Source organism: Rana temporaria, chromosome 2, assembly GCF_905171775.1.
Source record: "Rana temporaria chromosome 2, aRanTem1.1, whole genome shotgun sequence".
Lineage (NCBI taxonomy): Eukaryota > Metazoa > Chordata > Amphibia > Anura > Ranidae > Rana > Rana temporaria.
In genome coordinates, this window is record NC_053490.1 from 11,677,306 (window position 1) to 11,749,394 (window position 72,089).

A 72,089-nucleotide genomic window follows, 5' to 3' on the forward strand; every position below is an offset into this window, starting at 1 on the left:
CAATGGTGAACCACTAATATGTGTAAAATAATAATAATAATGATCAAGAGAGCAAAGCTCAAAGCATATATAATAATAATAATATAAACTGTGCAAACGATAGTGATCAGGAGAGCAGGGCTCAAATCATGTGAGATCAATAATGTGGAAAACATAAAGTGCAAAAATGTCCCAATAATAGTGTGCCAAGCTGCCAGATGAGAATAATGGTGTAGCTGAACTTCCACTAGGCGGATGATTGACAGATGTAAGATCAAATCCCTCACCAGGCTCCCAGAACTCTTACCTCAAAACTAGAGATATAGGGCATCAAAGAGATCCTGAGGCCCCGTACACACGATAGAATCTATCCGCAGATAAATCCCATCGAATGGGTTTCTGCGGATAGATTCTATGGTGTGTACACTCCGGCGGATATTTATCCGCGGATATTTCCGAATTCCAGCAGATAAATATTTGTCGACATGCACAGAATATCTATCTGCTGGAATCGGATCCCACGGATGGATCCGCTCGTCTGTACAGACTCACCGGATCCATCCGTCCAAAGGGATTCCCCGCACGCGTCGTAATGATTTGACGCATGCGTGGAATTCCTTATATGACAGCGTCGCGGCCGTCGCCGCGTCATAATCGCGGCGACGGCGCGACACGTCATCGCCAGAGGATTTCGGCGCGGATTTCAATGCGATGGTGTGTACACGCCATCGCATAGAAATCTGCTGAAATCCTCGAGAGGATTTATCCGCGGATACGGTCCGCTGGACCGTATGCGCGGATAAATCCTCTCGTGTGTATGGGGCCTTAGTGTCAGTCATCTGTTAGGAACCACAAGAGTCTTCCCTCTTGTCAATAACTACTGGAGCGTCTCCTCGGCCAATCCCTAATAATACTCAGAGCGGGGGGGAGAGAAAGAGAACAAAAAAGGCTCCAATGGTGTAGTATAGTAAGACTCAGGGGGAAGTTTAATAGAATAACCTGTGCTTACATAGAAAAGATAAAACCGTGCAATAGTACAAATACACGAGCGGCGTCCTCAGCGCCTGCTTACGTCACTCCAGGTGCACGTCCGTCCAATCCCTACGCGTTACGACACGGGGTCACGTGTCTTCATCTGGGGCACATGGGGGCACATGGTGGGGCACAGCATAATGTTGGGGGGGTCAGGGCCCCCTCTGGCCCCCCTAGAGTTGCCATTGCCAACGTGGTGAGGTAAAACACAACGACGTGCAGAGAAAAATGAAGTTCAATGCTTCCAAGCATGCGTCGACTTGATTCTGAGCATGCGCGGGTTTTAACCAATGCTTTTGCGTACTAACCATCGTTTTGACCTATCGGTTAGGCGTCCATCGGTTGAATTTTAAAGCAAGTTCTAAATTTTTGGACCGAAGGATAACTGACCGATGGGGCCCACACACGGTCGGTTTGGACCGATGAAACGGACCTTCAGTCCGTTTTCATCGGTTTTGACCGACCGTGTGTACACACATGTTGTTTAATCTACAACATGTTAATACTAGGTGCACAATGCAGAGTTGCGTGTGTTGCCTATTTGTTATTGAAGGGTAAGATGGGAGCAAACAATATACTGTATTGTTAAGCCTTTGTGAATGGAACGTCAGTCCAGCTGTATACTTCTGGGGTTATTGACCCATGAGTTCCAATTTATGTAGATTTTTTCAGTAGTAAGTTGGGCTTTGGAGAAGCTGTGTTCCAATTTAAAATTGCTGTTTAAGATTGTAATTACTTCCTGGATGGTAGGAGGATGGGTAATTTTCCATTTTCTTGCTAACGTCAGCCTTGCGGCAATAAGGCTGTGGGTGGCCACGATTTGAGATTTTCTAGGCCATGTGGGAATCATTAAGCCCAAGAGTAGGTCAACAGAGGATAGATTATTTACTGTAGGGACAGTTGACTGGAGCAATTTTAGTACCAATTTTAGTTCCAAAATTGAGGGTTGGGCATTCCCAACAGATATGGAGAAGAGTTCCTGGGAGGCCACAGTTTCTCCAGTACAGGTGTGACGTACTGAGGTAAATTTTGTCAATTCTGCTGGTGGAAGAGCTTCTGTAGGGATTCCCAGTGCGTGGGAAGAGTTTTGAGGGTAATGATAGAGCATTGTACCATTGAGTAGGTGGAGGGGCTGAGGGGATATATTTGGACCACTGCGATATTTGGATCAGAGTGGATTCTTCTGCTGATTGAGAGAGTAGACCATAGATGTATGAGATACCCTTATGTGGAGGGGCGGACTGACCATTTGGCCACTCGGGCACTGCCCCGAGGGCCCCATTCCACTAGGGGGCCCCATTAGGGTTGCCAGCCTCAGTAAAACCAGGGACAGTATGTAAAAATCTGTGTTTTTTTTAAATCCCAAAATTCTAGCTGCCCCAGTACTTTCTTCAGTACCTTTTCAGAGTGTGTATTCTGTGTGTATGTATACTGTTTGTGTATATTGTGTGTCTGTGTGTGTATACTGTGTATGTAAACTGTATGTGTGTGTATACTATGTGGCCCCATAATCTCCTATTGCCTGGGGGCCCCATAATCGCCTATTGCCTGGGGGCCCCATAATGTCCTATTGCCCCGAGGGCCCCATAATCTCCCATTGCCGGGGGGCCCCCATAATCTCCTATTGTCCTGGGGCCCCATGAGTTGTCAGTCCGCCCCTGCTTATGTGTATCCTTGTTTGAGTCAAGATATTTTATCGTGGAAGATAGAATCTTGTCCTGCTTGATCCAATGTGATTTGTTGAGTAGTGATCTGATCCTGAGGTATATTTACAAAGTTCTTGGCGAAAGACCAAATTTAGATTGAAGTTGTTCAAATGACATTAAACAGGATGCAGTGAAGAGGTTTCCAACGGTGGGTATACCTGCATCAATCCATGATCTTAGTTGGAGGTCTGGGAGTATAAGTAGAGTTGCTTGGATTGGTAAATTCTCCTGACGAAGCAACTATCGTTGCAAAACTAGTAGAGATTTGACTTGTGTGACCCCCTTCATTTCACCGCCACCCTTCGTCTAGGGTCCATTCCATCTCGGTGACTGGGACAGTTGGTCGCACAATTTGTCCACCATTTTATACTGCTGTTTTAGATGTATTTTATAATTATGCGTGTCTCCTGTTTTTTGCTAATATGTTAAAAATAAATTGATTTATATATTTTACCCCTATTACAACTTCTCCCTTATTTCTCCTACCTAGTACCGATATAGTCCCTCTGCCCCTACTTGTTTTTGGTATCTTGGGCCTTTGGGGTCCCATTAACCTCCGTTCGATTCAAAATTGGATTGGTACGTGTTATAATACGCTGTGAGGTACACCCTTCAACATTTGAGGGGTAGACTTCAAAAACCCTTAGGGATACCGTTATTGAGTCCATCAGGAAGTGATTGGGGGTGGGGGCAAGAAGCGGGGCACAAAGGTACATTTTCGGATCATTAGCCAGCACTACTGACTCTATTTGCGTCCAATTGGAGGGGGTAGATTTGGTCCACCAGTGTTTGAGTTGATCCAATATGACTGCTTTGTATTTTTTATGTGTACAGGATGGTGGTTTGGTACTTGAAAAGTGCGTCTCCTGAACACATAGTATGCCCGCATGTTGGGAACATGCTTCTTTCCATAGAAGATTTCTCTTAAAAAGGGAGTTAAGCCCTTTGGCGTTAATAGATGTGATATTGAATGGCAAAATTACAGGAAGGTGAGGTTGGTTTGCAGGAGTTGCGGACACCTAGGCCCCGTACACACGTCCGAGAAACTCGACGGGCAAAACACATAGTTTTGCTCGTCGAGTTCCTTGTGAAGCCGCCAAGGATCTTGCTGAGCCAACTTTTCCCATTGACTAACGAGGAAATAGAGAACATGTTCTCTTTTTGGCCCGACGAGATCCTTGTCGGTTTCCTCGGCGAAAAGTGTACACACGACCGGTTTTCTCGGCAGAATACGTCTCCCATCGAGTTTCTGGCTCAATTCTGCAGAGAAAACCGGTCGTGTGTACGGGGCCTTATAGTATTCTATACAGCCATCTGTTAAAGAGATTGGTTATTGGGCAGAAGTTTGCTTTAGAGGATTGTAACAAATGAACAGCTCTTGCAGAAGTAATACAGAATTATGAACGTTCGGTACAAACACTTCACACTATCAGAGATAAAGGATAAAAGTACGTAAAACAGTAAAGAAAATTCACAGAGTATGTTTCACGTGAGGTATTATAAGGGAACGTTTAACTGAGTGTGCTTGGCACACTGTAAATTGGTGGGAAAGTGGAATTCAAATAGTTCGCCCTAGCACACTGTAAATTGGTGGGAAAGTGGAATTCAAATAGTTCGCCCTAGCAGGATATTTTTTTTTTTTTTTTTGTATTTTGTGCGTGTACTCGAGAGAGGAGCCGGACTGCAGGAGTTGGGAGTAGGCAGGCCTCCCCCAGAGGCAATCTGCCACCTTTCTCCATGCCCCGGGTGGCAATGGCGGGTGTGTGAGGGGGTCCTCCCACACAGCACGCCCTACCTGCTCCGCTTTGAAGCCCAACGGGGCAGAGGGACTCCCTATAAGGGAGTGAGAGGATCTAGCCCGCTCAACCAGCCACGTTAGTCCTTCGCCTCTCTTTTTTAGAGACCGCGTGGTCAAAGTGCGTGCATGTTAACCCAATTTAGATTGCGTGTAAGGCCTCGTACACACGACAGAGTTTCTCGGCAGAATTCACCGAGAAACTCGGTCAAAACCCGGATTCTGCCGAGAAACTCTGTCGTCTGTACAGTTTTGGCTCGATGGAGCCGCCGAGGAGCTCGACGAGAAAATAGAGAACATGTTCTCTATTTTCTCGTTGTTCAATGGGAGAAGGCGGCCCGCCGAGCTCCTCGGCGGCTTCATCCCAAAACTCGACGAGGAACTCGACGTGCCAAGCACGTCGAGTTCCTCTGTCGTGTGTACGGGGCCTCAGTGTGGTGTTTTTTTTGTGGGAGGGGGGTGGGCGTACTAAACGCAGGCTTACCTCGCATAGCACACCCACCGGGAGCCGGGCTGAGACCACCAAACTCAATTCACATGTAGCAGAGACCGGGATCCGAACCCCTAGCTGCAGAGGTGAATGGCTTATCAGCGCAGTGCCAATCGTGTTGAGCCACCGCAGCTCCCTCAGCAGGATATTTCTAAGCTGGGGACAAGAAACCTTTGGGTATCTGTTTTTTTCAGTTGACGTTGTGGAGGAGGAGATGAATAGGTGTAGCAGCACTGGTGAACGGAGTGAACCACAACTGCGGTTAGCAAGGAATTCAATGCGATTCTCTATGCGACAACTCATTATTGGGCCCCAGGCATCACTCCTCGTAACAGGAGTTAGGGGGATCTATACATCATCTCTGTGTCACATAAAGAAAGGCGTTGAGCTACTAAGCATGGACGCATTACAACATGCGACCAAGGCTTAGCGATTAAAATTATAGGGCCAAATCCTCAAAAGAGATACTCCGGCGTAAGCCGTCGTATCTCTGGTTCTAACTTTGGAACTGATCCTCAGAAGCAGTTTTCCAAAGTTAGGCAGAAGATCCGACATCTGTAAGGGACTTACACTGCCGGATCTTAGGATGCAGTACCGCATCCGCCACTGGGGGCATTTCGAGTCGAAATGCCTCTTCTGGTATGCAAATTAGCACTTAGGGCGATCCTCAAAGCTTTTGTGCCTAGTTTTTTCGCCGTAAGTGTTAGTTTGCCTGGTGTAAAACTAGGGCTGCTTTTACAAAGTGTAAAGTTAGTCACACCTTGTAAAGGCCCATTCAAGCGACGGCATTTGGTATGCATTCCCGAGGGAGAACTCCACGGCAATTTGTAAATTCCAAACCGGCATGGGTTCCCCCCCAGGAGCATACCAGGCCCTTAGGTCTGTTATGGGTTGTAAGGAGACCCCCCCTCCGCCGAAAAATCGACGTAGGGGGTCCCCCTACAATCCATACCAGACCCGTATCCAAAGCACGCTACCCGGCCAGTCAGGAATGGGAGTGGGGACGAGCGAGCGCCCCCCCCCCTCCTGAGCCGTGCCAGGCCGCATGCCCTCAACATGGGGGGGTTGGGTGCTCTGGGGCAGGGGGGCGCACTGCGGGCCCCCCCACCCCAGAGCACCCTGTCCCCATGTTAATGAGGACAGGACCTCTTCCCGACAACCCTTGCCGTTGGTTGTCGGGGTCTGCGGGAGGGGGCTTATCGGAATCTGGGAGTCCCCTTTAATAAGGGGGCCCCCAGATACCGGCCCCCCACCCTAAGTGAATGGATATGGGGTACATCGTACCCCTATCCATTCACCTGGAGGCAAAAAGTAAAAGGTAGTAAACACACAACACAAGGCTTTTTAAAATAATTTATTATTCTGCTCCGGATGCCCCCCCTGTCTTCGTTATTAGCTCAATTACCAGGGGGGGCTTCTTCTTCCACTCTCCGGGGGTCTTCTCCGCTCTCCGGGGGGGGGGTTTCTTCTTCCGCTCTCCGAGGGGGGCTTCTCCGGACTCCGGGGGGCTTCTTCCATCTTCTCCCCTCTTCCGCTGTTGACTCGGCGAACCCCGGTTCTTCTGGAGATGTCCGGTGCCTTCTTCTTCAGCGCTGGCTGCCTGCTATCTGTGTGTGTTAGCTCAATTTCTAACAGGCAGCCAGCGCGGTCTTCTGTGACGTCATCTTCTTCTCTTCTGTTCTTCCGATCTTGCCTCGTCGCCTCTTGTCACTGTAATGATGGAAGCGCGCCTTGCATCCCATTTATATAGGCATCACCGTCCCATCATGCTCCGGCAGGTACCGACGTGGTGGGTGCCTACCCACGTGCACCCACCACGTGGGTACCTACCGGAGCATGATGGGACGGTGATGCCTATATAAATGGGATGCACGGCGCGCTTCCATCATTACAGCGACAAGAGGCGACGAGGCAAGATCGGAAGAACAGAAGAGAAGAAGATGACGTCACAGAAGACCGCGCTGGCTGCCTGTTACTAATTGAGCTAACACACACAGATAGCAGGCAGCCAGCGCTGAAGAAGAAGGCACCGGACATCTCCAGAAGAACCGGGGTTCGCCGAGTCAACAGCGGAAGAGGGGAGAAGATGGAAGAAGCCCCCTCGGAGAGCGGAAGAAGAAACCCCCCCCCCGGAGAGCGGAGAAGACCCCCGGAGAGTGGAAGAAGAAGCCCCCCCTGGTAATTGAGCTAATAACGAAGACAGGGGGGGCATCCGGAGCAGAATAATAAATTATTTTAAAAAGCCTTGTGTTGTGTGTTTACTACCTTTTACTTTTTGCCTCCAGGTGAATGGATAGGGGTACGATGTACCCCATATCCATTCACTTAGGGTGGGGGGCCGGTATCTGGGGGCCCCCTTATTAAAGGGGACTCCCAGATTCCGATAAGCCCCCTCCCGCAGACCCCGACAACCAACGGCAAGGGTTGTCGGGAAGAGGTCCTGTCCTCATCAACATGGGGACAGGGTGCTCTGGGGTGGGCTGGGGCCCGCAGTGCGCCCCCCTGCCCCAGAGCACACAACCCCCCCATGTTGAGGGCACGCGGCCTGGCACGGCTCAGGAGGGGGGGGGGCGCTCGCTCGTCCCCACTCCCTTCCTGGCCGGCCGGGTAGCGTGCTTTGGATACGGGTCTGGTATGGATTGTAGGGGGACCCCCTACGTCAATTTTTCGGCGTGGGGGGGTCTCCTTACAACCCATAACAGACCTAAGGGCCTGGTATGCTCCTGGGGGGGGGAACCCATGCCGTTTTTTTCTTTGAAAATTGGCATGGAGTTCTCCCTCTCAGGAATGCATGCTGAGCGACGCTGTCATTTTTTAAAATAATTATTTGTTTTCCCGGCGCGTCTTTTTTTTTTCTCCCGTCGCAACTTTAGTGTCCCGTCGCAATCCACAAAGCCGCCCGGCGTCAATTACGTTCGCGCGCTGCACGTCGGGAAAATTACGTCACACGCATGCGCAGTACGGCCGGCGCGGGAGCGCGCCTCATTTAAATTGTAAACGCCCCCCGGAGCGGAGGAACGCCTTACGACGGCGGCACTTAAGTTACACGGCTTGAAATTTTTACGTAAGTGCTTTGTGGATCAGGCACTTAGGTAAAAACTTTAAGTCAGTGTAACTTAACTGCTGAAAGTTAAGTTACGCTGCCTGGCTGAGGATTTGGCCCATAGTTCCAAAAAGTTGCAGTGCACAATTGTACACTAGTGATTATGAGTATTACGTAGCGTCATGCATTAGGCGATTTAAGGGAGAAGGTATACAATACATCAACCATTAGCATAGGAAGTTTAGGCGAACATGTTCCGCAACTTTAGGGCATGGGCCCATATACAAGTAGCACTTTATGTCAGCACGTAGTAAATATGAGTTGAAGTAACAACTAATAGTTGCGTATGAGAGGCAATATAGCTCAGGTACTTTGAGAATACATATAGTAATACACAAGTTGTACTGGCAACTACTGTAATTGTAACGTATGAGAGGCAATATAGCTCAGGTACTTTGAGAGTACTTGTAGTAACTAAGAGTTGCAGTTATAAGTAGTAGTTATATATGAGAGGTGAATATAGCTCAGGGTATTTGCATGTAGATGTGCCGTTAACATATTCCTTAGCAGACAGTCCTATAACACAACAGTACATCCTAGATATGTTGAGCAGCTGAAGACATGATAAGCAATAGCAATAATATAGCTGGTATATAGGTAGCAGGTCTTGCTATAGCACTATAAGTAACAGACTGGCAACTTATCCGTTTTGCAGGCTTCAGTATAGCACCCTCTAGTGCTAGACTAATGTAGGTAAACTTGTTTTTGTGACTCATGGTAGTTGTTAGAGTCTGTAATTGGATCGGGTTCAGGGGTGGACTGACCATTGAGTCACTCGGGGACTGCCCGAGGGCCCCATGCCACTAGGGGCCCCATCAGGGATGCTAGGCTCAGTAAAACCAGGGACAGTATGTAAAAATCTATGTTTGTTTTACATCTGTCCCTTATATGTCCGAAACCGACATGCTTTTGATGTGAAAATCCTGCGATTTTAGCTGCCCCACCTCTGCACTGCCTCCTGGCGTGGTGGCCATCTGTAAGCCCAGGAGCCCCATAATCTTCTATTGCCCGGGGGCCCCATAAGTTGTCAGTCCGCCCCTGATCGGGTTACTGTTGGTCTGTACAGGTCAGGCCTCGGATACCTTCCCCTGGTTCTGGAATCTTGGAGAAGCTTCTGGAAGCTAGTGGCAGAGCCCAGGAGATGCAATCCTGCATACTTGAGGTAATCTGGTCAATATTCAGGCAGAAGACCTTGGCAGAGTTGCTGGATCAGCCCTTAAATATTGTTGAGCCTGGCTAGCAGGGGAGTCGGGTAGAAGATGAAGTGGGGAAGCTGTCATGTGGCCTGGGAGGGGACCACTTGTTGAGGGGGGTTGTGCCTCCAGGCTGGGAGCTGGGAAAGGAAGAAGTACAGAGGGATCTCTACTATCCTATGTTCTCAGTTGGGAGACACCCTGGCTTTCAAGGAAGGACCTGTACAGTAGGAGTCCTGAACAGTAGTCTCTTCTGGGACAGCAGGATTTTTGGGGACAGTGTGGATACTTCTACCTTCCCCAGGGCCAGAAAGGGTTAAAGCTGCTGGATGTAATGTTTAGCAAGCTTTTCTGGGACTATGCTAGCAAGCTGTGACCCAATCTTTGCCAAGTTCATAAAGACTGTTTTTAAGAGAATACAGTCAATTGAATTTTAATTTCTCGGAATCACATAGAGAAGGAAGTATTCATCATCATTGTTCTTCAAGTCAAATTGGGCATCCCATAAATCCCATACCCTAGCCAAGTTGTTTTCCCCAATAAAACAACAAAAGCAAGTTCACAAGTTCTGGGACAGTTTCCTTGTCTTGGGAAATGCATGTTGTCTGGCCGTGCAGAAATAGGGGAACCCAAGATCCAGCGGCTCCTACAGGGGTAGCGCTACACACACAGGCCCAGATTCTCAAAGGAGATACGACGGCGTATCTCCAGATACGCCGTTGTATCTCTGAGTCTGAGCGGTCGTATCTATGCGCCTGATTCTTAGAATCAGTTACGCATAGATTTCTATTAGATCCGACCCGCGTAAGTCTCTTACGCCGTCGGATCTTAACTGCATATTTACGCTGATTTACGCTTAGAAATATGTAAATCAGCTAGATACGCGAATTCACGTTTACGTTGTTTGTGTAAGTCGTCCGTGAATGGGGCTGGACATCATTTACATTCACGTCGAAACCAATATGTCCTTGCGGCGTACTTTGGAGCAATGCACACTGGGATATTCCACGGGCGGCGCATGCGCCGTTCGTGAAAAACGTCAATCACGTCGGGTCACAAGTTATTTACATAAAACACGCCCCCCTGTTCCACATTTGAATTAGGCGGGCTTACGCCGGCCTATTTACGCTACGCCGTCGCAACTTACGGAGCAAGTGCTTTGAGAATACTGCACTTGCCCGTATAATTTGCGGAGGCGTAGCGTAAATAGGATACGCTACGCCGGAACAAAGATACGCTTTTCTACGAGAATCTGGCCCCAACACTCAAAAAATGTACCCAAAAGAATGACTAGGTTGAGACATGTGACTAAATTGCCATAGCTCTGAGAAATGATCCAAGTTTGGATTTGACAGGTGGTGAGGAGGTGATACGATGCCTTCCCACCTCTTGATTTAACCCCATAATTGAGGAACCAGCGCACTGCATTCCTTCCTATTAACTTTCGTGGGCCAAGTTTGCTGGTGGTACTGCCTGCTGAACGTCACATTTTTTGTCATGGGTGCGATGCAAAGCATTGCAACAGTGGCATGTGAGCACCGCCATCTGCTGTCTGAAGGGGATGTGGACAATGGATGCCAAAAATGCATCTCAACCGTTTGTTCTTAAAGCGGATTAATATGCAAGTTATTGTCATAAAAAGTGTTTGGGGACCTGGGTCCTGGCCAGGGGACACGTATCAATGCAAAAAAGTTTTAAAAACTGTTGTTTTTTCAGGAGCAGTGATTTTTAATAATGCTAAAAGTGAAATATTCTGTAGCGCTACCCCCGAAGGAGCCGCTGGTTGTTTTAGGATCTACTCTCTTTGACTTGGCTCACCCCTATCTAATTCACTCGAACCCTCCCTTGACACATCAGAAGTCTGGTATTTCAGGGTATTGTGACCTCTGCTTGGCTGGGGGTCACAATAGCAGGCACACAACATGCAGTAACAATATGGCAATAGTATTACCTGTTCTCTTTGGATGGTCCCTCCAGACTAGAAAATACACTCCACACAGTTGATATATTTAAATAAGAAAAGATAAGTTTAATTTATGTGAACTTGGCAAACAGGCTTAGATTTACTTCACAAGCAAACAACTGGCAGGTAATGACTCACTGTGATTCAGTAAGGGCCCTTATTGGAATCAGCAATTTGTATCAGCAGATAAAAACCTAAACTAAAGAATGGTACCATTCACTTAACTAAACTAGGCAGTCTATGCTCGCGAGCGCCCTCTAGCGGGCAGTCCTGTAAACAGTTGGAGCTCACGTTGCGGCCGGTTGGTGCACTTTAAATTTATAATCCACAAGTGGCATTTGATGAATGAAGCTACACAACAAAGTATCTAGAACAGCAAACGTTGGTGAACTGATCGCCCGCCAGCGTCAGTCACTTCTATGAACACTTAAACGGTTAGTAAGACCTCCAAGTCTCAGCGGGAGGCCAACATGTGTCTCCGGCCTGTGAGGTGGCACTAAGGTGTCTGTTTGAAGGGGAAACTAGAAGTTGAGCGTGTGTTCTCTCACCCGACAGGCCGATCCGCCTGAATTCTCCTCAGATGGCGCGTTGATAGAACATTGCTCCGCAGCACAAGGATCCTGGACGAGGGTGCTCCACTGTTTCAGTTGTCAGCTGGGCTGCCTCTTCGATCTCCGGAAACACTGGCTGGTTGCTGGAGTCTTGCTTCCTTCTGGATGGCTGGTCTCTCGGTGGGTTTAGGCTCAGGCTTCTGGCCTAACAGCACAGCTGTGTTGTGTCAGCAGCTCCACAGAGGAGAAGAATGCAGGTCCCGAGAGAGCGAAAACAGCCACTCCCTTTCCTTAAGTAACCTCCCCCATAAGTCTGTGCGGAGGTGTCACATGTTCAAGTGACGCAGGGCATTGTGGGATGTGTAGTCTGTTTCTCCTAAGTCAATGGAGTCCATATCTCCTGCTACTTGCAGTCCCACAATCCATCACTTTCTTAAAGGTATCTTACATATTTACAAGCAAGAATAAAGTTCCAGCGGGAATGGCCTGTCATTAGACTCCGACAGGATGACCCCGCTACAATTCCTTTAAATTTCGTACCTGGGGGGGGGTGTATAGTATGCCTTAAAGTAGCGCATGTTTCCCATATTAGAACAGTCCCTGCACAAAATAAAATTTCTAAAAGAAAAAAAGTAATTTAAAACTACTCACGGCTATAATGAATTGTCAGGTCCCAGCAATACAGATACAATTCATAAAAAAAAAACAGCATGGGGTCCCCCCCAGTCCATTACCAGGCCCTTTGGGTCTAGTATGAATATTAACCACTTAACCCCCGGACCATATTGCTGCCCAAAGACCAGAGTACTTTTTGTGATTCTGGACTGCGTCGCTTTAACTGACAATTGCGCGGTCGTGCGACGTGGCTCCCAAACAAAATTGGCGTCCTTTTTTTCCCACAAATAGAGCTTTCTTTTGGTGGTATTTGATCACCTCTGCGATTTTCATTTTTTGCGCTATAAACAAAAATAGAGCGACAATTTTGAAAAAAAAAAATGTTTTTTACTTTTTGCTGTAATAAATATCCCCCAAAAATATATAAAAAAACATTTTTTTTCCTCAGTTTAGGCCGATACGTATTCTTCTACCTATTTTTCGTAAAAAAAATCACAATAAGCGTTTATTGATTGGTTTGCGCAAAAGTTATAGCGTTTACAAAATAGGGGGTATTTTTATGTAATTTTTCTTAATATATTTTTTTACTAGTAATGGCGGACACTTCGGACACTTTTGACACATTTTTGGGGCCATTGGCATTTTTATAGCGATCAGTGCTATAAAAATGCATTGGATTACTATAAAAATGCCACTGGCAGGGAAGGGGTTAACACTAGGGGGCGGGGAAGGGGTTAAGTATGTTCCCTCTGTGTGTTCTTACTGTGAGGGGGGTGGCCTCACTAGGGGAAACACTGATCCTCGGTTCATACATTGTATGAACGGAAGATCAGCATTTCCCCCGCTGACAGGACCGGGAGCTGTGTGTTTACACACACAGCTCCCGTTCCCTGCTCTGTACCGAGCGATCGCATGTGCCCGGCGGCGATCGCACCCGCCGGGCACACGCACGGGAGTCTGGTGGCGGCTAAAAGAGAGGACGTATAGCTACGGGCTCTCGCCTAGGAGAGCCGACCTGCCGCCGTATAATGACGGTGGCTGGTCGGCTAGTAGTTAAGGGGAACCCTGATCCAAAATTTTAAAAAAAAGCGTGGGGGTCCCCCCAAATTTCATACCAGGCCCTTCAGGTCCCCATCCCCACCATGAACATAAAGCTCATCCCTAATGATGACACACATCTCCCAGGAGCAGTAGCAAGCAGAGGCGCCAAGGGAAGTGATGTAATGAGCCTAGGAGAGAAAGGAGGAAGATTTCAATGGACCACATTGCAACAGGCATCAAGAGGAGAGTAAAAAAATATATATATCCAAGTCTAAATAAGTCCTATAGTTTCCCAACAGCACAACTTATTTTCATGAAATTATCCTGTGCATCATTTCAGTGTACTTCTTTATGTTTAACAATTTTGACAAATTTGGAAGATAATTTCATCTGAAAGTTTGGCCATTTTGGCCCCTCATTTAGTATCTGTAAATATTGAACAACTTTCATTTTCAAGGCATGTGTTCGAATTCCATATATCAGAGGGTTAAGGAGTGGTGGGAACACGAGGGGTGTCACAGAGAGGAGAACATGGGCCATAAGAGGGAGGTTTACTGCCTCTAGTCGGTACCTCAAAAAAACAAATAAAAATCCCATCAAAAATATGGAAAAGTTGAGTAAATGCGTCACCAAGGTGTGGATGGCTTTCTGACGGGACTCTTTGGAGATTCGCAGGCAGACAATAAATATCCTGAAGTAGGAGAAGACAGTAACCAAAATAGTAATGGAAAAGTAAGAGGAGGTTACAACAGCTGTATAAATTCTATTCACTAAAGCGTCCAGGCAAGACAGGACAATGAAAGACATGTTGTCACAATAAATACTGTTAATTTTATTCCCACAAAGAGAAAGACGCCACGCCATAAGAATAGTTATGAATACAAAGATGAAGGCTGTGACCCAACATGTAGCAGTGATCCTCAGGACCTTGGCATTGGTCATCAAGGTGGAATATTGAAGAGGTTGACATATTGCCAAGTAACGGTCGTAGGCCATAACTGTAAAAGTGCTCATTTCTAACAATGCAAAAGTGGTAATACAAAAAGCTTGGATCAGACACTCGCTATGAGAAATCGTCTTCGAGGAGGTGATCAAGTCAACTATCAGTTTTGGAAAAAATGAGGAGCTTCCGAAAATCCCGTTGAAGACCAGGCTGGCTATGAGAATGTACATAGGTTCATGGAGGGTCTTTTCCTTCAGCACCACCAGCACAATGATGCTATTTATCATCAGAGTAAAGAGATAGATCACCGTAAAAAATGGGAAGTAGAGATATTTTTGCATCTCCATCTCTACCAGCCCCAGGAGCACGAAACTACCGCTGACGTTGGCTACGATCTCCATCTTTGGCTACTATCTGTTAAAATCAAATAAATAGTTTAAATTAGTTTAACCACCTATTGTTCATAATAGATGAAAACATTCCACTAGAAGCTCAGTGCTCAAGAAAAGTCAGATGTAGACCAGTAGTGTATTTAGGTTTTGTGCTACCCTAGGCCTGACTAAACTTGTGCACCCCTTAATTTAAATATGACCCACCCCTTCCTGCCAAGGCCACACCCCTTTCTGTTTAAGACCTGACCTGAAATGTTTGCGTGGGGACACTAGTTCTTAGGGCCTGGGGGGGGGGGGCAATGGATTCTCTTAATTTGCATACATTTCCTCTCACTTCCTGTTTGGCTATGGGGCAGGAAGTGAAGGGAAATCTCTACAATGGGTCAGGGCTGGTAAGAAACTGACAGGGGCTATAACCCTCCCTTAATATATCCAAAATGAAACAAATAGTTCTACTTTAAGCACAAATTTCTGATAATTTTGTGGAGAGGACTAAGTGGATATAATGGTGCAGCAGAAACACATAGCAAAGTGAGGAAGGTTCGTGGTCCAGGATGCTAGGACAGTCAAAATTAGAAGCAGCCCCCCCCCCCCCCACAGTTGCGGATTGCCAGCCACCTGCATACCAGAAGCAGTGCCCAAGCACAAGCCGGTGGGGACTCTTTCCATGCAGTCCCCCTGCAAAGTGCTGCCGTAGGCCTGGGCTTTGTTGGCCTAGGCCAGGATGCAGCCTTGGATGTAGCACCCTCCTAGATAGGTGTTAGGATTTTGTGCTGGCTCACTATATACAGTGGAATTATGTCTATGTGTAACCAGTGAAGCTGATTTTGATTACCGTATTTATCGGCGTATACCGCGCACTTTTTTCCCCTTAAAATAAGGGGAAAATCGTGGGAGCGCGATATACGCCAATCCCCGCTTCCCGCACTGTGTTTGAATGCTGCCGCCAACATATACCCAGCGCAGTACACTCATGTACACTAGGCCAGGCTCGGCTCCCCTCGCGGTCACGCCCTGGTCGGAACAGGGCGTGACCGCGAGGGGAGCCGAGCCTGGCCGAGTGTACCCGAGTGTACTGCGCTCGGTATATGTCGGCGGCGGCGTTCAAACACAGCGCGGGAAGCGGGGATCGACTCAGAAACAGCTCGGGAGAAGCGGGGAGGACACCACCAGGGCCGCAGACGGACGCCGGACCGGACGCCGGGCAAGACACCAACGAGGGGCATTCAAACTGAGTATTTTCTTTTTTTCCTGAAATTTCCCTTCCAGGGATATAGGTCTGTTCAGTGTTTCAGCTGCTGCTGGTTTTACTACCCCCTCTTATTTCAATGGAGCTGTAGAATTCTCTGGAACATACAGTAGGTGTGGGGCAATGCAAATAGCAGCATGAATATTTATGCAGCCCTGGCCAATCCCAGGGAGCAGGGCCCTGAAGGCTGCTGGGAGTCTGCATAAATACTCTGACACACTGAGCTTTTGGCTCTTTACCTGCAGAGGGTCAGTCCAACCTGGATGGCTGCTGACCTGCAGGACAATGCTCCAATGTTCGTGAGGCCTCAGGTGAGCGACCTGAGGACTTGGGTGCTGAAGCTACAGAGAGCTGACTGAGATGCTGTCTGCTGAATATCGAATCTGGTATCACTGGAGCAAGGTGTTGGAAGGAGGCAACCAACTGTCCCTGGACATTTTGTGAGTATAGACTGCTATGAGAGATCTTAGAGACCTTTGGGCTGCTGCCACTCCTCTTGTGCTAGAGAGTCAATTGTGTGTTTGTCTGAATGGGGACATCACCTGGTGTCCTAAGGAGCTCAGTCTATTTTGTTCACTGTAAAGGGACTTTGAAGACGGAAGCCAGCATTTACCGGTAACTGTTTCCTCTAAAAAGTCAAGTCCACAGTTGCTAAAAACAAGGTGTCAGGAAGGCACTAACACTAGTACAGCTGAAGCATCTAGACATCCACAGCTGCGCATGCACAGGTGTGCGGGTGCCCGTTTTCCTGTGCACCCGCCGCTAATGTTGGCGCCAATGATACTATTTAAACGGCAGCACTTCAGTGCAGTGCTATTAGCTGTGTTCCTGCATCTGTTCCTGTTGTGACCATTGTTATTGACTTGGCTTGCCTTGACCTTGCTTGAATGCTTCCTGCCCTGACATTGGCCTGTCTCTAGATTTTCTCTGTCTCCTGTTAATCTGCTTGATTCTACGTTGCCGACCCCTGCTTGTCCTTGACCATTCTCTGTCCGCCTTACATGCCTGTATCTGACTGTCTGTTGCTGACCTGACTTGTCTGACCTTGCATCCAGTCATTGGCCAGCCATACTCTGCATTCTACCTGGTCCCTGCTGGTTCTTTACCTGCTGAGTGTTACCAATTCTGCTGCACCAGCCACCTGCTAGCTGCCCATCAAGCATCTGCTGCTTACCCAGTCCTGGGTCTGCTGCCATCCGTTGCTCCAGTGGTCTGAACTGTCCATGACAATGCACCTGTTACGGCAGCTGACAGAACATCTTACAGGCACTCATACCTCACGTGCTCTAGAGGCCACTGACGCAACACCAGTGGTCTCAGAAGCAGGCTGTAGGGTCTACCTGCCGCATTATAGGTATGTGGGGTGGTCCTTCAAGAGGAAGTAAACCCTGATGGGTTTTACTTCCTCTTTTGCTCCCTGCAAAGACTGCAAATGAAAAGCATAATGGGCTAGTATGCATGTGACACTTACCTGCAAAAGAATCCAGCGATGTCCCCTGTGTCGGCAGCATCCATCTTCTGGCCCCTCTTCCTTCCGGGCAGCAGACTCTGGCTCTGTGATTCGCCGGAGCCGTGTGACATCACTCCCATGCATGCGAATGGGAGCCGCCATTAACGGCACAGGCTAGGGAAGGAACAGCACTTAGTTTTGTTTCTTCCCCGCACATGCACCATTAACATTTTCAGCGGACTACAAGTGAAATATCTCCTAAACGGCGCACATAGGCTGCTCAGTAGGCCACCCAGGAGGTCGCCATTGCCCCTGTGGAATGTGCCTTCAAGCCCTCAGGTATTTGTGTTTGACTGTGAGTAAGCCTTTTTGATGGTCTTCACCAGCCATGCTGCGATGGTGCGAGAGGTTGCCGCTTGCCCTCTCCTAAAGCCACGTGAGATGACCATGTGGTTATCGAGAGGTAGGCTAGGATGTTGGTTCTTACATTCAGTGGATGTGGTTCCCCTTGTTCTGTGGAGAAATCAGGAAGGTTTATCTCCTGATTGAAGTGGAAGGAGGATGATACCATTGGGGTTAATTGATCAGATGGTCTTAAGACTACTTTGTCTGGGTAGATGATTAGGTATGGCTCTTTCGCCAATAGAGCCTGCATCTCTGAACCACTTGTAGCGCCCTGCTCCTGAAGAACAGGCGCTGCTTTAAATTTAGTGGGGTCTAAGCTGTTATTTGGCTCAGACCAGAATAATTAATGGCAAATGTAGCCTCTGTCCTAGCCATGACTGTGCTGGGAGTATCCACCATTGATCGCCTGGGGGTGTTATTACCATCCCAGGCCAAGGGTGGCAGCAGCCTGGATATGGTGTATTGAGTGTCCCCCTCAGCAACTAATCAGTGTTAGTGGTTGCCCCGCTGTGCATGCTGGGGAGGGGTACTTAAGGGGCAGGGGTGCGCATTGTGAATCCTAGATCCGGGGCCACTTTGCCCTGGGGCTGCGGCTTCGTTTGGTGGGCCCAGTTGTCTGGTTGGGGCCTGTACCGCAAAGGTGATCCTGTGCTGTCCGTCCTGAGGGAGGAAGCCGCTTGATGAAGGAGACAAGGGGAGGACCTATCCTGGTAAGGACCATGCAAGAGACTGGTACCTTGGGAGAAGGCCTGGAAACTTCATCTAAGGATGCACCGTACACCGAGAGGCCTGACAGTGTCACCTGTTGGATCTCAAAGTTCCAGTGAAGCAAAGCTTCCAATGGTGAAGTCCGTAAAACCAATTTATTAAAAAGTGCTCACAAATCCTCAATCATTGTACTCACATCACTCAACAATCACGTAGGCACTTCAATCAAAAAGCTCTCTAACGAAAGAGACTTGTAGTGGTAGGTTAGGTATTATGGTCACGGCAGACCCAAAACAACCAGCAGATCTCACCCTCCACTTGCTCGTTCACTTCCCCAGCTGGAACAGCTTCACCCTCGGCGGTGATACTACGTTCAGGAATCACAAAAGTTTGCCCTGCAGGCCCCGCCCAGACATGTTTCGTCACTTTGGACTTTTTCAATGGAAATCATTGGAAGCACTCTCATTTATTTTTCATGTGCATTTGATTTTCTTGTGATCACCGGTGGAATTGCCTATTAACCCTGGTGGGTTATCAAGCTATTATGCCGATAATGTGAGTGCTAGGCATATCGTTTTGGTGAGTTTTATTCTTTTGGGAATGGATTCACGAGCACAAGAGGTGTGGTGGAAAGTTTACATCAAGATATTATTTGCCGATAAATGAAAATTTAAACCACTTGGATATTTGTGCAATTTTTGGGCATTTTGTTTGACGTATTATTTTCTGCTGTTTGTGTTTTGTTTGATTTACGTGTATGAACACAGATCACTTATATGCACTATACATTTACTTTCACGTGGTGATTTAGTATATATAAGTTTCTTCAGTTATATATATATTATGGTAAATTTAATCATTTCTCATAATTTATTAATTTAGTACTGTTTTTTCAAAAAACAGAGCGCTACTATTCTTTTCTTTTAAGGATTCACTTAAGGATTCACTTTTCACACACGGGCAACCAATGCAAGGTATTCTTAATCGGGGTGATATGGTCTCTCCTACCAGCACCCGTAAGTAACCTTGCTGTGGCGTTCTGAATTAGTTGGAGTCTATGCATGATCTGTTTAGGTAGGCCAAGGTACCAGTGACCCTTTAAGACTGGTAATTGTTGCATGGATGAGAGCGATCTTATCCAAGTTATCATCCAGATAGTAGAAAAGGGCCCGCAGGAGCTTTAGGCGGAGGTGGCATGAACTCACCACTCCACTCACCTGAGGGTTCAGAGTCAATCTGGAATCCAAGATAAGCCCCATCTGCATACACATGGAACTGTAGACGGTGGCGTCGGATCAGGTTGGTCAATGATCTCATATAGATGTTAAACAGGATTGGCGACAACCAGTGGTGTATTTAGGTTTCGTGCTGCCCTAGGCCTGACTAAACGCATGCACCCCCTAATTTAAATATGAGCCACCCCTTCCTGTCAAGGCCACGCCCTTTTCTGGTTAAGACCCGTCCTGAAATTTTTGAGTGGGGACACTAGGGCCCGGATTCACAAAGCACTTACGCCGACGTATCTCCAGATACGCCGCGTAAGTGTAAGTATGCGCCGTTGTATCTATGCGCCGTGCCCATAAACTGAGATACGCCTGAAAATAGGCTTCATCCGACCGACGTAACTTTCTTATGCCGTTGTATAGTGGGCGCATATTTACGCTGGGCGCATTTGATTTTCTATGCACATATGCAAATGAGGGAGATACGCCGATTCACAAACGTAGTTGCGCCCGGCGCATAATATACGCAGTTTGCGTAAGTCGTACGTCCGGCGTAAAGTTATTCCCCATATATGAGGCGCAACTCATGCAAAGGTATGGACCAGGGAACACAAGCCGTCGTATTTTACGTTGTTTACGTAGTACGTAAATATGACTAGGCGTAGGTTACGTTCACGTTGTAGGCAGTGATCCGTTGTATCTTAGGGAGTAGTTCCGACATGATTCTGAGCATGCGCACTGGGATGCGGCCACGGGACGGCGCATGCACCGTTCATTTTAAGTACTTCTATGACGCTTGGCCTATCATTTGCATGGGGTCACGCCTCATTAGCATGGTTCACGCCCACTTCCACCTACGCTGGCTTACGCCGAGGAAACCCAGCGTATCTTTAACAGCGAGTGTGAGCAAGTGCTATGTGAATCCAGTGCTTGCCTCTGTGCGCATAGAAGAGATACGCTACGGCAGCATAAATATGCGCAGATGTATGTGAATCTGGGCCTAGTTCTTAGGGCCTGGGGGGGGGGGGGAATGAATTCCCTTAATTTGCATAGATTTCCTCTCACTTCCTGTTTGGCTATGGGGCAGGAAATGAAGGGAAATCTCTGCAATGGGACAGGGATGGTAAAAAATAAATGGACAGGGGCTATAACCCTCCCTTACTCTACCCAAAATGGGGAAAAAAAAGTGTTGCCTATAGTTCTACTTTAGGCACAAATTTCGGATAATTTTATGGAGAGGACTAAGAAGATATCTATAACCATGCCAATGGTGCAGCAGAAAACATATAGCACAGTGAGGAAGGTTTGTGGTTCCAGGACAGTCAAAATTAGAAGCAGCTTGTGTTACACTAACAGTGTAGCGCAAGGCGGTGGGGACTCCGTGCTGCCCCCCTGCAAAGTCCTGCCCTACGCTTGGGCCTTGTTGGCCTAGGCCAGGATATAGCGTTGGCGACAACGCCGAACCCTGTGGTACCCCACAGGACAGGGAGCTGTAGTTAGAGTGATAGCCTCCCAGCCTCACCTGTTGTGCCCTATCCTGGAGGAATGAAACCATCCATGCCAATGCCAGCCCCTTGATCTTGGCCGTATCTCTAAGTCTATGCAGTAACCGTGCATGAACGATGGTATCGAAGGCAGCTGACAAGTCCAGAAGTATCAGAGCGACTTGTTTTTGGGGGCTTTGAATAACCTTGTATACGGAAAACATTATGGTTTCTATACTTGTCATTCATTTACATGTCCTGAACTCATGGAATCTTGAGCAAAGCTGGGAGGTGATTTGTTTTCCTGGATGCAAGTGTGCTGAGTTACCAATAGAGAGGAGCAATCTGCAGGTTGCTGAATTACCCACCATTGATTAGTAAGAGGAGGAGATCGTAAAGGACTCTTGGAGAGACCTGTTTATGAGTTTTACCTCATCTGGGAGGTGAGTGTGCAACTTTACTGGTGGTGGTGTGCACTCCTTTGAGGACGAATAATCACTGTGGTGGAATTGTGTGGAAACACTGATCATAAGAAGAGTTTTTTATTCATTGGACTATTTATCACTTATGTGTATGATTTACTAAGATTATATATTTTGCACCATATTTTTTTCAATTTAATTTGGCTTATATACATGGTGCTACATTAATTTACTCTAACGACAAAGCTCCAATCATCTCACCACTGGACAATGAGGTCACTGTCCTCCAATCATCTCACCACTGGACAATGAGGTCACTGTCCTCCAATCATCTCACCACTGGACAATGAGGTCACTGTACGACAATCATCTCACCACTGGACAATGAGGTCACTGTCCTCCAATCATCTCACCACTGGACAATGAGGTCCCTGCCCTCCAATCATCTCACCACTGGACAATGAGGTCACTGCCCTCCAATCATCTCACCACTGGACAATGAGGTCACTGTACCCCAATCATCTCACCACTGGATGCAGCAAGAATTCAGGCGTATCTTGCTCATTTACATATTCGACGCGTAAAACAATGGAAGCGCCCCTTGCGGCCAGCGTAAATATGCGGCCCAAGATACGACGGCGTAGGAGACTTACGTCGGTCTAATGGAGCCAGAATTCAGGCGTATCTGGTTTCAAGAATACGGCGCATAGATACGATGGCGCATCCGTGGACTTACGTGGCGTATAAGAAGATACATCGGCGTAAGTCGTTCGTGAATCCCGACCGGAGTCTTTACCAAAGACTTTTTATTTAACCACAACGTTGACGGAACAAGGGGAATGGAGGGAGAGGGAAAGTTCAGGTACCTTTCTGTAGATCAATGAAACATTGAGATCCCTGAGACAGGTGCACTCACTGTCGTTGGATCTTGCTGACCCGGACAGGCCTCTCCCACAGACCTGGCAGCCGGAATGACGCGCAAACAGTCAAAAAGTGAAAGTCTCTCCCGCAGACCTTATAGTAACAATAGCTGCCGAATGATCCCCTGCCACAGGATCCAATAATCAGAATCTTAATCAGTAAACTCAGTTGCACAGTATGAAAAAGTCCCTTTAAGCCGACCCGGCAATACTGTGAAGCAGATAGGTCAGGATGCGTCCTCCAACTGAGGTACCAGGCTTCCCTCGAGATACCAGCTTCCAGCTGTGTGCTCTCCAAGACGTGTCCTCCCCTGGTTCCTTCAGTGGATCAGCTTCTTCCTGCAGGACAGATAGCATAGGATCACCCTTGAGCCAGTAGGCCCCAGATAGCTTCTGGGGCCTACCTCAAGTTGGGAAGCCTTGGATCAGCCGGCCCCGATGCAGAAGAGGAACTGTCACATTCCCCAGGTCAAGGTGACCATGAGGCAAGAGAAAGAGTAAAATGGCGTCCACCCCTTACGTACCGTCATTCCCAGTGGTAAAGAAACTTCCACTAGGTTGGTTCTGGGAAAGAGCACCCAATACACTCTGACTGGCTGTAACTTCCAACACGGAACCAGAGGGGACAACGGCACCTGCTGGTACCCGTGGGAAATACACCCAACTCAGTCAAAGCTGAAGCAGAGGCCAATTTAGCCATAAAACACAAATTTGAAATAACTACATTTCAGATATCCCACTAAATTTGAATAATAGCGCCTGGTCAACAGGAGCAGGGCGCTACATTATTATTATTATTATATACGATTTATATAGCGCCAACAGTTTACAGTGTATAGGGGGGACAACACAATTACAGTACAATTCAATACAGAAGGGACAGGAGGGCCCTGTTCGTAGAGCTTACATTCTAAAGGGAGGGGGTGGAGGTACAAAAGGTAACAGCTGCGGAGAATGATTTGATGGGGGTGGCTCTGGGACAGTTGTTAGGTGGGTGTGGGGTAGACTTCCCTGAATAAATGAGTTTTCAGGGATCTCCTGAAGGTAGACAGGGTAGGGGCTGATCAGACATATCGGGGAAAGGAGTTCCAGAGGATAGGAGAGGTTCTGGAGAAGTCCTGAAGGCGAGCATGGGAGGCGGTAACGAGGGAGCTATAGAGCAGGGGGTTCTAGGAGGAGCGGAGGGGACAATTTGGGTGATATCTGCACATGAGGTTGGTGATGTAGATGGGGGCCATGTTGTAAATGGCCTTGGATGTTGTGGTTAGCATTTTGAATTTTATACGGTTGGGTTGGGGAAGCCAGAGAAGGGATTGGCGGAGAGGAGCAGCAGTCAGGTTAGTGAGGTATATTAGTCTATCAGCAGAATTCATAATAGACGGAAGGGGGGATAGCCTGCGTAAGGTTAGGCCGTTAAGGAGAAAGTTGCAGTAGTCAAGGCGGGAAATAATGAGCAGCGGTCTGCTCTCTGTAAGGTATAGGGAGGGTCTGTATTGTGTACTGTACCTGATACTCTGGAGATCTGCGGTGGAGTCTGAAATTGTCATTGTGCTCTCAATATATAGGATTACAGTGAAGCATTGTAGATAGCGAGGCTTTGTCATAATTAAATCCCCAGGGTTGGGAAATCCCTCAAGCAGATGGAAGAAACTGGTGAGATGTTTTGCACAGTGGATCTCATAAGAACTCTATAGAAGTCAATACACAAACTAAAGTCTGTATATATTAATGTATTTATAAAGTCAAAAGTTTGGAGAAAGACTAGAGTCCCTAAGAATGGGAAGTAAGAGGAGACCTCTACATTGTAGGGGGAACCGTTCTTAAAATGATGAGACATCACCAGCATTTCTTTACAAACATATATACTCTTTTATAAGTGCCAATGTTGAAGAAGGGGCCATTGGCGGCTGGTGCTCCATCAGTCAAGGGGGGGTGGCAGACAGACCTGACCAGTAGCGGTACGTCCATAAAGGGTGCAGGAGCGCCGCCCCCTCTCTCCTACACCACTCTAATCACCATAGATAATTTCATGCATTGCATGAATCTAGCTATTGTCACTGCTGACACCCCCTATTCAGTTGTCCGGCCCCTTTTCGGGGGCTGGGCACCTGAATTACAGCGGAGGGGGTGTTTTTTGGAAGCGCCTGATTAGAGCCATAGGCCATAAATTGCTACCAGTGTGCCCATCAATTGCTGCTACTGTGCCCCATCAGATGCTGACAGTGTGCCGATCAATTGCCGCTACTGTGCCGCTACATAGGCTCTAATAGGCACCCAAAAATGTGAACAGCGGGCACCATGCTGGGCGTTTGCTGTTCACTCAGCTGTGTGTTAGAAAAGCGAAGGAATTCACTTTGCTAACACTGAATCCGCCTCTCAGCCAATCAGGTTGCCGGGTCTGTTACCGGTCACCTGATTGGCTGAAACGTCAGGCGCTGTGATTAGACGCCTGAGAGAGGACGGAAGAAGATATGGTGGCCCTGCAGGACACCACCGCTGACCCGCTGCGAGACAGGTAAGTACCGGGCAGCATCTGATGGGGCACAGTAACGGCAATTGATTGGAACACTAGCAGCATCTGATGGGGCACAGTAGCGGCAATTGATGGGCACACTGGCAGCAATTGATGAGCACAGAAGTTGCGATTGATGAGCACACTGGCAGCAATTGATGGCCACAGTAGTGGCAATTGATAAGCACACTGGCAGCAAATGATGGGCGCACTGGCAGCAATTGATGGACACAGTAGCGGCAATTGATGGGCACAGTGTCAGCAATTAATGAGCACAGTGGCTGTGTTTGATGGCACAGTGGCTGCGTTTGATGGGGCACACTGGCGGCAATTGATGGGCACAGTGTCCCCAATTGATGGGTACAGTGGCTGCGTTTGATGGCACAGTGTCACCAATTGATGGGTACAGTGGCTGTGTCTGATGACACAGTAGCTGCGTTTGGCACAGTAGTTGCATTTGATGGGCACAGTAGCTGCAATTGATGGGATTTTTTTTCAGTTTGTTTGCACCCCCCCCCCCCCAAATTTTTGAGCACCAGCCGCCACTGGACCTGACTACAGACATCCTACTGTTGCTCCAGCCTGCCACCTCACACTAACCCTCCCCCACATCGCTCGAGCCTGCCACCGCACAGCATACCCACAGCCCCCAACCCCTACCCCCAGGTCACTGGCTCGCTTGCCAGTCTTCAGTCCTGCGCTTTTTTTAGCACCTGCCTCCTGGGCCGGGCCTTTTGGCTAGGACCGGAGGAATTTTTTATTCCTGGCCGGAGGGCCTGGTCATTGTTTCACCACAATGACCACTTCTTCACTCTCCTCTCCACTATCCCTTCCCCCACTTTCTTTTATTTAAGCCTGTGTTTGTCACTTTTTTGTCTTTTTTTGTTGTGCACGTTTTGTGACACTGTGTGATTAGTAGGGTGCGGGTCCTCGGGCCAGCCCTGAACGTCTTGGGAGTGGGTGGACATGGCCTTCTGGCTTAGTTCTCCTGCTCTCATGGGGTCTCCCTTCGGGGGAGCCCCACCTAGTACTGGGAGGGTTCTGTTTCGGCAGTCCCTCCGAGGAAGTTGGGTCCGTGTCGGCTTCGGTTGCTCGGACCACAGTACCTCAGTCCCCGTCTGGAGCCTAACGCCCCGGGGGATCAGGGTTTGGGTCCGTCTTCACAGGAGGACCACTTGACGTTGCACCCGTCTGCACGTTTTTGTGAACACTCTTTATGTGTGTGCACATTTTTTCTGCACCAGGTGGAGTTTTTGGGTGTGTTCACACGCCATAGGCTTTTAAAAAAAAAAAAAAAGTCCTCAGTCCTGCACTTACGCCATGCAGGGCACAGCTGTGTCGGCGGCTTCCCCCTCCATCTCCACCGTGTCCTGGCTGCCGCTTCTCCTCGCGGCCAATGGGGTCTTAGGACTTCCGCCTCTGCAACCTGAGCCCACCCTTTTTGAAGCCAATTAGAGCCTCAAGGTCCAATCATGTGCTTCTAAAAAAAAAATCTATTTGAATACATACGTCCGGCGCCCTGCATGTGTATTAGGGGTCGGACGCATGGATTAGGGGGGGGGCTGTGCGACCCTAATGAGCGGCCGCCACTGGAAGGGACCCAAAATGTTGTCTTACTTGACTGATGTGATATTGTACTAATAAAAATTGGATTTATGACCTACCTATAAAATCTATTTCTTGGATTACATCATATGACACAAAGTGCTCACCTACAGGTAATTTGACACTGGAAAAAGACAGGAAGCCCTCTGCTATATAACTCCTCCCACACAGGAAGTACCCCTATTTTGTAAAAAAATCTAAAAAGTGCAGCGCTAAAGTGATAAAATAAATTAGCACGTATGTGAACAAATTAATATATAAACAGGTGAAGTATTTGGCACTAGTTAAAATTAATTAACACAATACCAAGCAAATATATAAACAAATCAAGTGATGATGACTCCTAATGATAAGAACACTCAAAAAGAGAAAAGAAAGAAAAAATAAAAAATAAGTAAAAAAAAGGAAAACTAAAACAGAGTCCCAATAAGATTCTACTGAAAAAAGTCCAAATTAAAGGTTGGCTTCCAAGATAGATCAAGGTGATTCCAGAAAAATAGTGAGTGACACCAATCTTCCCTTAAAACAAAAGTGTCTTCAAACACCCAATTGTGTGGTAGCCTGCTTACCAGAAAGCTGTGGCTGCAAATAACAGTCTCACCAAGCTTGGGGACATGAGTCTCCCCAGAACCAATTAGCATCAAGGACAGCGGCTAGTAATTGATGAGTTACTCAAAAAATATAAAACAAAGACTTACATAGTGTAGACAGTTGATTCAAAATAGTTTAATAAAAAGAATATATTGCACTTACAAGAGAGATGTTAATATTCAGCGTTAATGTCTCCATCTACTTCTCCTTATTTCCTGTATGCTCGTAACACCACCGTCTTGATAGACAGAACGGGATGACACCCTACGTAAGTTTCGTCACCAAAGGACCTCTACGGGGGATTGGCCGACCCCTATTTTGTAGCAAGCATAGTCAATATAGAGAGGAAGGATCACTTATGTACATTATGTACTTATTATGTACTCCAAGAAATGGATATTACAGGTAAGTAAAAAAAAAAGCAATTTACTTTATTGTACATCACAGGACACAGAGGCACGATAATATTCCTTACTCATAGGAATGTTCTAAAGCAATGACCATGAGGGAGGTAGACACAGCAACAACTGACGGGCCAAAAGTAACGTACACAGAAGCCTGCAAAACACTGTGACCCTAAGAAATGTTCTTGTTGCTCTTACATCCACCTGGAAAAATCTTGTAAAGGTGTGAACTGAAAACCAGGTTGTAGCCTTGCAGATCCAAGCCACTGAAGCCTAATGATGTCACCTTAACTACTTGCCGACCAGCCGCCGCAGTTATACAGCGGCAGGTTGGCTCCCCTGCGCGAGAGCCCGTAGCTATACGTTGGCTCTTGCAGCCGCCACTAGGGGCACGCGTGCGCCCCCGCTCGTCCCTGACTCCCATGCTCGTGCGTAAGTTGTAAGTCCGGCGTGAAGTTATTACCCATAAAGGAGGCGCAACCCAGCAGCAGACATGCAAAGGTCTGCACCAGGGAACACAAGCCGGCATATTTTACGTTGGACGTGTGTCTGGCTGGGCGTAGGTTACGTTCACGCCCAGCCAGTTGTTCCGACGTGGTTGTGAGCAGGCGCAGGGGGGTGCGTCCACGTCACGGCGCATGCACAGTTCATGATACATATCTGTCTGGCGCTCGGCCCATCATTTGCATGGGGTCACGCCACATTTGCATGGGTCATGCCCAATTCCACCTATGCCGGGGTACGCCTTCGGCTTGCTGAATGCATTGCTTGCCTCTCTGCGCTGCGTTGGCGTAGCGTACATTGGTTACTCTACGGCGGCGTAATGTGCGCCCACACTCTGTGAATCTGGGCCAATGTCCTGGTTGATATGGGAGGCTGAAATCACCTCTTGAAAAAAATGACACTTGAGCACGAAGAATCACCTTTTCATTTTAAAGTACCAGAAATGGCTCCCTACAAGAAAGAGCTGCCAGTTCTGACACCCTTTGCGCTGAATAAATGGCAACCAGGAACACAGCCTTCTGTGCCAAAAGGACTAGTGGATGCAGTGGCGGTGCGTCCATAGTGGGCGCAGGAGCGCCGCCCCCTCTCTCCTGCACCCGTAAATCTCCAGTAGATAGATTCATGCTTTGCATAAATCTATCTATTGTCGCCGCTGCTGCCCACTATTCAGGTGTCCTGCCCCTTGTTGAGCGCCGGCCATCTATATAACAGAGGTGGGTGTGTTTTGAAAGTGCCTGATTAGAGCCAGAGGCTCTGATAGGCTTCCTGATTAGAGCCTGTGGGCTTTAATCAGCTTCCAAATGGTTAAACAGAGGGCACACAGCGTTTCCTGTTTAAACAGTGCTGTGTTAGGGAATCACTTCCCTAACACTGACCCGCCTCTCAGCCAATCAGGTGCACTGGGTCTGGTTACCGGTCACCTGATTGGCTAAAGCGCCAGGCGAGCAGAGGTGACATCGAGGGAGCGTGGAGGAGGACGGCTGACCCAAGAAAGGTAAGTGGGGGGCGGGGTGGGGGAAAACTGGCGGTATTTGAGGGGGCAAACTGGCTGTATTTGAGGGGGCAAACTGGCTGCATTTGATGGGAAAACTGGCTGAATTTGATGGGGAAACTGGCATCATTTGAGGGGGCAAACTGGCTGTATTTGATGGGACAAACTGGCGTGTTAGGGAATCACTTCCCTAACACTGACCCGCCTCTCAGCCAATCAGGTGCACTGGGTCTGGTTACCGGTCACCTGATTGGCTAAAGTGCCAGGCGAGCAGAGGTGACATCGAGGGAGCGTGGAGGAGGACAGCTGACCCAAGAAAGGTAAGTGGGGGGCGGGGCGGGGGGGCAAACTGGCTGCATTTGAGGGGGCAAACTGGTGGTATTTGAGGGGGCAAACTGGCGGTATATGAGGGGGCAAACTGGATGTATTTGAGGGGGCAAGCTGGCAGTATTTGAGGGGGCAAACTGGCGGTATTTGAGGGGGCAAACTGGCGGTATTTGAGGGGGCAAACTGGCTGTATTTGAGGGGGCAAACTGGCTGCATTTGATGGAAAATTGGCTGAATTTGATGGGGCAAAGTGGCTGTATTTGAGGAGGCAAAGTGGCTGTATTTGAGGGGGCAAAGTGGCTGTATTTGAGGGGGCAAACTGGCTGCATTTGATGGGGAAAACTGGCTGCATTTGATGGGACAAACTGGCTGCATTTGATGGGGAAAACTGGCTGCATTTGATGGGACAAACTGGCTGCATTTGATGGGGAAAACTGGCTGCATTTGATGGGGCAAACTGGCGGAAATTGATGGGCACACTGGCTGCGTTTGATGGCACAGTGGCGACAATTGATGGACACAGTAGCTGTGTTTGATAGGGCACAGTGAGGCTGCAAAAGATGTTTGTTTTTTTTCATTTTTTTTGCGCCCCCCCCAAAAATGTTGAGCACCAGCCGCCACTGAGTGGATGGTCAACTCAAATGGTGGTTTCTCTAAGGCCCCGTACACACAAGAGGATATCCGCTGGAAACGGTCCGCCAGACCGTTTCCAGCAGATAAATCCTCTGGCGGATTTGGATCTGATGGCTGTACACACCATCAAATCGAAATCCGCGCGGAATACATCCGCGGTGACGTGTCGCGCCGTCGCCGCGACGATGACGCGGCGACGTGCGCGACGCTGAAAGGTAAATACTTCCACGCATGCGTCGAATCATTAGGACGCATGCGAGGGAGGGGAGCGGACGGACTGATTCGGTGAGTCTGTACAGACGACCGGATCAGTCCGCTGGACTGGATTCCAGCGGATAGATTTCTTAGCATGCTAAGAAATTTTTATCTGTTGGGAATCCGTCGGCTGGATTTTTATCCGCCGGGAAATGTCGTACACACAACCAGATCTATCTGCTGAAACTGATCCGCGGATCAATCCCAGCGGATAGATCCGGTCGTCTGTACGAGGCCTTACACCGGCAGCACCATATTGAGATCTAAAGAAGTCAAAGGTGACCCAACCTGAGGCACAACATGCATAACACCCTGAACAAAAGATACACACTAAGGAATGAGCAGCAATTGGCCTTTGGAAACAAAGACTGTCAAGGCTTAAATCTACCCCTTGATTGTACTCAAGCAGCTACAGTACATATCAACCCCCAACTGGAGAAGACCAAAATATGGCCCACAACATACCTATGAGGATGAAACTCTTAGCCTCACACCAGGCCACAAAGGATTACCAGGTCCTGTGATAAACTCTTCCTCAAAGTAGCCTTTCTGGCTCTCGAACGCATGGAAATGGCAGCATCAGACACTGCTCACTCCTTCAAACTCTGGCTTCAATAGCCATCCTGTGAAGCCAGCGACCACAAGAAAGATAGTAGATCAGACCTTGTGACTGGAGGGCTGGGCGAGTTGTAAGTACCTAAGGACCATCTATTGACATATTCAGGATATCAGAACACCATGTTCCCTTGGCCTGAATCCTGCAAAGGCGTAATTGAGGAAAGGCACACATTGGAGAGAACTGGGCATCTAATGCAGACACCTGAAGATCCCCTGTCCTGGCAACAAACCAGTCCATTGCACATTGACCCTGAATGCCAACAGATCCACGTTTGGCTTTCATCACCGTTGACAGAGCCTTGAAAACCTCCAGTTGAAGAACCCACTCCCCGTTGACAGCTGTTGTCGACTGAGGAAATCCACCTGGCATTTGTAATGTGGTCAGAGTGTGAACATAGATCTCTGCTCATGACAAGATGAGGTTCACCTCCTTCCGGGCCGCTCGGCTCCTTGTGCCCCCCTATATGTGTGCCACAGTCATGGTATTGTCTCACTGAACCCTTGCTAGGAGACCCTGTAGTTGATTTGACCAGTGCAGGAGAACGAAACGGACCACTCACAGTTCCAGCACCCTGATGGGCAGGGACCTTTCTAGCGGAGACCAAGTTCCCTGCACTGAAAGGTGATCCAGTACTTCCCCATCCCAACAAACTGGCATCCATCGTCAGCACCTTCCATGAAAAGGGGGTAAATTACTTCCCTGCCTTCAACCTTTGGAGAGACATTCACCAGTGCAAAGACTGAAGAGTGTGGGATGTAGGGACATTGGAGAGTCCAACAACTTTGTCTCATCTCCTCAGAACATTCCACTGCAGGGGTCTACAATAGAACTGAGCATAGGGAACTACCTCGAATGAGGCCACCATCTTCCCCAAAACTCTCATACTGGGCCGATTTCAGAGATACCTCAGGGTTCTCAGAAAAGCCACACAATTTCTTATGGCAAGGCATTTCTCAGGAGGGAGAATCAACTTTGCCGGGATAGTGTTCAGGAGCAAACCCAGATATCTTAATTCATGGGTGCTCAACTTGTAGTCCACGGTCCACATGTGGCCCATCAGTGCCACCTATGAGTGCCCATCAGTGCCGCCTATGAGTGCCCATCAGTGTCGCATACCAGCGCCGCCTATCAGTGTCCATCAGTGCCGCCTATCAGTGCCCATCAGTGCCACCTCATCGGTGCCCGTAATTAAAAAAGAAAACTTACTTATTTACCAAAAAATTAACAGAATTCTTTTTCAAAATGTTCTGTCTTTTTTTAGTTGTTGCGCAAAAAATTAAAATCACAGAGGTGATCAAATACCACCAAAAGAAAGCTCTATTTGTGGGAACAAAATGATAAAAAAATTGTTTGAGTACAGTGTAGCATGACCGCGCAATTGTCATTCAAAGTGCGACAGCGCTGAAAGCTGAAAATTGGCTTGGGCAGGAAGCTGCGTAAGTGCTTGGTATGGAAGTGGTTAATAATATATTTTTTATTTCTTTACACATTACATTATTTTTTATTACATTTCTTTCAATTTGGTTGAAGCAAAGAGTATTATGTCTTATTTTATTGCCATCTTGTTTGATAACCTAATGTTCGGGGGTTGTAAAATACCGTATTTATCGGCGTATACCGCGCACTTTTTTGCCCTTAAAATCAGGGCAAAATCGTGGGTGCGCGATATACGCCGATACCCGCTTCCCGCGCAGTGTTTGAACCACTCCGCCGACATATACCGAGCTCAGTACACTCTGGTATAGTCGGGCAGGCTCGGCTCCGCTCGCGGTCACGTCCTGTGCGTCCTGTACATCCTTTACGCGAGAGAAGCCAAGCCTGCCCGAGTATACCCGAGTGTACTGCGCTCGGTATATGTCGGCGGAGTGGTTCAAACACAGCGTGGGAAGCGGGGATCGGCTGAAAAACACAGCGGGGAGGACACCACGATGGCCGCCGGACCAGACAAGGCCGCCGATGGACGCCGGGCAAGACACCGACAAGGGTCATCCAAACTGTAAGTATTTCTTTTTTTCCAGGAATTTTCCTTCTAGGTTGGGGGTGCGCGCTATACGCCGGGGCGCTGTATAGGAAGATAAATACGGTATTTAAAATAAAAAAGTTCTTTAGAATCATGAGAGAATCGTGATCTTTATCCTAAGCAAATAAATTGTGATTCTCATTTTATCCAGAATCGTGAAGCTCTGGTTGGTTATGACAATAAAAAAGTTCTTCGGAATCATGAGAGAATCGCGATCTTTATCCTAAGCAAATAAATTGTGATTCTCATTTTATCCAGAATCGTGAAGCTCTGGTTGGTTATGACATTGCAGGGAGTAATACAAGTTGTTTCTCACTACAGTGACAAGATAAAAGAAAATAATGCTGGGACAAGATCTAAAGGTCAAGAGAGAGGTTTGGGGATAAATATTGGTCCATCCTGTAAAAACCCTGATGCCGCGTACACTAGGGTGACCACGTGTCCCGGTTTGCCCGGGATCGTCCCGTAATATACATTTTTGTCCCGTGCCCCGGGAGCCTTCAAACCGGGACAATAGAGAGTCCCGGAATCAACTGCCTGCCACACTCACTGCCGCTGCTGCCGCTGTAATTAAATGATTCTAAATCACTGGTTGCTAGGGACGCCCCACTTGGCGTGTAGCAACCAGTGACGTCACCGTGTCCCGCTCTCTCTGCGGCTCCGACTCCACCCCCACCTCCTCCTCCTCCAGCGGCCAGCCGCGGTTCTTGCTGCAGAGAGAGCAGCAGCGTAACAGGCGTCTCTTGAGTCACTCACCGTCACCTACCGCGGCACAGACCAAGACCTCCTCCTCCCCTCCAGGCCTCGGTTGCTCAGCTGGACTCGATCCGCCGTCCGTCCCGAGTCCCGACCTCCCGTGAGTCCCGACTTCCGCTGCGCCGCGCCGGCCATCCTTGGAGCAGGGGCAGAAAAGGTAGGTGCAGGGGAAGGGGGGGGGGGTTGACCATGCAATGGGGGGAGAGATTATACAATCCAGATTACAATTTGCAGGGGCAGCAGAGGTGACAGTGAGAGAGGGGGTTGCATGGTGCACCCCCCTTTCTCTGTCACCTTTGCTGCCCCTGCAAATTGTAATCTGGATTGTATAATCTCTCTCTACCCAGCCCTCCGTCACCCGGCCCTCCGTCACCCAGCCCTCCATCACCCAGCTCTCCGTCACCCAGCCCTCCATCACCCAGCCCTCCGTCAGACCGTCACCCAGCCCTCCGTCACCCGGCCCTCCGGCACCCGGCCCTCCGTCACCCGGCTCTCTGTCACCCGGCACCCGGCCCTCCGTCACCCGGCCCTCCGTCACCCAGCCCTCCGTCACCCAGCCCTCCGTCACCCAGCCCTCCGTCACCCAGCCCTCCGTCACCCTGTCCTCCGTCACCCAGCCCTCCGTCACCCAGCCCTCAGTCACCCAGTCCTCTGTCACCCAGCCCTCTGTCACCCTGTCACCCAGCCCTCTGTCACCCTGTCCCGTCACCCAGCCCTCTGTCACCCAGTCCTCTGTCACCCAGTCCTCTGTCACCCAGTCCTCTGTCACCCAGCCCTCCGTCACCCAGCCCTCCGTCACCCAGCCCTCCGTCACCCTGTCCTCCGTCACCCTGTCCTCCGTCACCCAGCCCTCCGTCACCCAGCCCTCCGTCACCCAGTCCTCAGTCACCCAGTCCTCTGTCACCCAGCCCTCTGTCACCCTGTCACCCAGCCCTCTGTCACCCTGTCCCGTCACCCAGCCCTCTGTCACCCAGCCCTCCGTCACCCAGTCCTCAGTCACCCAGTCCTCTGTCTCCCAGCCCTCTGTCACCCTGTCACCCAGCCCTCTGTCACCCTGTCCCGTCACCCAGCCCTCTGTCACCCAGTCCTCTGTCACCCAGTCCTCTGTCACCCAGTCCTCCGTCACCCAGCCCTCCGTCACCCAGCCCTCCGTCACCCAGCCCTCCGTCACCCATCCCTCCGTCACCCAGCCCTCTGTCACTCAGTCCCCCCTCACCCAGCCCTCCGTCACCCTGTCACCCAGCCCTCTGTCACCCTGTCACCCCGCCCTCTGTCACCCCGCCCTCTGTCACCCAGCCCTCTGTCACCCTGTCACCCCGCTCTCTGTCACCCCGCCCTCTGTCACCCCGCCCTCTGTCACCCTGTCACCCAGCCCTCAATCACCCAGTCCTCTGTCACTCTGTCCCGTCACCCAGCCCTCTGTCACCCAGCCCTCTGTCACCCTGTCACCCAGCCCTCTGTCACCCAGCCCTCTGTCACCCAGCCCTCTGTCACCCTGTCACCCAGCCCTCTGTCACCCAGTCCTCTGTCACCCTGTCCCGTCACCCAGCCCTCTGTCACCCAATCCTCTGTCACCCAGTCCTCTGTCACCCTGTCACCCAGTCCTCTGTCATCCAGTCCTCTGTCACCCAGTCCTCTGTCATCCAGTCCTCTGTCACCCATCCCTCTGTCACCCAGCCCTCTGTCACCCAGCCCTCTGTCACCCTGTCACCCAGTCCTCTGTCACTCTGTCCCGTCACCCAGCCCTCTGTCACCCAGCCCTCTGTCACCCTGTCCTCTGTCACCCTGTCCTCTGTCACCCAGCCCTCTGTCACCCAGCCCTCTGTCACCCAGTCCTCTGTCACCCAGCCCTCTGTCACCCTGTCCCGTCACCCAGCCCTCTGTCACCCAGCCCTCTGTCACCCAGCCCTCTGTCACCCCGCCCTCTGTCACCCCGCCCTCTGTCACCCCGCCCTCTGTCACCCAGCCCTCTGTCACCCCGCCACCCCGCCCTCTGTCACCCCGCCCTCTGTCACCCAGCCCTCTGTCACCCTGTCACGTCACCCAGCCCTCTGTCACCCAGCCCTCTGTCACCCAGCCCTCTGTCACCCTGCCCTCTGTCACCCAGCCCTCTGTCACCCCGCCCTCTGTCACCCCGCCCTCTGTCACCCAGCCCTCTGTCACCCCGCCCTCTGTCACCCCGCCCTCTGTCACCCCGCCCTCTGTCACCCCGCCCTCTGTCACCCTGTCACGTCACCCAGCCCTCTGTCACCCAGCCCTCTGTCACCCAGCCCTCTGTCACCCAGCCCTCCGTCACCCAGCCCTCCGTCACCCAGCCCTCCGTCACCCAGCCCTCCGTCACCCAGCCCTCCGTCACCCCGTCACCCAGCCCTCTGTCACCCAGCCCTCTGTCACCCCGCCCTCTGTCACCCCGCCCTCTGTCACCCAGCCCTCTGTCACCCTGTCACCCCGCCCTCTGTCACCCCGCCCTCTGTCACCCCGCCCTCTGTCACCTAGCCCTCTGTCACCCTGTCACGTCACCCAGCCCTCTGTCACCCAGCCCTCTGTCACCCAGCCCTCTGTCACCCAGCCCTCCATCACCCAGCCCTCCGTCACCCAGCCCTCCGTCACCCAGCCCTCCGTCACCCCGTCATCCAGCCCTCTGTCACCCAGCCCTCTGTCACCCAGCCCTCTGTCACCCCGCCCTCTGTCACCCAGCCCTCTGTCACCCTGTCACCCCGCCCTCTGTCACCCCGCCCTCTGTCACCCAGCCCTCTGTCACCCTGTCACGTCACCCAGCCCTCTGTCACCCAGCCCTCTGTCACCCAGCCCTCCGTCACCCAGCCCTCCGTCACCCAGCCCTCTGTCACCCAGCCCTCTGTCACCCAGCCCTCCGTCACCCAGCCCTCCGTCACCCAGCCCTCTGTCACTCAGTCCCCCCTCACCCAGCCCTCTGTCACCCTGTCACTCAGCCCTCTGTCACCCTGTCACCCAGCCCTCTGTCACCCTGTCACCCAGCCCTCTGTCACCCAGCCCTCTGTCACCCAGCCCTCTGTCACCCTGTCACCCAGCCCTCTGTCACCCAGCCCTCTGTCACCCAGCCCTCCGTCACCCAGCCCTCCGTCACCCAGCCCTCCGTCACCCAGCCCTCTGTCACCCAGCCCTCTGTCACCCAGCCCTCTGTCACCCTGTCACGTCACCCAGCCCTCTGTCACCCAGCCCTCTGTCACCCAGCCCTCTGTCACCCAGCCCTCTGTCACCCTGTCACCCAGCCCTCTGTCACCCAGCCCTCTGTCACCCAGCCCTCTGTCACCCAGCCCTCTGTCACCCAGCCCTCTGTCACCCTGTCACCCAGCCCTCTGTCACCCAGCCCTCTGTCACCCAGCCCTCTGTCACCCAGCCCTCTGTCACCCAGCCCTCCGTCACCCAGCCCTCCGTCACCCAGCCCTCCGTCACCCAGCCCTCTGTCACCCAGCCCTCTGTCACCCTGTCACGTCACCCAGCCCTCTGTCACCCAGCCCTCTGTCACCCAGCCCTCTGTCACCCAGCCCTCTGTCACCCTGTCACCCAGCCCTCTGTCACCAAGCCCTCTGTCACCCAGCCCTCTGTCACCCAGCCCTCCGTCACCCAGCCCTCCGTCACCCAGTCCTCTGTCACCCTGTCACCCAGCCCTCTGTCACCCTGTCACGTCACCCAGCCCTCTGTCACCCAGTCCTCTGTCACCCAGTCCTCTGTCACCCAGTCCTCCGTCACCCAGCCCTCCGTCACCCAGCCCTCCGTCACCCAGCCCTCTGTCACCCTGTCACGTCACCCAGCCCTCTGTCACCCAGCCCTCTGTCACCCAGCCCTCTGTCACCCAGCCCTCTGTCACCCAGCCCTCTGTCACCCTGTCACCCAGCCCTCTGTCACCCAGCCCTCTGTCACCCAGCCCTCTGTCACCCAGCCCTCTGTCACCCAGCCCTCCGTCACCCAGCCCTCCGTCACCCAGTCCTCTGTCACCCTGTCACCCAGCCCTCTGTCACCCTGTCACGTCACCCAGCCCTCTGTCACCCAGCCCTCTGTCACCCAGTCCTCTGTCACCCAGTCCTCTGTCACCCAGCCCTCCGTCACCCAGCCCTCCGTCACTCAGTCCCCCCTCACCCAGCCCTCTGTCACCCTGTCACCCAGCCCTCTGTCACCCAGCCCTCTGTCACCCAGCCCTCTGTCACCCTGTCACCCACTCCTCTGTCACCCTGTCCCGTCACCCAGCCCTCTGTCACCCCGCCCTCTGTCACCCCGCCCTCTGTCACCCCGCCCTCTGTCACCCAGCCCTCTGTCACCCAGCCCTCTGTCACGGGCCCGCTGATTTTATGATACGCCCCTGCCCCCAAAACTGGCAAGAAAATATGTAAAAAAAAGTATTTTTTGGGGGGGGGGGGTGTCCCTGAATGGCAGTTTGGAAATGTGGTCACCCTAGCGTACACACGATCGTTTTTCCTTACGAGAAAAATGCCATTTTTTTAATTGGTCATTAAAAACGATCGTGTGTGGGCTCCAGAGCATTTTTCTCGACAAGAAAAATGGCCATTAATCTCAAGCCGACCAGCCCCCGCAGTTATACGGCGGCAGGTCTGCTCAGGCTGCGCGAGATCATGTAGCTATACATCATTTCGCATTGCAGCCAATAGGGGCGCGTGCTCCCCCTGCTCGCCCCTGGTGCCGACGCGCGTGCCCGGCGGTCGCGATCACATGATCATACAATGTATGAACAGCGATCTGTCATTTCCCCATGTCAGTCCCACCCCCCCCTTCAGTTAGAACACACCCAGGGAACACAATTAACCCCTTCCTCGCCCCCTAGTGTTAACCCCTTCCCTGCCAGTGACATTTTTATAGTAATCAATGCATTTTTATAGCACTGATCGCTATAAAAATGCCAATGGTCCCAAAAATGTATCAAAAGTGCCCGAAGTGTCCGCCATAAGGTCGCAGTACCGATAAAAATCGCTGATCACCGCCATTACTAGTAAAGAAAAAAATATTAATAAAAATGCCATAAAACTATCCCCTATTTTGTAGACGCTATAAGTTTTCCGCAAACCAATCAATAAACGCTTATTGCGATTTTTTTTATGAAAAATAAGTAGAAGAATACGTATCGGCCTAAACTGAGGAAAAAAATGTTTTTATATATTTTTGGGGTATATTTATTACAGCAAAAAGTAAAAAATATTCATTTTTTTTTTAATTGTCGCTCTATTTTTGTTTATAGCGAAAAACATAAAAACCGCAGAGGTGATCAAATACCACCAAAAGAAAGCTCTATTTGTGGGGGAAAAAAAAGATGCCAATTTTGTTTGGGAGCCACGTCGCACGACCGCGCAATTGTCAGTTAAAGCGACGCAGTGCCGAATCGCAAAAACTGGCCAGGTCCTTTAGCTGCCTAAAGGTCCGGGTCTTAAGTGGCTAATTGGTCATTAAAAACGACCGTGTGTGGGCTCCAGAGAATTTTTCTCGACGAGAAAAATGGCCATTAAAAATTTAGAACCTGCTCTCTTTTTTTTCTACGTTTTTCACGTCATGAAAAAACAGCCGTGTGTAGGCTTTAACAACGGGGAAAAAAATGCGCATGCTCAGAAGCAAGTTATGAGAAGGGAAATTTGCATAATCAGCCCAAAGGGTGGCGCCAATTGAATGGAACTTCCCCTTTTATAGTGCCGTCGTACGTGTTGTACGTCACCGCGCTTTGCTCAAGCATTTTTTTCTTTCACGATCGTGTGTATGCAAGGCAGGCTTGAGAGGAATCACGTCGAGAAAAACTTTGTTTTTTTCCATGACAGTAAAAACGGTCGTGTGTACGCGGCATTACATTTGCATCATCACATCGGGTGAACCAACAACTGTTGCAAACTTTGATTTTTTCTGTTTCGAATGCTGTTGTATGAATTTACATTCCTCCTTAGACCCAGTCTGCCCAGACAATATGGTCACCTGCTGACTTGGTACTATCCTCAGGCAGCTTAACTCTTCAATAAGAGACACAAGTTGGATTCAACACAATTTTATTTCAGACAATTGCATGCAGATGTTTTTTCAGTCTTTTGACATGTAAGAAGAGAATGACTTTCCTAAAGCCTGGTACACATTGGGGGTTATTTACTAAAGGCAAATCCACTTTGCTCTACAAGTGCACTAGAAAGTGCACTGGAAGGGCACTCGGAAGTAAAGTTGCTGTACAGGGTGGGCCATTTATATGGATACACCTTAATAAAATGGGAATGGTTGGTGATATTAACTTCCTGTTTGTGGCACATTAGTATATGTGAAGGGGAAACTTTTCAAGATGGGTGGTGACCATGGCGGCCATTTTGAAGTCGGCCATTTTGAATCCAACTTTTGTTTTTTCAATAGGAAGAGGGTCATGTGACACATCAAACTTATTCAGAATTTCATAAGAAAAACAATGGTGTGCTTGGTTTTAACATAACTTTATTCTTTCGTGAGTTATTTACAAGTTTCTGACCACTTATAAAATGTGTTCAATGTGCTCTCCAGTGACGTGCAGCGAGTGCTACGCTGTGGGCTCTTGCTGAATGAAGCTAGGACAGCCACTGATGTTTCTTCATTAGTGACAGATTTCATGCGTCCACATTTTGGCAAATCCAACACTGAACCAGTTTGACGAAACTTAGCAAGCAGTTTGATAACTGTAGCATGGGAGATGGGTGGTCTCGTAAGCTGTCTTGCATTGAAATCCGCACGTGTTAACCTCGGCGACATGTCAATGGTTGTAAACAAAGAGAAACTTGTAAATAACTCATGAAAGAATAAAGTTACGTTAAAACCAAGCACACCATTGTTTTTCTTGTGTAATTCCGAATAAGTTTGATGTGTCACATGACCCTCTTCCTATTGAAAAAACAAAAGTTGGATTCAAAATGGCCGACTTCAACATGGCCGCCATGGTCACCACCCATCTTGAAAAGTTTCCCCCCTTACATATACTAATGTGCCACAAACAGGAAGTTAATATCACCAACCATTCCCATTTTATTAAGGTGTATCCATATAAATGGCCCACCCTGTAGATCTGAGGGGGACATGCAAGGAGAATAAAAAACAGCATTTTAGCTTGCACATGATTGGATGATAAAATCAGCAGAGCTTCCCCTTAATTCAGATCTACCCCTTATGCCACGTACACACGGCCGTTATTCATGTCATGGAAAAAAAACAAATTTTTTCTCGATGTGATTTCTCTCAAGCCTGCCTTGCATACACACGGTCGTGATAAAAAATGCTTGAGCAAAGCGCGGTGACGTACAAGACGTACGACGGCACTATAAAAGGGAAGTTCCATTCGAATGGCGCCACCCTTGGGGCTGATAATGCAAATTTCCCTTCTCACAACTTGCTTCTGAGCATGCACGTTTTTTCCCCGTCGTTAAAGCCTACACACGACCGTTTTTCACGACGAGAAAAACTAAGACGTGAAAAAAAACGAGAAAAAATAGAGCAGGTTCTAAATTTTTAATGGCCATTTTTCTCATCGCGAAAAAATGCTCTGGAGCCCACACACAACCGTTTTTCATGACCAATTAAAAAAATTACATTTTTCTCGTCATGAAAAACATGTCGTGTGTACGCGGGATTAGATTTAGAGCAACTGCACTTCCAAGTTCACTTTCCGTGCAATTTCAAGTGCACTTGTAGTGCAAAGTGGATTTGTCTTTTGTAAATAACCCCCACTGTGTCAGTTTTCTTTTCAATCAAACCCAGTGGGCTGAAGAAAAAAAAAAAAAAGGAGGAGCTCAAAAGGAGATTGCTGTTCTAACTATCCAAAATTAGTACAGTGATCACCCCGCTTAGTTATTGTGTTCTGCTGTTTTCCTCCAAAAATAGGTGCAGGAACTCAACCACAACTCCCCCCCAAAAAAAACTCCCCCAAAAAAAACTCCCCCCAAAAAAAAACTCCCCCAGGGGTGCGCTATGTGCAGAGTTCCGGTGTGCGCTTGGTACATAGTACAGAGTTTAGGGATGTGCTACATGCAGAGGTCGGGGCTGTGCTATGTACATAGTGCAGAGTTCGGGGGTTCACTGCATACAGAGTGCAAAGTTTTGTGGCGCCCTACACGCAGAGTGCAGGGTTCAGCTCCCCTTCCTTTCACCCATATCCCTCCACCCAGGGCCGCCATCAGGAATTATGGGGCCCCCCTACACAGCTTCAGGCATGGGCCCTCCTGGAGCACTGGGGAGCACTGGGGACCTCTGGGCCCTTTAATAAAAAAAAATATAAAAAAATATATAAAATAAAAAAAATAAACATTTATATAAAAAAAAAAAGGGGGTTTGCCACATGGGGCCCTGGGGACCTCTGAGCCCTTTAATACAAAAAAAATATATAGTTATATATTTTGCTGGTCAATGACCGGGCCACTTTTTGCGATTCGGTACTGCGTCGCTTTAATTGACAATTGTGCGGTCGTGCGACGTGGCTCCCAAACAAAATTGGCGTGCTTTTTTTCTCCACAAATAGAGGTAAAACTATTTTTTTCCTCAGTTTAGGCCGATACGTATTCTTCTACATATTTTTCGTAAAAAAAAAACGCAATAAGCGCCTATTGATTGGTTTGCGCAAAAGTTATAGCGTCTACAAAATAGGGGATAGTTTTATGGCATTTTTATTAATATTTTTTTTTTTACTAGTAATGGCGGCGATCAGCGATTTTTATCGGTACTGCGACCTTATGACGGACACTTCGGACACTTTTGACACATTTTTGGGACCATTGGCATTTTTATAGCGATCAGTGCTATAAAAATGCAGTGATTACTGTAAACAATGTCACTGGCAGTGAAGGGGTTAACACTAGGGGGCGAGGAAGGGGTTAATTATGTTCCCTGGGTGTGTTCTAACTGAAGAGGGGATGGGACTGACTAGGGGAAATGACTGATCGCTGTTCATACATTGTATGAACAGGCGATTGGTCATTTCTCCCCCTGACAGGACCGGGAGCTGTGTGTTTACACACACAGCTCCCGGTTCTCCCTCTGTAACGATCAATCGTTGGTGCCCGGCGGTGATCGCGCCCGCCAGGCACGCACACCGGTGTATTGTCACATTCTGCTGCCTATCGTAGAATGCTGCGGAAGTCACGTGGCGGCCAACTGCGCATGCGCGATGCGTTCCAAACGCAAGTGCGATTCGTTCCAATGGATTCACGACAGTACACACCAGTGAAACCTTGGTCGGCATCCATGCTCTTTCCTTAACATTCCCGTGGATTGGAGGATGTTAAAAATAGAGCCAGGAGGCCGAGCGAGTTGAGCGAGCCGTCCTAACGAAGCGAGGAAGTGAGGCAGACTGGCCACTTTCCTCTAATTCCACGTCGCCCTGAATGCCGGGTTCGCTGGTGTGTACTGTCGTAAATCCATTGGAACGCATCGCACTTGCGTTTGGAACGCATCGCGCATGCGCAGTTGGCCGCCACGTGACTTCCGCAGCATTCTACGTTAGGCAGCAGACTGTGACACTACACCGACACCAAGGGTGAGCAGGGGGCACGCGCCCCTAGTGGCTGAAATGCGTAATCACATAATATTACGCGATTTCGCGCAGCCGAGCCGACCTGCCGCTGTAAAACTACGGTGGGCGATCGGCAAGCGGTTAAGTGCCAAGTAAGGACGTGGTTAATGTGTATGAATTTGTGTCCACTTTCCTCCCAAAATGACATTCCACAAATAATGTCTGAGTTTTATTTTTAGGGCATGGGTCCGTACTCCATAGATCAGAGGATTGAAGAGTGGTGGGAACACCAAAGGGGTGACAGAGAGGAGCACCTGAGCAGTTAGGGGGAGAGTAACATTCCCCAGTCTGTACTTCAGCACAGTAAATAAAACTCCAATCAAGAATACGGAAAAGTTGAGCAAATGGGTCACAACAGTGTGGACAGCCTTCTGACGCGACTCCTTCGAGAGGTTCACGCAGACAAAGAATATCCTGAAATAGGAAAAAGCAGTGACCAAAATAGTGGTGACAAAGTAGATGGCGAAAACGGTGGCTGAAAGTGCACTGCTATTGGTCGAATCCACGCAGGCCAGCACAACGAGGGAAATATTATCACAAATAATATTTATTATTTTATCCCCACATAAAGGAAGTGCTGCTGTCAGAAAAAGGAGCAAGAGGAGGATGATGAAGGTTACGCCCCAACACCCAGAGATTATCTTCACGACCTTCTCGTTGGTCAATAACACGATGTACCGCAGAGGTTGGCATACGGCCAAGTAACGGTCGTAGGCCATGATGGTAAAAGTGTTCATTTCGAAAACGGCAAAAGTAGAAATGCAGAGATTTTGAATAAGACACTCAGTGCGGGAGATCTTCTTTGAGGAGGTGATCAAGTCCATCATGAATTTGGGGAAAAATGAGGAGCTGCCGAAGATCCCATTGAAGAGCAAAGTGGCGATGAGGATGTACATGGGTTCATGGAGGCTTCTCTCCTTCAAAATGGCATATATGATCACACTACTCAGTGTCAAAATATACGAGTAGACCATCGCAGAAAGGGAGAAATAGAGGTATTTTTGCTTCTCCAGCTCCATCAGCCCCAGGAGGACGAAGCTGGTGCTGGTGTTGGATGCAGCGGCCATCTTTCTTCTTTCAATTCAAACTCAAGTTTCATCGGAGGTCAGCTGCATGATCCTGAATAATTATAGAGCAGAGAAAACAAAGTTTAGATTGTTATTCCTGAAATGTGCAAATATGCTTCCAAAATACTATCTGCTGCTCTGATTTTTGGATAATTTGCAAAAGTAAATAGAATTGTGCACTGGCAGTGCGTCCATAGTGGGTGCAGGAGCGCCGCCCCCTCTCGCTCCTGCACCACCACTGAAAAACAATACATAGATTCATGCATTGCATGAATCTATGTATTGTCGCTGCCGCCCACTATTCAGATGGCCGGCCCCCTGGTGATCGCCGGCCATCTGAATAACGGCAGCTGGTTGGCTTAGGAAGTAATCAGCTTCCTAATAGTTAACCAGGGGACGCACGGGGGGTGCGTTCCCTGGCTAACACTGAGGCCTCGTACACACGACCGAACATGTCTGCTGAAACTGGTCCGCGGACCAGTTTCCGCGGACATGTTCGGTCGTCTGTACGGCCGACCGGACAATTTTCCGGTAGGTCGGACAGGTTTCCAGCGAACAAATGTTTCTTAGCATGCTAAGAAACATGTCCGCTGGAAGACATGTTTGGTCGTCTGTACAGACTCACCGGACATGTCCGCTCGGCTGAAAGCCTTCGCATGCGTCAAAGTGATTCGACGCATGCGTGGAAGCATTGACCTTCCAGGGTCGGGCACGTCACCGCGTCATCGTGGTGGCGACGGCGCGGCCACGTCACCGCGTTCGCTGTCCGCGGGAAATTTGGTCTGATGGTGTGTACAGCCATCAGACCAAAATCTGCCAGCGGACATGTCCGATGAAAACGGTCCGCGGACCGTTTTCATCAGACATGTCCCATCATGTGTACGAGGCCTGACAGGCATCTCAGACAATCAGGTTCACCGGCTCTGATGACCGGTAAACTGATTGGCTGAAGCGCCATTGAGGGCGGGAGAAGACATCGAGGGACGGTGGAAGCAGGATGGCTGACCCCAGAAAGGTAAGTTCCAGGCGGGGGCATTTTACAGGGCACAGTGGCAGCATTTAACAGGGAACAGTGGTGCTAATTTATGGGCACGGTGGTGACAATTGATGGGCATGGTGGTGACAATTGATAGCACAGTGGTAACAATTGATGGCACAGTGGCTGCTTTTGGCATGGCACAGTGGTGGCAATTGATGGGCACAGTGGCGACAACTGATGGCACAGTGGCTGCGTTTGATGGCATGGCACAGTGGTGACAATTGATGGGCACAGTGGCAATAAATGATGGCACAGTGGCTGCTTTTGATGCCATGCACAGTGGCTGCATTTGATGGCATGGCACAGTGGCGACAATTGATGGCATGGCACAGTGGCGACAATTGATGGCATGGCACAGTGGTGACAATTGGTGGGCACAGTGGCTGCATTTGATGGGCACAGTGGCTGCGTTTGATGGGCACAGTGAGGCTGCAATTTTTTTTTTTTTTCATTTGTTTGTGCCCCCCAAATTTTGAGCACCAGCCGCCACTGCAATTGTGGTAGTTGATTCACTGCCTAGTAAATTGGTGGTTATTAGAAACTTTAGTTTCATCTGCATCTTCGCGTTGAAGTTTAAGAAAGTGGAAATATAGAGCTGGACCCATAGGTTTATTTTACTGGTATTGTTATCTTAGACCCCTTTAACACTGGGTCGCTTTGCAGGCGCTATAACGCTAAAAATGGCGCCTGCAAACCGACCTGAAACAGCCGCTGCTGCAGCATCTTTGGAGCGGTGAAGGAGCGGTGTGTATACCGCTCCTCCACCTCTTCTGCCCATTGAAAACAAATTGGGCACCGCAGCTATACCGCCGGCAAAGCGCCTCAGCAGAGGCACTTTGCAGTGGTTTTTAACCCTTTCTCGACCGCTAGCGGGGGGTAAATAGCGAGTGAGTGAGTGAGAAACTTATATAGCGCAACACATGCGAACTGAATCTCCTCTGGGCGCTTAGTATCCATTCCCTGAGTAAACTTTTTTGCCCTCAGAAGAGATGGGTTTTGATTTTTCTCCTGAAGGCCAAGTGGTTTACCTCCAATCGGATGCTGGTTGGTAGAGCATTCCATAATCTGGGTCCTTGGACTGCAAATCTTCATTCTCCTTTGGACTTGTATCTGGCTTTGGGTATCTGGAGTAGATTTTGGTTGGTGGATCGCAGAACGCGATTGGGGTTGTGAGCTTTTAGTTTTTCGCATAGATATTGGGGGGCATTTCCCAGAATACACTTATGCGTTAGACAGAGTGCCTTGAAAGTGATTCTGTCTTTTACTGGCAACCAATGAAGGGATCTCAGTGAAGGTGAGATTGATTCCCATGGTTTTTTTTCCAGTCACAAGTCGAGCGGCTGTATTTTGAACGACTTGCAGACGAGTGATTTGGTATTTTGGGAGTCCAAGATTGAGGGCATTTGCATAGTCAAGTCTGGAGTTGATAATTGTTCCCACCACGACTGCAATGTCCTCTTTCGGGATGAAGGGGGTGAGTCTGCGTAGTAGGCGCAGCAGATGGTGCGATCCGCTGACTACTGACCCTATTTGTGCATCCATTGTCATGTAGGTGTCGAAGATGACTCAGAGACTTTTGACTTTGGTGCTAGGGGTGATGGATTGACCCAGAATAGGCGGGGGCGTCCATGTTGTTGCGAGATGATTCTTTCGATTGGCGTGAAACAGGAGAAGTTCTGTTTTCGAACCGTTGAGTTTAAGGTAACTCTTTGTCATCCAATTATCTATCAGAGAAAGGCATTTCTCTAGTCCGAGATAATGATCCTTTTTGTTTCAGATGCGAAAATACAGTTGTGTGTCATCTGCATAAGAGTGGTAAAGTAACTTGCTGATGATTTCAAAAAGAGGGCGGAGATAGATATTGAACAGAACAGGCGATAGAGGGGATCCCTGAGGGACTCCGCATGACACTGTGCGTTTTTCAGTGAAAGGACCAAGTTTCACTATTTGTGATCGGTTTTCCAAGAAGGAGGAGAACCAAGCTAGATCACCTTCTGCGACTCTGGCTACTTCAGCTATTCGAGTCAGTAATACTTTGTGGTCTACAGTATCAAAAGCTGCGCTTAGGTCCAGCAGTACCAGAAGACAAGATTCTCCTTCGTCTGCGGCCTCTAGAGCGTCATCCCATATTTTGAGCAGCGCTGTTTCTGTCCCGTGACCTGGGCGGAAACCTGATTGAAACGGATCGAGTAATTTATGGGTGTCTAAGTGATGTTGTAACTGTTGTTCAACTTCTTTCTCCATTACCTTGGAGAAGACATTTAGGCCTGTTATGGGACGACGATGGTTAGGGTCTTTGGGGTCGAGGGTGTATTTTTTTTGAATTGGCTTGATTATACCTTGTTTCAGCAAGGGTGGCACCATGCCCTCCTTGAATGACTGGTTTATGAGCTGCATGATAGCTGGTGCCACAATATCGGCACATTCTTTCAGCAGTTTAGTGGGGATGATATCATTGGGCGCTGTGCTAATTAGCAGAGTACCAATGATATTTTTAGTGGCATCGATGGAAATGGGTTTTAGAGTGAATTTTGGTGATTGCGGCAGATTTACGTGGGTATTAGGTTTGGGATTTAGGGGGGGGGGTTGATGGAGGTTCTATTTTGCTGAATACTTTCACGGATTTTTTCAATTTTGTTAATAAAATAATCCGATAATTCGTTGCAAAATTCTTGTGAATCAAAATTCGGGGCCTCTAAACAGACTGGGTTCATGGTCTGGGTGACTAGATTGAAGAGTTCGCGGGGGCGGTTTAGGGCATTTGCGATGATATTGGAAAAATTCATTTTTTTTGGCTTTCAAGATTTCTTTATGGTATTTCTTAGTTATTACCAGTGTTGCTCAGCTTACTTTAAAAAAGTAATTAGTTACAGTTACAAATTACTTCTCCAAAAAAGTAATTGCGTTAGTGACTCAGTTACTACATTGAAAAAGTAATTAGTTACTCAGCAAAGTAACTGTGACTTTTTTTTTATATTCTACATAGAGCTGCATGATTAATCGTCAAAAATCGTTATCGCGATCTTTTTCCCGTTGCAATTCTTAACACAGGGTTTTAAGATCTTTGGTATGCAAAGAATTTCCTCTCTATTCTCAGCGAAAAGTCAAAGTCTGTCAAAGTCTCAGCGAAAAGTCAAAGCCAAGTTTTCAAAACATTCTTTATCAGTGGAAAGTTAAATCTAAACATTGTATCACATCAAAGGAATAAACTTCTGTATGTAAATTTGGGAACGTTTAACCACTTAAACACCGTGGGCCGGATTCAGATACATTGGCGAATCTCTCAGGCCCGCGTAACGTATCTCCGATAGGTTACACCACTCTAACTCTTTGTGAATAAAGAACTTGCGCCCTTAGTTAGAGCGGCGTATCGTATGTGTTGCGGCGTAAGGCCGCGTAATTCAAATGGGGATGTAGGGGGCGTGTTTTATTTAAATTTTCCTTGACCCCGCATTTTTTACGTTTTACTTGAACGGCGCATGCGCTGTCCGTAAAATCTCCCAGTGTGCATTGCTCTAAATGATGTCGCAAGGACGTCATTGCTTTCGTCGTGAACGTAAATTACGTCCATCCGTATTTGCGAACGACTTGCGCAAACGACGTAAAAATTTCAAAACTTGGCGCGGGAACGACGGCCATACTTAACATTGGCTGCGCCTCATAGACCCAGGGGTAACTATACGCCGGGAAAAGCCGAACGCAAATGACGTAAAAAAAAAACGCCGGGGCGGTCGTTCGTTTCTGAATCGGCGTAACTCCTCATTTGCATATTCGTCGCGTATACAAACGGAAGCGCCACCTAGCGGCCAGCGTGAGATTGCAGCCTAAGATCCGACGGTGTAAGTCACTTACACCTGTCGGATCTTAGGGAGATCTATGCGGAACCTGATCCTATGAATCAGGCGCATAGATACGACGGCCGGAACTCAGAGATTTGACGGCGTATCAGGAGATACACCATCGTATCTCTATCTGAATCTGGCCCCAAACCTTTTTCTGACAGCTCTTTTCAAGTTAAAATCATTATTTTTTTTGCTAGAAAATTACTTAGAACCCCCAAACATTATATATTTTTTTAGTAGAGACCCTAGAGAATAAAATGGCGGTTGTTGCAATATTTTATGTTGCACTGTATTTGCGCAGCAGTCTTTTTAAATGCAATTTTTTTGGAAAAAAATACTTTAATGAATTAAAAAAAAACTAGCCAGTAAAGTTAGCCCATTTGTTTTGTATAAATGTAAAAGATTTTACGCCGTGAGAATCGTGATCTTCATTCTAAGCAAAAAAATTGCGATTCTCATTTTGGCCAGAATCGCGCAGCTCTAATTCTACAACATGCCTCACTGTGCCATCCGTAACATGCCTCACTGTGCCATCTGTAAACATGCCTCGACGATCTCCCTACCTTCTCCTGTTTGCAGAGATGTCAGACGGAGGCCATCCATTATTCAAAAGCCGCGCCTCCTCCTCAGGCTGTTCCGTGATAGGCGGAACAGTAATTTTCCCAGCAGAGCCTCTGTTCAGTGTTCCGCCTATCACGGATGTCCTCTCGTCCGAGGGGGGGGGGATTTTTTTTTCTTTGTTTCTGTTATAAAATTTTGAAAATAAGTAAGTGTTCTCCTTCATTGATGGGCACTGATGAGGTGGCACTGATGATGGACACTGATAAGATGACACCGATGGGCACTGATAGGTGGCACTGGTATGCAGCACTGATGGGCACTGATAGACGGCACTGATGGGCACTCATAGGTGGCACTGATGGGCACTCTTAGTCGGCACTAATGTGCACTGAAAGGATGTACTGATGGACACTAATGGGTGGCACTGCTGGGCATCACTGACAGGGAGACATTTGCCAGGCGCTCACAGTGGGCACTAACTGGCATTATTTGTGGGCACTGATTGGCATCTTTTAGGGCACTGACTGGCATCCCTGGGGGGCATACCTGCTCATACATGTGTGTCTGTTATCCCTGGTGGTCCTGACGGCATCCTTGGTGGTCCAGTCTGGGCACCAGTGGGGGGGCTGCGCTGATAAACACTCAGTGCAAACCCCCCCCCCCCTGTCAGGAGAACCGCCGATCAGCTCTCCTCTACCCGTGCCTGTCAGATGCGAGTGAGGAAAAGCCAATAAACGGTAGTGATTGGACATGGCTGATCACGTGGTAAAGAGCCTCTGTCAGAGGCTCTTTACCAAGATCGGTGTAGCGGTGTGTCAGACTGACACGCCACACCACCGATCGCCGCACTGCACGCCCCCACGGACACACGACAGCAGTTATCCTGCTGAACGTCATATGACGCCCCGTCAGGATAACTTAACTACCGCTCGGCTGTCATTTTGCTATAGGCCGGGCGGGAAGTGGTTAATTTTACCATTAGGGAACAAATAGATGTACATATCTGTGCAGAAAAAAAAAATGTGCGTTTATTTATTTGTCCTGCAGACACGTCCTCAAGCTTTTTCTGGTAGAAAGCTAGTGGAAGCATCAATGGACTACGAGAGTGCTGATCAGGGGGTGAGGGCGCAGCAAGTAACATATTCCCAAAGGCGAACTTAGCCTTTAAACAGTATAAACAATATATAAACATTGGCCCAGATTCACGTACAGCGGCGTATCTTTGAGCGGGCGTAGCGCATCTCATATGCGCTACGCCAACGTAACATAGAGAGGCAGGAACAGTATTCACAAAGCACTTGCTCCCTAAGTTACGGCGGCGTAGCGTAAATGGTCAGTCTGTCACTTACACCTGTCGGATCTTAGAGAGATCTATGCGGAACCTGATTCTATGAATCAGGCGCATAGATACGACGGACGGAACTCAGAGATACGACGGCGTATCAGGAGATACGCCGTCGTATCTCTTTCTGAATCTGCCCCATGGTTTGCATTTAAACGCATCTCATTTAAAGTCCCAAACCCTTCTCTTTTTCCATTATCAGGGATGGAGGCATGTGTTTTTCATATGCCTCATTCAAAGTCCAAATCCATGTTCCATTCGGATTTTTAACCAATGGTCGTGCCTACTAACGATCGGTTTTGACCTATCGGTTAGGAATCCATAGGTTGATTTTAAAGCAAGTTGGTTTTTTTTTAACCTATGGTTAAATAACCTATGGGGCCCACACACGATCTGTTTTGACCGATGAAAACGGTCCATCAGACCATTGTCCTCTGGTTAACCTATCGTGTGTACGAGGCCTAAAGCTCCCAGTTGGGGTGCCGCTCTAGTGGAAAGGATTGTCTATGCTCCAAACTACTCTTAATGTTATCCAGCCTTGTATGTTATTAATAGTATTTCCTTAGTGACCATAAGTATATACTCTATGTAAGGGCTCAAAATTTCAAGTCCTGGGCTACTAGCCAGGCCTCAAGAGTTACTCGCCACCAGTTGCCCCACCTAATTCATACACTGCCCTGCGCCTAATTGCACCCGTAAACACGCCCTCGTAGATTATCTCATGGAATGACAATGTTTTATGCAGAATCAAGTTACAAAATTAAATATTACCAACAACAACTTTAACAAAATGGGACAGGGCACTGTGGGCAGACCAGAGGGACAGATCAGAGGGACAGGGCACTGGGGGCAGACCAGAGGGATAGGGCATTGGGGGCAGACCAGAGGGACAGGGCACTGGGGGCAGACCAGAGGAACAGGGCACTGGGGGCAGACCAGAGGGACAGGGCACTAGAACTGGGTCTCTTCCCCATTCTCTTGCCGTCTCCTCTGCAACTCCCATCCATCCTCTCTCTCTCTCCCATTCATCTCATCATCAGGAGCCTGTGTGTGCAGCTCCACGCTTGCATGTCCCCACTTCCCCCTTTTATTCAGGCTGGCAGAGAGGAGAGGAGCTGCAGCACAGCGGGAGGGAGTACAATCCAGCGCCGAGATCCACACAACTGCACAGCCATTGACACCATAGCACAGCGCACACTGACACCGCACAGCACACATTGAGACCAGTCTGTTCACAGTGCTCAGGCTAAACTGTTGGTCACTTACATAGAGCACAAGGAGAAGAAAACTGCACAAACTGGAAGGCTGCCGCTGTCATGTCAGGGCAACTTTCAGTGAGCGCTGCACCGGAGTGGTCATTTTTGCAATCCTCCACCTCACTCATTACTTTCTGCTCTCCAGCTACATTGGTCGGGGCCCGGGGGAGGGGGGCAGGCTCAGAGAGGTCATACTGTTGGGTCCCATGGCTTAATGAGAATTGTAAGGAGAGCACCTGTGTACTGATCTGCCTGTGCGCGGCTCACCAGACTACTTTTCCCGAGCCTGCACCTTTCCTCTTCGGCCGCCAATCTCATTGGGACTCTAAGTGTAGGGACAGATTGGAGGGAGATTGGTCATGCAGCCCTGGCATCACTCGCCCCCAGCTTAAATCCACTCGCCAAATGCTAGTAGGCGAGTGGAAATTTTGAGGGCTGCTCTATGTTATCACGAACAACGTCGCTGCACGACGTACAATGCTTAATTGTACACTGTATTTAACATGCAAACTCAATAAAATATTTGAAGAAAAAAAATGAAGTACGGGACACCCAGCCCTCTCATCACTCTAAAAGCCCATTTTAAAAAAAAGGAAAGATGCACAGTTTAACCTATCAACACCAAAAAAAAAAAATGATATACACCCAAAATAATTGCCAACATCCTGAATTGTAATTGTACCAATTATAGGGATTTGTTGCTTTTTGCACATTTCATTTCTAGTGAATCATACCTAATGCCTGTGAACTCCCAGTAGACTGAATGCCTTTCTTTGCTCTTGTAATGAGCAGCGGTGCGCTCGGCGCTCGCTATAAGGTGTAGGAAGGGTCTGTATTGTGTACTGTACCTGCACCCTGGAGGTCTGCGGCAGAGTCTAGAGTAGTCGTGTTCTCAATATATAGGATTACATTGGAGCATTGTAGCCTATGAACCTGAGTCACATTTAATTCCCCAAGGCTGGGAAATCCCTCAAGCAGATGGCAGGATGTGTTCCATAGTTTGACTTCACAAAGAAGTCTATACAAACTGCACTAATACTTTAGTGTGCATATAATAAAGTATAGCCAGTATCCAATTAAATGAAAGCAAACCCATGACTATGGTAAGCCAGATAAACTGCCTATAGCCATCTTAACAAAACTCTAACTTAACCTAGTAATAAACAGGCAACACCCATTTTGGAGTAAAATTGTCCACATCGGCTATTTTATTAACAAATTAACCAAACATATTAACCCAAATTCTTTATTTACACTCAACAGTCCTTCAAAATTACCTTTGTCCCCGGTTAAGGATACTTGAAGGCATTGACCAACGTTTCCTTTGTATCAGCGTGACCATCTAAGTTCCCAGTCGCAGTGTGCCGACTCAAGGACCATAACCTTCCCCACGCTGATACCCATCAACCGATGCCAGCTAACCCACGGTTAACTGGCATCAACCGAGGATCCCATACCTTGATGGGTCCCCCACTCATGCCAAATTGGTCAAAATGTCTACTTCCTCCAAAGATCCCCAACAGCCAAACCAACCCAAACACAAGAACCATATAATAATCCCAACGCATGAGGGCGGGAGGGTGGGAGCTTCCTAATCACGCTTGCAGCAACTGACTGGAGACCTCCCCCTAACCCCCTCCTAACTTAGGCCACCCCCTAGCCTGTCATTTACCCTCCTCCATTTTTTAACCCCATAAGTGCCATCCTAGCTACCAAGTCATGTCAGCCCTGCGCTTAATACTTTGTATTTGCTGCAGGCTTCTCTGGAGACATTGTGAGATGATGAAGAACCCATCAATGCCCATCCGACTGTTTACTAATGCCTATGGCAAGTTTAAAGTGGACCTCTCAGTAACGTCATTACAAGAGATACACAGTATCTCACAAAAGTGAGTACACCCCTCACATTTTTGTAAATATTTTATTCTACAGTATCTTTTCATGTAAAAACACTGAAGAATTGACACTTTGCTACAATGTTGTGTAGTGAGTTTACACCTTGTATAACAGTGTACATTTGCTGTCCCCTCAAAATAACTCGACACACAGCCATTAATGTCTAAACCGCTGACAACAAAAGTGAGTACACCCCCTAAGTGAAAATGCCCAAATTGGGCCCAACTAGCCATTTCCCATCCCCGGTGTAATATGATAGGTTGGTGTTACAAGGTCTCAGGTGTGAATGGGGAGCAGGTGTGTTATATTTGGTGTTATCGCTCTCACTCTCTCATACTGGTCACTGGAAGTTCAACATGGCATCTCATGGCAAAGAACTCTCTGAGGATCTGAAAAAAATAATTGTCACTCTACATAAAGATGGCCTAGGATATAAGATTTAAAAGACCCTGAATTTGAGCTGCAACACGGTGGCCAAGACCATACAGCGGTTTAACAGGACGGGTTCCACTCAGAACAGGCCTCGCCATGGTCGACCAAAGAAGTTGAGTGCGCATTCATGCACAGCATCATATCCAGAGGTTGTCTTTGGGAAATAGACGTATGAGTGCTGCCAGCATTGCTGCAGAGGTTGAAGGGGCGTGTGTGTGTGTGTGGGGGGGGGGGGGGTCAGTGCTTAGACCATACGCCGCACACTGCATCAAATTGGTCTGCATGCCTGTCGTGCCAGAAGGAAGCCTCTTTTAAAGATGGTGCACAAGAAAGCCTGCAAACAGTTTGCTGAAGACAAGCAGACTAAGGACATGGATTACTGGAACCATGTCCTGTGGTCTGATGAGACCAAGATAAAATCTGTCTTAAACTGCTAAAATAAAAAGTAGCACGGGCTTGTCTCTCTACTGTCTGTCTATCTATCTATCTATCTATCTATCTATCTATCTATCTATCTATCTATCTATCTATCTATCTATCTATCTATCTATCTATCTGACAAGCTCCATGAGGTAGATAAAAGACAATATATTAAAGAACCATGAGGATAGAAGAACACATGATGGTTTGAAGTCATGACTGCATCCTGGATAGGCCTGACGCGTTTCATGGTAAAAACCACTCATCAGGGGCAGAATGCGTCAGAACGTCTAAAAAAGACCAATAAGTACAGTAAGGAACCTCAAGGTTGTAATACAGTAACTAGGACAAGAAATATCCGGTCCCATAGAACTTACATGGAGTTGGTGAGCAAGGCATATGGTATGCTTCAACCAAAGGCCAATAGGGTGGCCCGTCCCGGGAACTGAGGTGGGTGACCTGCAGGCAAAGTGCGCACAAAGGGGATATCCCAGAAAGTAGAGAGCTCCAGTGGTACTAGATATAGGTGCATGACCACAGGTCTGTAAAGAATATACAAATAGTATAGCCAGTGAGTGTCTCACATGTAAAATGTATATTTTATGGTTCGTCATATGCCTCATCTAAAGTCCTGAACTGTCCCCCATGTAACCAATTTAGGGATGGAGACACATCTTTTGTGCCTCATATAAAGTCCCGCCCATTTCGCCTTAATATTCATATATAATTGGGATGGAGGCATATGACATACAGATGTCATGATTTTCATGCATCTGACCCCTGTGGAGTCCCATAGGTGTGATGGACCCACTTTTGCTCGCATTGACATGTATATTCCTCTACCCCTGGCGATACAGCGCCTGCCTTTATTTGCTCCAGTGGCTGTTATGCCTCAGCTCGCTTTGGTGGCATCACCTGGGACTTTATTTGTCTGATCCCGGGAGTTGCGATGTGCAAAGTATCCCCTCCCTCTCTCCCCCTCCTGTGCTCCCTTCGAGACAATATGTGGGCGAATGGGCGTGACGCTGGTTGGGCCCTGCACTAGGAGCTTGCTCACATAAAACAGCATTCACTGAGCCAGCACTCATCCTGCACACTTGTGCAAGCTGCACATCACATTGTGGACATCATTCATACTTTATTACTTATCAACTAAGGTACTCCTCGTTGGCTTTACTACTGTGGTTTATGCACACTAGCACCCTCTTTTGATCACAACCTGGTCCCCATTGATATTCAATCTGGGGACTCCTTTAACATCACCTTTGCACTCTTTGGTTTTTCTTTTTCACCACCCACCCAACTCTTCTTTTACCTTTATGTACCACTGGATGTCTCTACTTTCTGGGATATCCCCTTTGCGCGCACTTTGCCTGCAGGTCACCCACCTCAGTTCCCGGGCTCACCAGCTCCATGTAACTTCTATGGGACCGGATATTTCTTGTCCTAGTTACGATATTACAACCTTGAGGTTCCTTACTGTTAAGTACGAGAACGTACCTGGTAGTCAGAGCCTAGTTGCAGGAGGAGGCCTCTCTTACAGCCCTGGCTCAATAGCCTCTGGATTGGAGACAGCGGGCTCGGGAGCGCAGTGGGGTAGGAGTGCCTGGGTGATGACAGTAGTCAGGCACAGGATGCTGGTCCCTCAGGAACGGCTGGTGCAGAGGATGGCTGTTGCAGAGGAGATGAGTCAGCGACTATAGAGCTGGCACAGGCACTGGAACAGCGGCAGCCAGAGCGGAGTAAGGAAGCCGGGTTAGTACAGCGTGATCAGACAATAGCGGGGTCAGGCAGGCCGGATCAAACACGTAGTCAGGCAGAGGATCTCGTTGGCTAAAGCGTGGTCCGGGCAACGGTAGGTGTAAGACAAAGCGAGGTCAGAGCAAGCCAAGGGTCGGGCTGGAGAGATTCGGGTGGTCAGACGGAGCCGGGTCAGTACAGATAACAGGTTCAACAGGGTCACAGGATCTATGCACAATGCTGCAGATCAGACAGAAAGGTGACACTGCAGCTTGCTGACTTTTAAAGCAGAAATTACACCAATCGTGCACTAACGTGCACACGCACGCTCCTGCTGTGCGCGCACCCATCGTGCACGCGCGCACACCGTTGGCGTGCGCCCGCGCACAGATACGGGCAGCTGCTGCTGCTGAACCAGTGTAGTAATATGCGCGTGCATGCGCGCATCCTGGGACCTATTGGCAGATCCCTGACACTTACTAAACTTATTGGTCTTTTTTAGACTTACTGATGCATTCTGCCCCTGATGAGTGGTTTTTACCATGAAACGCGTTGGGACTATCCAGGATGCAGTCATGACTTCAAACCATTATGTGTTCTTCTATCCTCATGTTTTTTTAATATATTGTCTTTTATCTACCTAATGGAGCTTGTCACACTGGTTACCACTAAGTGTTTTGATACCATTCAACAAACATGTGTATATAACCATGTATTCATGTTAAGTATATATATTGACTGCGCATGTATGCATTGAGGCCCGGATTCACAGACATCGGCCATATTTATGCCGCCGTAGCGTATCTTCTTTACGCTACGCCGACGCAGCGCAGAGAGGCAAGTATGGAATTCAGGAAGCCAGTGCTCCCAAAGCTGCGTCGGCGTGGCACAGACCGGCGTAGGTGGAAGTGGGTGTGACCCCATGCAAATGAAGGTCCGAGCGTGGTGCAATGTTTTAAGCCTGGTGTATCATGAACGGCGCATGCGCCGTGATGTGGACGTATGCCCAGCACCCCATGCTCACAACTACGCCGGCGCAACTTCCTTAGATACGCCGGTCCACCGGCTTACGCCGAGCACATAAATACGCCCAGCCATAGGCCTGTCCAGCGCAAAAGTACACCAGTTTGCTTGTTTTCCCCCTGGAGCACAGTACTTTTGCGGAGCTATGTCTGATGCTGAGGTGAATAGGGAGAGGAGGAAGAAAAACTTCTCATCAGAAGAGAGGGCGATCCTAACCTCAGCAATAGGCCAGTATGATGTGTGACTCCATGGCGCACAGAGTGCCACGACCAGCAAGGCACGGAAGACTGAGATCTACCAGAAGATCACCCTGGAGGTCAATGCCCTTGGGCATGAGACCAGGACCTCCAAAGACATTATTAAAAAAATGTATGATATGAGACGGCGGGTCAGGGAGAAGCTGGCCAAGGTGAGGAGGCACCTCAGGGGCACGGGAGGCGGAACTGCTTCATCTCTGAGGTTGACAGCTGAGGAGGAGGTGATCGCCAGCTGTCTGGAGCTGGAGCAGGTGGAGGGCCTGGAGGGCTTTGACTCCAGTGAGCAGGATTGAGGACAGGTAAGTGTGTTTTATCCCCCATCCGGTGTGTAGCATGTGAGGGGGTGGAAGGGAATATGTGACAAGTGTGTGGGTCCACCAACATGTGAATACTTTGTGTCATCCACAGATGTGCTGGAGGGAGCTGGGCCGTCGTCTGCCAGTGTCCGACCCACGCCATCCCCGGAACATCTGCCTCAGCCTGACCCCCTGGGAAGCCATGATCCATCAGTGAAGGGGAGTGCCCACACCTCTCCTCTAGAGGTAGTTGAGGAGGAGCCGGTGGATCTCCACCAGGAGGAATGCCTCTATTTTGAGGAGGCTTCTACCTTCCCCGGACCCTCACAGACCTCCACCCCATCCAGGGGAACCAGGAGTGTACCCGGATCCCTCCAAGAAGGGCTGGAGAGGGAGCAGGCAAGGCAGACACGCCACATGGGTGTGACCTGCACCATGTGGCAGACAGCCTGGCCTCCTCAGCCAAGACCCAGGCTGATTGCACAGTGGCTGTGCAGGGCACCGCAGCCGCTATGCAGCAGTGCCTCACCCAGCAGGCTGAGCAGACCAGCTCGATCTCTGACTGCCTGCAGGATGTGAGCGCAAACTGTGCTGCCATGGTCACATGCATGGGTGACCAAGCCCAGACCCTTGAGGCCATGCGTCACCACATGGTGGCAGGGGGTCCCTCACCATCTGGGGACCATGGCTTGAATGTGCAGGCCAGCCTGGAGCGTCATACCAGGGCGATACGGGAGCTGCAGGCCACAGCAGCAGGCCTCGTGGTGGAGGTGAAGAGCCTGGGAGTGGCTGTACAGGCCAACACTGCTGCCATCGAGGCGGAGGGAAGGCAGAACAGACACCCGCCAGCTGCAGATGCAGGCGGATACTAACTCTATTCTCACCCACATTGCCGTTGCGTTGGAGGGCAGGCAGGCTCCATCTGTCAGAAGTGACAGACCAGGGGATGAACCTCCTCCTGATGCCCCACCCCCCCCACCCGAGGCTCCCCCCAGACAATTTAGGAGCCGTACCCGTGGCACAAGGCCTGGCCCACGAGAGGGCAAATGACTGCTTTTTTTTTTGCTCATAGAATGAGCTTTATTATTTTTTTTTGGTTGGACGTGCACAGAAGTATGTGCCATCCTCCGGTAAGGGCATGATCCCTTTATATTTTTTGTTTGGACGTGCACAGAGGTATGTGCCGTCCTCCTGTAAGGGCATGATCCCTATTTTATTTTTATTTTTTGTCACTGCACACGGTGAGGAGTGCAGAAGTGGTGTCCGGACACCCGTTTACAGGGGCAGGGTTTTCCCGGGGCTGCTACAGTGTGACTGGTGTGTGAGTGTGTGTATGTGTGGGTGACATTCCTGCCAGCAAGGCATGTCACCTTGGTTCGTCAGGGAGAGGTTATCCCCACGACCGTGTGAATGTGGTATGAATGGACAGCAACATCATTGGGGCCTTGGTGTGGCGTTGCTGCTCCCAAGTCCTGCATGGTGGACTTGGGCTAAACCAATGTGAGGTGGATGTGGTGTGTGTGAGCTAGGGACCACAGTGGTGTGCATGCATGCATTGTCCGTGTGCCATGATGAATGTGTGTGTTTAACGTGCAAAGATACATTCCATGAGGCAACTCCTGACTGCTGTTCCCTCAGCAGACGGGGTAGCCTCGGGTAGTGGGGGACTGTGTGGTTCGGGGGTCAGGTCATCACATATGTCAATCTCCAGGCCCTTTCTCATGGCATAGTTGTGCAGCACGCAACATGCACCGATGATCTGGCACACAAAGTTTGGGGAATACAACAGGGTCCCCCCGGACTTATCCAGGCATCGGCATTGTGACATCCCAGCCACGACTCCACTTGTACGTTGGAAAGATCCACTGGCGAGGAAATGCAGTGTTGCCAGTACCTTGACTAGTGGCTGCACTGCATGTGAGCGTTGTGTCTGGCTGGTGATTTTATCATGCAGGGGTGTGGCTAATTCCAGGATGGCATCAGGGCTGAATCTGAAGATGCGATACACCTCCGAATCCCCCATGCCAAAGACGTTCATGCACGTTCGGTATATCCCGTGCCCTCCTCCGTGCCTGTGGACGCAGTAGTGCTATGACCATGGCTGCCCCTGGCATCAGGGCCGCCATCAGGGGGGTATTGGCAGCACACCTGTAAGGGGACCGGAGGCCCACAGGACCCCAGATGGCAAGCCCCCTTTTTTTTTATTTAAAAAAAAAAATATGTTATATTTTATTTCTTTTATATATATATATACATATATTTTTTTTTATTAAAGGGCCCAGAGGTTTATTTTTTTATTTTTATTAAAGGGCCCAGAGGTCCCGGATGGCTACCCCCCTTTTTTATATATACTTTTCTTTATTTCTTCTTTCTCAATTCTTCTCATAATTCCTGATGGCGGCCCTGCCTGGCATGTTGGCATACAGATGTGTTGTCCTGCAAGTGTGGTTGCTCAGCTCATCCGTTACGGTGATGCTGCAGCTGCTCTCCAGCTGACCTGTGCACGTCTGGTGCTGAGTTACACCTCCTTTATGGGGGAATAACTTTAGGCCGGACGTGCAACTTACGCGCACCGCGCGTAGCCTGCGCCGGCCGCACCTACCTTCGTGAATCGCCGTATGTCCCTCATTTGCATACTTGAATACAAAATCAATGGAAGCGCCACATGCGTCCAGCGCAAATATGTGCCCACGCTACGCCGGCATAGACAAGTTACGTTGGTCGGATGAAGCCTGTTTTTAGGCGTATCTTAGTTTGTGGGCACGGCGCATAGATACGACGGCGCATATTTGCACTTATGCGGCGTATCTGGAGATACGTTGGCGTAAGTGCTTTGCGAATCCGGGCCTATGTGTCTAATATACTCTTTACTAATAAATACTTTTATACTCAAATTGTATATTTTATGGTCCGTCATATGCCTCATCTAAAGTCCCGAACTGTCCCCCATGTAACCAATTTAGGGATGGAGACACGTCTTTTGTGCCTCAAATAAAGTCCCGCCCATTTCGCCTTAATAAATAGATAGATAGATAGATAGATAGATAGATAGATAGATAGATAGAGTAAATTGTAGAGAGACAAGCCCGTGCTACTTTTTATTTTAGCAGTTTAAGCCAGATTTTATCTTGGTCTCATCAGACCACAGGACACCTTTACAACCCCTTTAACTCTTGGTACCCTGTGACAATGCACACCTTCTCTATAATGGGAGACAGGCCACGTAAGGAGTGCCGACAACATCTCCCTCACTGCTAGAGGCCATGCCACCTATAACCGGAACATTTTATCAACAGGCTGCTGTAAAACTTCCTTTTCTTATGGATATAGGCCAGATTCTCAAAGAAGTTACGCTGGCGTATATGGAGATGCGCGGCGTAAGTGAAAAAATGCGCCGTCGTATCTATGCGCCATAGTCACAGAACCAGATACGCCAGAAACAAGGCTTCTCCCGTCCGTCTTAACTTTTCTAAGTTTACGCAGCGCAGGCGCATATTTACGCTGGTGGCATCCTGCGCTCCCATTGAATTAGTATTCAAATATGCAAATGATGTATATGCGCTGATTCCCGAACCTACGCGCGATCGGCGCAGGCTACGCGCGGTGCGCGTAAGACGAATGGCCGGCCTAAAGTTACCCCTCATAAAGCAGGGGTAACTTTGCACCAGACGTGTGCAAGTCAGCTGGAGAGCAAATACAGCAGCACCATTCCGGACGAGCTGAGCAACCACACTTTTAGGACAACACATTTGTATGCCAACATGCCAGGGGCAGGCATGGTCTTAGCACTACTTGTGTGTGCAGAGGCAGAGGCGCGTAGAAGGAGGAGGAGGGCACGGGAGAGGATATACCGACCGCGCATTAGCCTCTTTGGCATGGGTGATTTGGAGGTGTATCGCCGCTTCAGATTCAGCCCTGCTGCCATCCTGGAAATTACCATAGCCCTGCAGGATGACATCACCAGCCAGACACATCGCTCACATGCAGTGCAGCCACTGGAGAAGGTCCTGGCAACATTGCATTTCCTTGCAAGTGGTTCTTTTCAGCGCACAAGTGGAGCCGTGGCTGGGGTATCACAAACCAGCATGAGCAGATGTGTGCACCAGGCTGTCCCCGCAATCCTGAGATGCATGGCCAACCAAATCATCAAACCCACCCAGGAGGACCTGCGGCAGAAGGCAATGCGTGATTTCTGCCTAATTGATGGATTGCCACGCACCGTGGGGGCCATTGATTGCACCCATGTGGCACTACAGCCCCCCCGTGACACAGAGCACATTTATCGCATTTGGAAGAATTGGCATTCCATCAACGTACAGGTGATAGTCGATGCCAAATACCTCATATGGCACGTCCGTGCCAAACACCCAGGATCAAGCCATGACAGCTACATATACCGTCAGAGCCCCATCCCAACAGAATTTGAACGGAACGTGCACGACTAACATCGAGGGGCACATGCACGACTAACATCCTCCTGTCTTTTCCCTTCCAGGTGACGCGGCATATGCACTTGGACCCCATCTCATGACTCCATTCCGGAATCCCCAAACCACAGGAGAGAGAAGATACAATGCTGCACACATACGTACCCGTGGAGTGGTGGAACGCACATTTGGCCTCCCGAAGTCCCGTTTCCGATGTCTGGGTAAGTCTGGGGGTACCCTGTTGTATTCCCCAAACTTTGTGTGCCAGATCATCGCTGCATGTTGCATGCTGCACAACTTCGCCGTGAGAAAGGGCCTGGAGATTGACATACGTTATGACCTGACCCCCCAACCACCCAGTCCCCCCCTGCCAGAGGCTACCCCATCTGCTGAGGGTACAGCAGTCAGGAGATGTCTCGTGGAATGCATCTTTGAACGTTAAACACACACACTCATCATGGCACAATGAGAATGCACGCATGCACACCACTGTGGTCCCTAGCACACACACCCCACATCCTCATCACATTGGATTAGACCAAAGTACACCGCACGGTACTAGGGAGCAGCAACGCCGCGTCAAGGCCCCAATGATGTTGCTGACCATTCATACACCATTCATACGGACCTGGGGAGAACTTATCCCCAATGACCGAGGGTGACACCCCTTACTGCCAGGAGTGTCACCCCCCCACATTCACACACCATTCACACTGTACTCTGCACTACTGCCTGTGTGCAGCAAAAATAACATAAGAAGCCCTTAACCAGAGAAAAAAGATAACCAAAAAAATATCACTTGCCCCGGCGCGGGCTACGCCTGGTGCCCAGGCTCCTGGCCCTCACTTGCCTGGGGGGAGCCTCATTTGGGGGGGTGGGGCATCAGGTGGAGGAGCATCCCTAGGTCCCTCCCTGGCTGCCTGTCTGCCCTCCAATGCCACTGCTATGCGGCTGAGCACAGCCTCCAGGGAAGCTGTCTGGGCCTGTACAGCCACTCTAAGGCACTTGACCTCCCCCACTAGTTCAGCCGCTGTCGCCTGCAGCTCCCCGAGGCTGGTCACCGTTGCTGCGCTGTTTAGAGCCACATCCTGTATGACATCCGGTACTGGACCCGAGGAGGCCAGGCTGTCAGCTAGGCGCCTCAACTCCACCACTAGTTCCCCCATATGGCGGCTCTGCTGGTCCTGCTGCCTGGCCAGATTTTCTTTTAGGATTTCGGGCGCACCCCTTGTCTTTCGGGTCGCCTTCCTGGGGACAGGAGTGGCTGGGGCCCTTGCATAGGGGGAGGATCTTGAGGGGCTGGAGATGAGGGGGATGGGACAGGAGGGACTGGAGAGGTTGTGGGAGGACCCTGAGGGGCTGGAGATGATGCGGGTGGTTGGTTGTGATGGTCCTGCCAACACATGTGAATCCTCCAAATACAGGATCACCTCCTGGTCCATATGGACCACCTCCTCCTCAACCACCTCCTGCGCTGAGGACTGGCCACTCCCCTCCACCAAGGCTTGTTGGCTTCCCAGGGGGTCAGCCAGAGAAACAGGATGCTCGGGGGATGGTATAGGACGGCCACTGGCAGCATCGGATGGCCCCGCTCCCTCCTGCACACCTGTGGATGACACAAAACATTCACATGTTGGTGGACCCACACACTTGTCACATGTTCCCTTCCACCCCCACACATGCTACACACCAGATACGAGATAAGACACTTTCCTGACCTCATGGCCGGCTCACCTGTGTCGTAGCCCTCCACCTGCTCTCTCTGAAGGCAGCGGGCAATGACTTGCTCCTCCTCAGTCAGCCGGATTGTACAGGGTGGTCCCCCTCCAGTGCCCCTGGAATACCAATTGATCTTTGCCAGCTTGCCTCTCACCAAACCCGGCAGGTCATTTTTTTGGAGATGTCCTGGGGGGTCCTGACCTCATGACCTATGGCATTAACTTGGGCAGCTATCCTCATGAGGATCTTATCCTTCTTGGATCTACTGGTGCTGGCACTATCTGCACCATGGAGGCGAGCATCATACCTCTCCATGGCAGATATGATGATTGCCCTCTCATCTGGGGAGAAGTTTTTCTTATGTTTCTCCTTCCTGGGACCAGGCATAGCAAAGCAGCAATGTCAAAAGCACATACACCACCACCAACCCAAAAAATGGTGTAATTTTGCGCTCGACGGGCGCATGTGTTGACGCTCTTATGCACTGGGCCGGCCCATCTCAGGGGGAGTTACACCCAATGTTGCTTTGTGCATTCGCAGAGGGGCGGGGCATGTCCGGCGCATGCTCCGTTCGTTCCGGACTTCATTTGCATGGGGGTCACGCTTCATTAGAATGGATCACGCCCACTTCCCTCCTACCTTCACTTGCGCCTGCTTACACCGACACATTTAAGTTGCGCTTGCGCATCGTAGGACGCATGTGTTCTGGGAATATGGGACTTCTCTCTTCAAGTTATGTTAGCGTAGCACTTCTCAGATGCGCTACGCCTTTTTAAATATGCGCCGATCTACGAGAATCTGGCCCATAGTGATTATGGTTCAATGTCCCTGATCTACTTTATGTTTTAGCACTTTTGTATATACACTTAGTTTGAGTGGCTCATTATCACTCCTCTCTTATCCACACTGTGAGTTTTATTACTGCAGACTTTTAGAGTGCACAGATGCAGTCACTTGAATAATTTCACCATTTAGCGATACACAATTTTTTTTGCACTGTAATGGCCTGTACACACGATCTAAATATCGGACGAAAACGATCGTACGAGGAGGAATCGTTTGATTTTCGGATCGTGTGTACACTACTTTCGAGAGCCGATCACGACAGTTCATCCGATATTATTCGATCGGACAAGCACAAACATTTTCCTCGTACGGTGCCAGATCGTACGATTTTCATTTAGTCAGTACAGTTGTCGTCTGAAAATACAATACAAATACATTACAAACACATAACATCACTTCCGATTTTTTTTTCCGTAGTTAGAGAAGTTTCGTGACTTTAATAACCTATTCAATTTCTACTTGCGACTATTAAGCAAAAAAAGTCGTACGATCTGTGGTATGATATTCGGATCGCGTGTACGGGGCATTAACTGGGTAACCACTTGTGTCTTCACACTACCCCACTCCACATGGATGTCCTTGTACACAGGAATCTGGTCCAGAATAGTGTTGAGCAGAATACGCAATATTCGATTTCGCGATATATCACGAATATATAGCCGAATATTCGAGAAATATTCGCTAAATTCGAATATTCGTGATATTTTATCGAAATGAAATGTTTGCGAAATTTCGCTATTGCGAATGCGAAAATAATTGCGAAATTTCGACAACTGCGGTAGGAGCACTCTGATTGGCTCAGAATATTCGTGATATTTTATCGAAATTTCGCAAAATGTGAATGCGATATTTATTGCGGAATTTCGACAACTGCGGTAGGAGCCCTCTGATTGGCTCAGAATATTCGTGATATTTTATCGAAATTTCGCAAAATGCGAATGCGATATTTATTGCGGAATTTCGACAACTGCGGTAGGAGCCCTCTGATTGGCTCAGAATATTCGTGATATTTTATCGAAATTTCGCAAAATGCGAATGCGATATTTATTGCGGAATTTCGACAACTGTGGTAGGAGAACTCTGATTGGCTCTGATGCAAAAGAAGGGCGGAGAAAATAATCGCGCGATATTCCGATTGCCGAATAATCGCATTGCGATTTTTCGGCAAGATAAAATGATCGCTTCAGCTACTCGGCCCAAGGTCTCTAATCATACCAGCAATGCTTTTAGACTTCGATGGAGATCTCTAGGATGTGATCTGTTCTAAAAATAAAATTGAAAAAATTTGAATATTCGGAATAGCGAATATACACCGCGAAATTCGAAATATATCGCGAATACTCGAATATGCCATATTCGAGCCGAATATTCGCAATACGAATATTCGTGAGCAACACTAGTCCAGAATACTAGGAGGTCTGCGTTCAATAAGAACAAATGATGATCAGGACAGCCGCACTCCAATCCAACGTAACTTTAATGTAAAAAACTGGAAAGAGGCACTACAAATCACAGCAACGGAACCTAGGACAGCTGACACGTTTCACACTATCTTCAATGGCCTGGATTCAAGAAGCAATTGCGCCTGTGTAACCATAAGTTACACAGCGCAATTGCTTACTTGCCCCGGCGTAACGAATGCTCCTGATTCAGGAACCTCGTTACGCCGACTGCAGCCTAAGATATGCGCGGCATAAGGCTCTTATGCCCGCATATCTTAGGCTGCATTCTTGCGATGGCCGCTAGGTGGCGTTCCCGTTGTGCTCAGCGTATAGTATGCAAATTGCATACTAACGCCAATTCACAACGTTGCGCGAGCCCTGCGTACGCAATTTACGTAGTTTCCGTACGGCGGTTTTCGCGTAAGGCTGCCCCTGCTATTAGCAGGGGCAGCCAATGTTACGTATACCCGTCGTTCCCGCGGAAATTTACGTAGTTTGCGTAAGTGAATCGTGAATGGCGCTGGACGCCATTCACGTTCACTTTGAAGCAAATGACGTCCTTGCGACGTCATTTGCCGCAATGCACGTCGGGAAAGTTTCCCGACGGAGCATGCGCTCTACGCTCGGCGCGGGAATGCGCCTAATTTAAATGATTCCCACCCCCTACGGGATCATTTAAATTGCGCGCGCTTACGCCGGGCATTTTGCCGGCGCGCCCACGCAATTTACGGAGCTACTGCTCTGTGAATCAAGGGCAGCGCAGTAAATTTGCGGGGGCGCAGGGCAAAAACGTTGTCCTGCGCCTCCGTAAAAAAGGCGCAAATCTACTTGAATCCGGGCCAGTGTGAGTAAACACTGGCCCAGATTCAGGTAGATCCGCGCAATATTTGCGTGGGCAAAGGGCAACGATTTTTGCTCTGCGCCCACGCAAATATTTCGATTTGCCCGCGATTCACGGAGCAGTAGCTCTGTAAATTGCGCGGGCGCTATGCTAATTAGCCCGGCGTAAGGGCGCCTAATGTAAATGATCCCGCCGGGGGCGGGAATCATTTAAATTAGGCGCGCTCCCGCGCCGAGCGAACAGCGCATGCTCCGTCGGGAAACTTTCCCGACGTGCATTGCGGCAAATGACGTCGCAAGGACGTCATTTGCTTCTAAGTGAACGTGAATGGCGTCCAGCGCCATTCACGAATCACTTACGTAAATGACGTGAAATTTAAATTTCACGAGCGGGAAGGGCGGCTATACTTTAGCATTGGCTGCCCCTACTATTAGCAGGAGCAGCCTTGCGCTAAAGTCGCCGTACGGAAACTCCGTACCTTGCGTGCGCAGGGCCCGCGCAACTTTTGTGAATCGGTGGTAGTATGCAATTTGCATACTATACGCCGATCACAATGGCCGCGCCCCCTAGCGTTCAACGCAAGAATGCAGCCTGAGATATGAAGGCATAAGGAGGCTTATGTCTGTCATATCCTAGGCTGCAGTCCGCGTAGCGATGTTCCTGAATCAGGGGCATTTGCTACGCGGGAGCAAAACAGCTATTGCGCCGCGCAACCTATGGTTCTTGAATCTGGGCCACTGAAGTTAATGTGAAACGCGTCAGCTGTCCTAGGTTCTGTTGCTGTGACTTGTAGTGCCTGTTTCCAGTTTTTTACATTAACGCTACATTGGATTGGAGTGCGGCTGTCCTGATCATCTTTTGTTCTTATTTGCCATGTGCATTGCTAGCACCCTCAGTTCCTAAGAAGAAGATTTGCACCCAACAAGCAGGGATGTATTTAGGTTTTGTGTTGCCCTAGGCCTGACTAAACTCATGCACCCCTAATTTAAATATGACCCACCCCTTCCTGTCAAGGCCACACCCCTTGCGGTTTAAGACCCACCCTGAAATTTTTAAGTGGGGACACTAGTTCTGATGGCCTGGGGGGCAATGGATTCCCTTAATTTGCATAGATTTCCTCTCTCTTCCTGTTTGGCTATGGAACAGGAAGTGAAGGGAAATCTCTGCAATGGGATAGGGATGGTAAAAAAATGTAAGCGACGCCCCCCCCCCCCCCCCGCCACAGTTGCAGAATGCCTACCGCCCACATACTGGAAGCAGTGCGGCCGATTTATGGTGGTGCTAAACTAATTTGCCTAATAGTGTAGCGCAAGCCGGCGGGGACACTGTCCGTGCTGCCCCCCCTGCAAAGTACTGCCCTAATCCTGGGCCTTGTCGGCCTAGGCCAGGATACAGCATTGCCAACAAGACCTGCCTGGAGCTGCAATTTCTGTCTCTTTATAGGAGGTCTGCGGTCCTCAGGTACTCACAAGGTTCAGTCTTTCAGCTCGGGTCCTTGCTTTTTCTCGCTTGCTGTACAACACTTGCAGCAATGGGTCCTTCCAGCTCCGGTCCCAGTTCTGCAATCACTGCACAGGTTCAGCAAAAGCAACAGGTTCAAGCTCTCTGGTCCCTGCATCACTCTGAGATGATGTCCTGGTCTGTGTACAGTTCCAGCCAAGACCACATGTCTGCATGGGTTGGTTTCTTCTGGCAAAAGACCCAGAACTCTTCAGAATTCCCCCTTTAAGAATTACCATTCCCTTAGCAAAATGGGAGTGAGACCACTGTGCCCATTGTCGCCGCTGTGCCCTGTAAAATGCCCCTTTCCCCCCCCACCCGGCACTTACCTTTCTGGAAGTCAGCCATTCTCCTAGTCCTTCCACGTCCCTCAATGTCTTCTCCTGCCCACGATGATGCTTCAGCCAATCAGGTTTCCGATAACCAGAACCGGTGAACCTGATTGGCTGAGACACCTGTCAGTCTTATCCAAGGAACGCACCCCCCCGTACGTGCCGCTGGCTCTTATAGGCACTTCTGCACAGCCAACCAGCTGCCGTTATTCAGGTGGCCGGTGCTCAAGGTCCGGCCATCTGAATAGACCAGCGGCCGGCAAGAATAACATAGATGTTATTTACTCAGTGGCGGTGCGAGAGCCAGAGGGGGCGGCGCTCCAGTGCCCTCTATAGACGAACCACCACTGGTTTATAACATCCACCAGCTCTGTGATGTCATCATGGAGGAGGGGAAAAGGACTTCAGTGGCAACCTGTAAAGCTCTGGTGAACTCCATGCCCAAGAGGGTTAAGGCAGTGCTGGAAAATAATGGCGGCCGCACAAAATATTGACACTTTGGGCCCAATTAGGTCTTTTTTACTTAGGGGTGTACTCACTTTTGTTGCCAGCGGTTTAGACATTAATGGCTGTGTGTTGAGTTATTTTGAGGGGACAGCAAATTTACACTGTCATACAAGCTGTACACTCACTACACAACATTGTAGCAAAATGTAATTTCTTCAGTGTTGTCACATAAAAATATAGAATAAAATATTTACACAAATGTGAGGGGTGTACTCACTTTTGTGAAATACTGTATATACACAATGTATAGTTACCCAATAAAAACACAATATAAAAAGCTAAAACAATTAGAATCAAGTGTGTGATCAGGATTGGAACGACCTATAACACATGAAGATATACAAAACATCTGATGCTTGTGTATACACAAAAAGAGTAAAAACAATTTAAATAAACACAACGGCCCGGATTCACAAAGCACTTACGCCGACGTATCTCCAGATACGCCGCGTAAGTGTAAGTATGCGCCGTTGTATCTATGCGCCGTGCCCATAAACTGAGATACGCCTGAAAATAGGCTTCATCCGACCGGCGTAACTTTCCTACGCCGTCGTATAGTGGGCGCATATTTACTCTGGGCGCATTTGCCGCTCCCATTGATTTTCTATGCACATATGCAAATGAGGGAGATACGCCGATTCACGAACGTAGTTGCGCCCGGCGCATAATATACGCGGTTTGCGTAAGTCGTACGTCCGGCGTAAAGTTATTCCCCATAGAGGAGGCGCAACTCATGCAAAGGTATGGACCAGGGAACACATGCCGTTGTATCTTTTGTCGTTTACGTTGTACGTGAATAGGGCTGGGCGTAGGTTACGTTCACGTCGTAGGCAGTGATCCGTCGTATCTTAGGGAGTAGTTACGACGTGATTCTGCGCATGCGCACTGTGATGCGTTCACGGGACGGCGCATGCGCCGTACGTTATTTGCATCTTTATGACGCTCAATCTATCATTTGCATGGGGTCACGCCTCATTAGCATGCCTCACGCCCACTTCCACCTACTCTGGCTTACGCCGAGGAAACCCAGCGTATCTTTAAGAGCAAGTGGAAGCGAGTGCTTTGTGAATCCAGTGCTTGCATCTGTGCGCTGCGTCAGCGTAGCGTATATTAGATACGCTACGCCCGCATAAATATGCGCCGATGTATGTGAATCCGGGCCAATGTGTATATAGTCTGAATTTTGAAAACTGCCAAAAGGGTAAAGAGTTATGAATAGTCTCTCTCAGGTGCTAAAAAGACAATGAAAAGGCAAATCAGATTTAACTGAATTTAAAAACAAAGCTAATTGTCTCTTGTTTACAAAAGTTTATTGAGTAGTAAATTGTATTACAAGCATAGGTAAAAACATAAAAAGTACAAGATCTCTTCAGAGGTATACAAATATTAAAGCAATATGTGAACAATCTTGCATTGAGTATTGAGTATTCCCTGAGTAAGTTCAAAAATGATCAAGATAATACTATTAAAAGATTGAAAGTATAACGCAATATTGGGAGCAACCTCAGGGTTTCACCAGTATGACCACTTGTCTTCAAAGATGTGGAGGTTATCGTTTATTGTGTGAAATATTCTCTCTGAGAGCTTCAATAGCTCCATTCTCTCAAGAACCTGTGACCATATCAAGTTTCGAGATCTCCAGTTGAGTGCTATCATCCATTGCACCGAGCTACAGAGAGAGTGAAGGAGTTTGGTGCAAGGGGGTGGGATGTTTGGTGCATTACCGTATAGGAGGCAGATTTGTGGCGTGAGGGCAATCTTGTGTTTGGATGAGGCTTCAAGTCTGTGGGCTACTTCTTGCCAGATTTGTGAAAGATGTGGGCAGCTCCAGAATATGTGGAGTAAAGTACCATCTGTCTGGCAGCCCCTGAAACAATCA

General features: G+C 49.1%; 2 protein-coding genes across 2 annotated transcripts; both read right to left on the reverse strand.

The window, feature by feature from the left end:
* Positions 1-13,804: 13,804 nt before the first annotated feature.
* LOC120928145 (olfactory receptor 11A1-like) lies at positions 13,805-14,812 on the reverse strand. The gene has a single exon (XM_040339258.1). The coding sequence runs from the start codon at positions 14,810-14,812 to the stop codon at positions 13,805-13,807; it is 1,008 nt and encodes a 335-aa protein (XP_040195192.1).
* Positions 14,813-43,414: 28,602 nt separating this feature from the next.
* Positions 43,415-44,492, reverse strand: LOC120928464 (olfactory receptor 6K3-like). The gene has a single exon (XM_040339561.1). The coding sequence runs from the start codon at positions 44,490-44,492 to the stop codon at positions 43,530-43,532; it is 963 nt and encodes a 320-aa protein (XP_040195495.1). The 3' UTR covers positions 43,415-43,529.
* Between the last annotated feature and the right edge of the window lie 27,597 nt (positions 44,493-72,089).

What these genes read in the sequence shown, in the direction of transcription:
- LOC120928145 (XM_040339258.1), bottom strand. Translation starts at nt 14,812, where the DNA reads ATGGAGATCGTAGCCAACGTCAGCGGTAGTTTCGTGCTCCTGGGGCTG.
- LOC120928464 (XM_040339561.1), bottom strand. Translation starts at nt 44,492, where the DNA reads ATGGCCGCTGCATCCAACACCAGCACCAGCTTCGTCCTCCTGGGGCTG.